Here is a 72,089-nt window from a genome sequence, read left to right on the forward strand (position 1 = left end):
GTACGTAAATAAGCAAAATTTACGCTTCTGGGGCACTGAAAATCGGCGTGTAACCCACAAAGAGCCATTACACCCACTCAAAGTCACTATATGGTATGCTGTTTTGCTGGAGGAGTCATCGGACCTTTTTTCTTCGAAGACGTCGCGGGCCAAACGGTTACTGTGAGTGCTGAGCGCTACAGAGCAATGATCAACGAGTTCTTCTTGCCGCAACTTGATGAATTGCGATTGGAAAACAATTGGTTCCAACAGGACGGTGCAATGATACACACTGCACGTGCCACAACCGATATGCTGAAGGATGCATTTCCCGGGCGCCTAATCTCCCGTTTTGGCGATTTGCACTGGTCAGCAAGATCGCCTGATTTGATCGCTCCAGACTTCTTTTTGTGGGGCTTTTTGAAGTCGCGGGTTTATGTCAACAAGCCTCAGACTCTTGCAGTTCTTAAAGACAATATTCGTCACGAAAGTGAGAACCTATAGCCGGAAGTTCACAAGCAGAATCAAAGTTTTCATTAAAAAAAAAAAATTACAGCCAAAAAACATCGAAAGGTTTTTTTTGCGCCACCTTGTATAAAGTTTTGTCCAAGCCAAAGTTTAAATATTTTATTTCCGAATTGAATTGTTTAAGATAAAGTTTTGTCAACTTCAGCTGTGCCTCCGCCCTCGGTATTGGAAAATTGTGAGCGTATAAAATGTTCGGTCTCCCACAAACTATGCCCTTCCTTACTTATTTGATTTTAGTGCGAGCAGATAGAGTTTGTACGGAAAATAATCGGACTGAGTCGATTTAAAAAATGTATGAACCAATCGTTACAATTCTTTAAAAACTTGCAAAATAGGCTCCTTCTGTGCCGATGCAGTGCTGCCAGCTCGATTTCCAAGCACTGACGGAAGGCATTTTACGGAATAGCCGTGAGAGCCGAGATGGATGCTTTTTGGAGACAACTGAGCAGCTAGGAACGCCCTCTACCGAATTCACGCTCCGAAGTACAGTCGCGATGGAAGAAAATCAGTCATATTACTTTCCGGACGAACCCTGTATGGAAGGCATTGTCGCATTTTACATCGAAAACAAAATGCAGATTGTGCAAAACTCAAGTCGCTCGACCTTTCCAAGCGACATCGCTTGACTTTATGAACTCTTGAAAAGTTCAAAGACGATCCTACGATTTCGAAATTCAATATCTGCCATTTCATCCAGAAGAAGCAACGATTTGATGTGGTTTGTGGGCCGGTAGAATCATCGGTCCATATTTCTTCAAAAATTATGCCATTTTTGCGCCATGCCAACCGATTATTTGATGCCTGATCTCGGCGACTTAGTTATTAGGTCATAACACTAAATAATTCCGTTTAATGACAATAACTAATCTTATTAATTTTTTCGCAGCTTACTTCACACTTAACCACTTTATCCTTTACATATTTGAATAGCTGTTATAGTAAGACTGGTTTGCAGAAAAATCTTAATTTTTTTGGAATAGCTTTCGTTTGGTGCCCTATCGCCCCCTAAATAGAAAACAGCATTTCGGCATATTTCACTGTTTTACTTTAAAAAAATTATGCGATGTGTACGGAGAAGAAGTGTTGACCGAAAGCAAATGCCAAAATTGGTTTGCAAAATTTTTTTCCGAAAATTTCAATCTTGAAGATCCACCACGTTCTAGGAGGTCTTTTGAAGCCGATATGTGTGCGTAGCTCATCGATGCAAATAGTCGAATAACAAGTCGAGAGATTCCTGAAAGATAAAGTTCTAATGCCACCGTTCACAATCATCTGTTGTCTGTTTGGTGATCCCAATAGTATTTTTCATTTCATGGGATAATCGTCATCGAATATCTCGAATACGATAAAAGAATCAGTCAACATTGAATTGATTGGAAGTCAAGATCAAAACCAGACCAAAGGCTTTTCGACTCGTGCAGTATAATATACTGCGTTAAAAATGTATAAATAATAAATTGATGAAACTTGTGAGGTTTGAATTATATCTATAAATGCCACAGATACAAAATGTGTTTAAGCGAAACACTACAAAATGCTCTTACTAAAGCACATATTATGCTTAGAATAATAATAGGTAAAAACATGGTACTGTCCACTTTTAAGTGAAATCTTGGGACCGAATTCAACCAGATGTTGTGTGTGACATTTTCATATTACACTGCGAAAATTGGCGCAATCGGATTACAACCACGCCTACTTCCCATATACCACAATTTTAAGCTCCATTTGATTCTTTCATTTTCTAGTAAACAAATAAAGTACCAACTTTGCACGAATAATGCCTTTGAAGTATGCCACCTTATGACAAAAAATTGTTCAAATCCAAATAAACCAGTTCAAGACCCCAAGTGCCGAATATTTGGATATAGTTGACTTTTTACCGCAAATATCGGACAATGTGTGAGATATGCAATTTAAATTTAGGGATAATGCTTTCCTGGCAGCAGCATGTCTGTAAATGGCTTGAATCGGGCAAATATTTCTCTTAGTTCTCATATACATATGTATATACCTAATACAAAGATTTTCGAAATTCCGCGTACCTTTATATCGCATATATAGACGGATGTTCGAAATCCTGTTGTTCGTTATGGGGGGGGTAGGACGAGTTTTCGCTCTTATCAGTAAAATACGCTCTCTCATTTAAACCTCAAACCCTTAATATAAATAATTTCAATCCTCTAGTCGATGTTGTCCACATTAACTCAATATATTAAATTTAACTTCTTCGGGCGAGTTAATATCACGTACATAAATATAGCATTAGAACTAAGGTTAATTCTATCAAAACATGCCACCACCTGAAGGTATTTTCGAGCTTATATTCTCACCCAAGGGTATCTAAATATGGTAACCAAATGGGCACTATAAACAAATTAGTCCTAAATCGAATTAAAACTGAACTAGTTTTATTAACTAAGAGATAAAGAAATCGCTGATGTTACTCTCCCCACCGTCAAGCGGTGGACAAGATGAAATACTTGGGGCCTATCCTTGATGGAAATCTCTCATGAAAGCCAAAAATTGTGGGCATGAGGAAGGCATTGGTCGCCTTATACTGTTGTAGAGCACCAAGAGCCTCTCTATTAAACCGTAGTTAATGTAATAAAGTTTTACGGTATCGTTGTCAGTGAGCTCGGCAGACGCTAGTCAACAATAAGAACTGCGATTGCGAAACCCTTCTGACCCAAAGTTAACCGTAACAGGTCCTCTGGTTCATATGCTGTAAAGCTACATATACAAGGTCTGTGCAAAAGAAACAGAACTTTTTAAATATAACTGTTTCTGGTAGCGCCACCTATTGGTGGGTATATGAAATAAAAAGTTTGAGCCCTTGTTGATATTTCGTAAAAATTTTAAGACAATTGGATAAATACAATCGATGTTATCGATCAAAAAGTGACAGCAGCTTTTGGTCATCGGTCGTAAAATGCATTTTGAACAAAGAGCAAATATTAAATTTTGTTTTAAACTTGGGAAAACGTTTACTGAAACATTTCAAATGACGAAGCAAGTTTATGGTGATCAGTGCCTATCCGTCGTGAGGACCTCTGTGACGATCAGAAGTCGGTCGTCTTCAGAAGTCAAAAATAAAGACAATGCTGATTTGTTTTTACGATTCCGGGGGTATTGTACGCCGAGAGTTCGTCCCACCCGGCCAAACGATTAATGCTGTGTTTTACCTTGGTGTTATGAAGCGTCTTTTGTCACGCATTCGTCGTGCTCGACCACTATACCGTGAGGCAGGGTCCTGTCGCCTGTTGCACGATAATGCGCCGTGTCATCGGTCGACGCTTGTCTCTGATTTTTTGACACCCTGTGATTTTTACCTATTTGGAAAACTTCATTTGCCCATGAAAGGACACTGGTTTCAGATCATTTCAGCTATCCAAGAGGCGAGAACCGATATTCTCAAGAGCATTCCGAAAAATGACCTTAAACACTCATTTGAAATGCTAATTGACCGGGCTAAACGCTGTATCGAAGCACAAGGAAACTACTTTGAATAAAAATATATAACTTTTGGAAAATATTATTTTTTTGTTGTTTTTTTTTTAACAGTCCTGTTTCTTTTGCGACAGACCTTGTATATTTTGTAGAACGTTCTTTACCAAAGGTGTATGGAGCAAGGCGACATAGTATCTCATGTCAGTCGAAATTTCTCACTACACACACATTTGGTGTACCTATCGAAGTGGCTAGAATTGATGTTAACCACGTTAATAAATTTGTGGTAAACTCAAAACGCTTTGTCGGTTCTGGTAACCCACTAAGAGTTCATGCGAAACAAAAAGGACGACTATCCATGTGAGCTCCATCTATTCTGAATGAACGATGCAACCTACCCTACCCTAACCTAAGTGTTTGTTGCTCATTACGTTTAACAATTAAGCAGCATCCTTTGAGACCCAGCATTCGTTAAGGGAATACTCAACGTGATAGACCACGTCCAGCACGAAGTTAAGAAAATATACCAGCCGCAGCTGAGAGTGTACACGAAGACCGTAGAGAGACGATTCGGCGCCGTTCGCAGCAACTCGGACTCGACAGTTTTCCTGTGGAGATATGCAAAGCCTTAAGTCTATGTGAACAATCCCGCCTCGATTCAGGCCTTGAAGCAAACATCGCGCCTGTCATTCGCCAGTTATCGATCGAAATGCTCGAACGAGTAATCGAAAAGTGAACTCAATGGATGGACCGTCTGAGAATTAGCCGCGGGCATTATTTGAAAGAGATAATCTTCAAAAAAATAAAATGCCAAAGAATTTTCTATCCAATGTAGATAAAGACTCCCCATCAAATGCGTAGTTTCTTTATTTTTTTTTATAGTAAGAAACCTCGAAATGGATCACCCTTTACATACCGCAATTAAATGGAAACTTATGGAAAAGGTCAAGCAGCTATGGCACTTTGCAATGCAGCAAAACACGAAAATACATATGTATGTAACCTGGTCTACGAAAAGGGAGCTAACGTGCGAAAACTAGTTTTCTGGGAAAAGCTGTTAAAAATAATCGTCAGTTTCTCGTTATCTCATTAATTGTTCTCCTTTTTTTTAACACCTAAGCCCCCTTTCCGTAGGCCAGGTCACATATGTCAAAATTCCCAGGTTTTAGACGGTTTGAAATATCCTGTAGTACTTCACGGAATAAGGAGTAAAAAAAGTATAATTTTATATATAAAACTCTTTTGAGCATACAATTGCATTCGCTGCGATTTTTTTATATTTCGATATAAAGGAGATTCCTTAATATTTTTTGTGCCTCTTTATAAGAACACACCCACCATCTAACAAAACAGTTCGACTAAATTCAAAAATATAACGCATAATATTGCAAAATTAGAACTTTAAAATTATACACTTTTGTGGAGGAGTGCTATGAAAAATGGAATTCGAATGAAAAAACGAATTTTTATCGCTGCATGCGCCGCTCAAGCCAACAACGTGCGCATCAAAGTGCAATGAGCACGTGCGCATGCGCAGATACCCCGCCTCTGCCTCGGAGAATAAGCGAATTTTTAATTGTGTGTTACGAAATCCACACAAGAGAAATTCAGAAGAGCCCAAATGCATAACCACAATGTTCAAACAATCAGTGGCAGTTGTCCGCTTTGCACTACCCCGCATCCGTACTACAGCACTCGTGCAATGGCGATCAGCGCCGACGGCATTTCGTTCCAGATTATTGCCGGTTGGCATTGCAAGATTAATGGCATTTTGTTTACTTTGGCCTCAACATCTTTTTTATTTACTCGCTCGCTATCAACTGCAATATTGATTTTGTCGTTGTTTTTGCTGTTGGCTCATACAGATTCGGTTTTCGATTTTCGATTTGTGCCAACGACTGCTCATTCTGCACCAGCCCGCCGCCCGCTCGCTTCATTATACCAATAGGCATTTCGCCCAGTAACCTGTCTTTTTTACCGCGCATTTGCACTTGGCCGTGGCGGACGGTAGCCGCTCAGCCGTCTTTTGTGTTGTTTTAGTTGTGCTTATACACATGGCTGGCGTTAAGTGTTTACAACAATGAAAAGCCTTTCAAATGAACATTATAAGTAAACAATTGCACACATCCACGATCAGTTGTCATACACTCCCCCGGCTTGTCATAGTTCCTCCCCGTCATGCTAGTCTCTATATTCGACTGTGTTTACTAACATTTACACTATTTATCTAAGTTTTTTCGATTATACACATATAAGCAGCTTTGTAGCTAGAAATTTATATAACCAAAGCTCGTTCCACAGCGCGACTCACTGCGTTGACCAAGTGTCAGCTACATATGTATGTATATATAAAAAGTCGCACTGTCAATAACAGCAAACGATTAATGGCTGGTAGGCATTATCAATAAACAGTAAGTAAATATCGCAAAGGTGACTAATTTTAAATCGACCCAGCATATTTAGCTACATCTAAGCGTCCTTTCTCCTATAACATCGGTATGCAGCGTTAGTAAACTACACCCATCAATTAGAACAATCAGACCTACACATTTACTTACAATTATATAATCTGCTCATATCCCATTATCTCGAGATCGTTGAAAATTTGATAGCAACTCATAATAAACAATCAAAAACAATTTTGTCTTCGAAAATATTACAACCGAACGATGGCCTACGCTCCACGTCATTAGCGCATTTCGCGATATAACTGAAATTCTCGCATTCTACGGAGGGCGGCAACAAAATGGCACTCCTAGATAATACGCCAACAAATACGAATAAGTGCGAATCCACCTATGCAAATTTATACAACTTTGCCATGAATGTCCCAGTAGACAATGTAAGTATTGCTATCGCAGTGAAATGTTAACATTTTTTTTTTTGAAGTTAAGTTGTTTTTGGTAGCAATTTAAAGATATGGATAAAGTTGTAGGTACGCTCCAAATATAGAGTGTTAACTGATGCCTCGTATCGTATCAGCTGATTATTCCCTGTCAGCTGATCTTCCTGCAAATTTAAAAATTTTTAACAAACAAATATTGGCAGCACTGTTACCAGACCACATTCACTGCACGCCCACCTATAATTACGAATACTTTTACTTTTGTGGGTGACTGCAATACGTATAAATATACATATATCTAGATAATTTATGGCGTTTCAAACATCTTATAATAGAACCAGATTGATTGCCACGACCCCTTTCAATTTATTCTGGTTTATATAACAAATAATTACACACAACTTAATCTCTGTCATAAAGCTATAACTTAATGCGGAAAACGGCAAGTTCGGTAATACCCCTCACAAATACAAATTATTCCCGGCAAGAACGTGATTTAATAGACCAGTTTATATGGCAGCTGTATGTTATTGTGGTCCGATCCTAACAGTTGCCTTCGACAAATATCCACTCCAAATTTCGTGGAGATATCTTGTCAAATAAAAAAGTAACGTATATCCATTTGATGCGGATCGTTCAGCTATATGCCATAATGATCCGATTGCGACAAAATTTCAGATCGATATCTAAGAAACTGGAGGTCTAACCAACATAGCAAAATCGATTCAGCTTGTCATAGTAATCTTTTATGTTTTACTGGGTGATTCATTTCGGTGTTCCCTACTTTTTTAAAGAAAAACATATAAACTTTTAATTTAATTAATTTAATGAGCAATGTTTATTATCATTCGAAAGACCATTCTTTATTTTTAGAAGATTATCTCTTTCAAATGATACGTCTCAGATGATTCATGATTAAGTCTAATTTTCGTTCGAGCATTTCGACTGGTAACTGGTGAATAACACGCGTCATTTTTTGCTCCAAGGTCTGGATCGATTGTCCGCATAGACTTTAGACTTTACATATCCCCACAGGAAAAAGCCTTACCGTGTGATATCACAAACGTGAAATTTTCTGCTCACCAAGTGTTATCTCAATAATTCCATTGATTAATGCGGTGTGTGGGAAGTAGCGGCGACTTGTTGGAACCAAATGTCCCCGAGACCACGAGTTTCAATTTCGGGCATCAAATAGTCCGTTATCATGGCGCTATAAAAGTCGCCATTGACGGTTACAATGTCTCCGGAATAATTTTAGAAGAAATATGGACCGATGATTCCACCGGACCACAAACCACACCAAAGCGTTCTTCTGGATGAAATGGCAGCTCTCAAATCTCTTCAGGTTCAGGTACAAGTATATACCTCTTGAGGCAGAATTGGGCCGCATCGCTTAACTAAATTTGGTTAGGAAACGTCGGATCTTCTTGGAACTTTTCAAGAGCCCATAGAGCGAAGCGATGTCGCTTGAGAAGGTCGAGCGGCTTCAGCCTTTGCACAAGCTTTATTTTGTAAGCTTTCAATTTAAATCGTTCCATAAGTCAGTGCGAGTAGCTACGAATGTGCGCCGAATCGACTCTCCACGGTCTTCGTGAACACTCTGAGCTACGGCTGCTATATATTCTTTATTATCCAATAATGAATGCTGAGTCTCGACATGGGTGATGGTGTTGCAAATAGTACGCTCAGTAGGCCGATTATGTTGACCATAAGAACAATTTGTTGACCAGTGAGACAAAGAAGTGACCGTAGTGTCGAGAATATTGGTTCCGCTAGCGCATCAATTGAGGAAGACCCTAATTAGTCTTTCAAACGTTGTTCTCAAGCGTTGGCCATCTCTGTGACGTCGTTGTAACGAATTTTGCGAAAAGATCTTGGCCCACATCCTTACAAGAACAAATTGACGCAAGAACTGAAGCTGCTCGACCATCAGAATCGTCGCATGTTCGCGAATTGGGCTGAGCAACAACTTAAAAATTAATTGGATTTTCGTCGAAAAATCATCTTCACCGATGCGGCTCATTTCTGGCTGAATCGCTTCGTCAACAAGCAAAATAGGCGTTATTGGTCAGGCAGCAACGTTACTATGAATGGGAATCGCTACCGCTCAATGATAATTGAATATTTTTGTCGCGATCTGGATGATATGAACTTGGACAATATTTGGTTCCAACAGGACGGCGCCACAAACCACACAGCAAATGTCACAACCGATTTATTAAAAACCATGTTTGGTGAAAGTTTTATCTCAAGAAATGGCGCAGCCAATTGGCCGTCTCGGTAGTACGATTTGACGCTCAATGAAATATTTATCTTAAGAAGGATCAGTGATTTCTGAGAACACATCTTTTATCAAGAGTTTTTGCAGGCTTCACGAAATGTTATCAATCAATTTCCTCTCATTAAAAATACTAAGTCAAATTTTGGTCGTTAAATAAATAAAATAAAGTTAAGTTGAATTAAAAATTATTTCAACTATCGTAGAAAACGTCTTACATTATGTTTAAAATACACTTTCTGAGTATTTAATTAAAATAATATCTCTAATTCAAGAAGCAACAGCCGTTTAAATTTTTTTGTTTATATATTCACTTTTTTTTTAATTTTTAACTATCTCATAAATCCACTTGTAACATATGTATATTCAAAGTATCTTTTCGAACACGAGCAAAACAAATGGGCTCTACCAAAGTTAGAAACTACTAAATCGTTAAATCTCAAAGAAGTCTCATAAGCCGAGCTATAAAATATTTATTATCATCGCGCCAAGAGCTTTGCATAGAAGATTGTATCAGAAATCGACAATGAGAATATTTTGAAAACCAACTAGTCAGAAGACTTAAAAGCATTACGCAATTTGGTCATTAGTCTGCCGCGAATATTGTCACAAAATCAAAATTACCAACCTTACTTAAACAATTTCCCTAATCCAAGAGCGCCCCATAAGGTCGATAGTACAAAATTCGCAATAACAAAAAAAGATATGATGAAGCTCAATTCTGGCAGCATTACTTTGATATGTAGAAAAAGAGCTAGTTTATCCGTTATTTGCTCTTCTAGCTGCGCCCCGTTAGCATTATACTATAATTATATTAGCATACATACATATTTACCTGCCTATTGGCAAACTAGTGACTTTGGTAAATAATCTCCCAGTGGACGTGACAACAATAGCATAAGACATAAGACACCCAAGACCATTGGGCAGCGGGGTGAGGGCGAGGTGACTAGTGAGTGCATTTTTCAGTTGAAAGCATTATTGCCAGCAGTCAGCAATGCATTAAGGTCAGAAAACATTCAATGTTCTTTTCAAAACGCATGCTATGTGCCCAAGTATGTATGTACATATATGCTGAAAAAGAATTAAAAAAGCCACACGCCCCACAAAATATAGTCAACACCTCAAATGCCGACGTCACTGTCATTGCCTCTTGTAAAGCTATTCGTCAGCCATTTTGATTTGGCATTTGTTGTGTGAGCCGCGTTATTTGGCGGCTATTGTTGCCATTATTTTGGTTACTTTTACCATTAAAACTATTGTTTTTTCTCTCTTGGTGAGTAGCTGGCACCGAAGTTGTCTGTTGTCTGAATCCATTTTACTATTGTTGTAGTTAGTTAACTTTTCGACGTTTTCTTTTCGCAACATTTGAATGATTCCCCGTTTGTTCGTTTCGTTGTTGGTCGTGCCAGTCCCACGGGTAATTATTGACACGGTTGTATGCATGCGGCGGCGCAGAGTTGCTCCAGAAAGCGCGCTACAGCTACACAAACATGAAGAGAATGCCTGAAAATTCATATCTGCATTACACACACGGACGTTCACCATGGAGACAAGTCACCAAGGGGCGGGAAATAATGAGTGCAGAGATAACATTTGGATATACATACATACTCCTATAGACAGACTAATATGCATGAATGTATGTTATTGTTAAAATTATATATTCACGTTTTCAGGCCAGAAAACTATGTTGATACATATATGTACTTACAAAAATATGTTGATTATATAAAATATGTATAATATCTAATATTGCAATTAGGGAATTCTGGTACAAGAGCCATAGTAAAGAACAAAAGTTTACAAAAAACGAATGTTTCTAATTTCATTGCATAACCATAGACAACAAACATATTTGTTAAATAAATCATGTTTGCATAAATATTAAGTGCCAATAGTCAATTATAAATGACCTTTTATATATTTACACTATCGCGTAAAAAAGCTATTGATATTTTTTATTCATCAACAATTTCTGAGTTTCCAAACATTAAAGTTTTGATGATTTAATTTTTATATAATATTGTTAATCTGCTAATTATAGTATATACTGCTATAAGCAAAAAGTAGTAAGTTTGGCCTGACCGAAAGGATTCTCCGTGCACCAGACCTCTACAAGGTGTGTTCCAAAGTAAACAGGACTTACAAACAAAACAGTTCAAATGGGTTTTTCGGCAAAATCAATTTATTTTATTCAAAATAGTCTCCTTCTGCTGCAACACAACTTTTTGTATGTCGAACGAGTGTTTTAGCTTGTTATCCGGTATGGCCGCCAGTATGCCGGTGCAAGCCTTTTGAATGGCCTCTACGCCTGCATAACGTTTTCCTTTCATGGGCAAATGCATTTTTCCGAAAAGGACGAAGTCGCACGGTGCCATATCAGGTGAATACAGGCAGTGCTTAATGGTTAAAATGTGATTTTGGGTCAAATACTCGGTCACAATGATGTCCTTCGAATGTTGGATTCTGAGCAATTCTTGGTCGTCAGTCAATTTGTGCAGAACAAACCGTGCAGACACCTTTCGTAAGCCCAAATGATCGGTCAAAATACGATAAGTCGATGTTTTGGAGATGTCCAATTCCATTTCATGATTTCCATGATGATTTCGCCTGATTTTTGATGAATTCACGCACAGTTTCGATGGAATTTCCGGTGTGATCACGGATTTTGATTGGCACATGTTGATCGTCATTTATGTCCTCACGACCACTTTCAAAACGTTGAAAACACTCGTGCACTCTGCTACGAGATAGAAAATTATCGCCATAAACTTGTTTGATCAATTGAAACGTTTCGGTAAAAGATTTAGCAATTTTAAAACAAAATTTAATGTTGGCTCTTTGTTCGAAGCTCATTTTCGCACAGATAACACAAACATACTGACACTTAAAATGCAATAACTTCAACATTAGATTGGAAATCTATGAAATGTCATGAAATTCTCACTGGACAATCGATAAAGATAGCAGATTCTAACGCACCAGTCGACATGTAGATGGCGTCACTAGGGGGCCCTAGATTCAAAAAGTCCTGTTTACTTTGGAGCGCGCCTTGGATAATCGAAGAAAACCGTCAACATAACCTTGATTTTTGACCTGCTTCGACGCGATTTTTCGGCTTCGGGTCACCTTTGATATTCGGCCGATCGATCGTCTTTTCCAGGTTGTGAGCATAGATCCAAGACTTATCGCCAGTTTTCCAGTTTTCAACGCTGTTTTTCGAAAAAGTTATGTGATTTTGGAACCAATTATGCTTTCACTTTCTTTAGGACCAAATGATATTTCAAAATGGTTTGCACTGATCCTTCTTCCTCCTTTATTATAATGACGTGTAGATCATCATTTGATATTGATGGCCGTTCTGGACGTGGTTCGTAGTCAACGCATTCTCGACCATCTGATGATTTGTACCAATCAAAAACTCTTGCTCGAGACAAGCAATTATCACCGAAGGCCTTTTCCAACATTCTGAAGGTTTCGACATCAGAAATTTGACTTCGCACACAAAATTTAAAGGAGCTTCTTTTTTGAATAATTTCACTCGCCGTAAAAACCGCAGAACGCACTTTATGTACTTCAGAAAGACAATCGTATACTAATCTTCATAATCACTATTTTGATGTGACATTTAACACATACATATGTCATTGACACTCTAATTAATTTAGAAAAAAATTTCGACGAAGTAATTTTCGCGCGAAATTTTAATTAAAATGACTTACTATTTTTTGCCCACTGTAGTACATTGAATAGGGAAGATACATAAAGAATTTTATATAATGCAAAAAGTGAAAAACATATCCTTCGATTTTTTTAATTTTTCATTTAATTGTACCTAAATATAACATCTCTAGAATATTGTCCCAAATGCTGATCTGAGTAATAGTTTTAAAAATACAGTGCGCTCGGCTTCAGCCATATAGGCACTTAAAATTTTGAAGACGTTTTTCTTGAAACTGTGTTTTCAAAGTCGGTTGTCAAGATTTATCGCGATCTACTACCGATCTTTGTGAAATTTTACACCTGGCTTCGAGATGTAATTTACAAAGTGTTGAATGAAGTCTTTTCTTTTTTACAACTATTCAAAAAACGTTTGCCAAAAATATAATTTTCATTTTTTTGATTTTCCTGCGTCCCACACCTAGTTTAAATTAAAACACGTATTTTTTCTTATGAAAAAATGTCCGAGGGTCTGCCGGAAATTACGTCGTAATGGCCGAGTTTTGAGCAGTTTCTTTTGAAAATACTACAAAACCTTTTTAAAATATGTGTCTTTATAATAATAAAAAGTTTTAATAAAATATTTATTTTTTGTATTAAAAATAATGGAAATAAAAAAGACTGTTTTTTGCTGAAAGAAGCCCTTGAGCAGTTCGATATTCTTACAAAAGTATACATATAAAAAATATGTGTCTTCGCAAAAAAATTTACTTCCGACAAATCAGCAGCTTCTTGGACGTTTGCAAAATTTCAGTTTGATATCTCGAAAAAAAGGACTAGTTCGCGTATATACAGACAGACAGATAGATGAACCTGTATATACAGACAGACATATAGATGAACAGTCAGACGGACATGGCTAAACCGACTCAGTTCATCACGCTGATCAGTATCATATGATATACATATGTAAGCTTACTTTACTGGGTATTACAAGCTTCTTGGCAAACTTAATATACCCTGTTCAGTGTCCAAAAATATGGCGAAATAATCCACTTCAAGCAGAACTGCTAGCATTTATAAAGCAATTATAGATCTGCATTTTCATATATTCATACACATGTTTTTAATATACACATATCAACTCCACACATTCAGTTGCATTTTTAATAATTTCAAACGGCCACTGACCTTTTTATATACATCGCATGTGCATAATTTTATTGTTTGCATACGCGATCGTGCAGCGCGCGGCTTCCACCGTCGGTATTTGACGAGCTGATCATTTGCAGATCAGCAGCATCGTAAATTCTGCTTAATTGCCGAAGTAAACGAAGGCGGCCAGATCTGTAAGTCCTTATGAACAAATTAATATTAAATGTATGCGTAAACAAAATGAAAAGTGATCGCATATTTAAAATAAACAACAATTCGGGATTGTGATATAGGTGGTGAATGACATTTAAAACAACAACACAAGACAGCGAGTGCTAAGACTGCTTAATTTACAATTAAACATAATCAAATTTGGCTGATGCAATAAGGGCGTGTATTACATGACCCAGTTAGAGATGAGAAAATTTAGATGCAATCTAATTAGTATGGAAAGGCTTCTCTAATTAGCACATTATGTGCAAAAATACCAGTGTGCAGTCAAATAGCCATGCACTATTGACAGTTCATCAGATTCTATAGAATAAGTAGCACTAACAGCGTTTGTGCAAAAAATATAGGAGCACAAATTTAATTCTTTCCGGCGGCTCACAAAGGATCGCAGTTTTGCAATTGAAAGTAATTAGTTATCATTTAAGGGGTTTCGAATTTTTAAAAAATCGATTTTTTTTCTATTTTTTTTTCTTAATATACATATATTTCGGAATATGTACAGAAAATTCCATATCGTTCGGGTGAATATTTTGGAAGTTACATGCAAAATTTGAAAAGGCGTTTCAGAGTGCTTTGAAGTTCAAGACCAAACTTTAAACGCATTTTTCTCAAAATTAATTGTCTCAAGTATATTTTTCTAGTAATTAATATACATTTCAACAACAAATATATTTTTTTATAAATAATTTAGACCCGAAATTTGGGTCAAAAATCTCTTTTTTTTTTTACCGCCATTTAGTCAAAAAAAATTATTTTGCTTATTCCTTCGATTAATTACTAGGTTTAACGTTACTTTAACGAAATCTAATTGGCTTTTCAGGTCAGTGGTTCCAGTTCAGAGACACCATTATGGTCACCGCAAAACGTCTTTTTTGAGATGAGCTCCCGGAGGTCAACTGTAGTTCCTATCCAAATAAATATTTATACTAATACTTAGTTTAAAAATACAGTTAAAACAACCATAATATATTTAAAAATTTTTGGATCAATAAATTTAAAAGTTTGCTCAGAAAAAATCAGGAAAACTCAATTTTTTCGGCCTTCTATATAACCCCTTAAAATCCTATCACTAAACCAGCAGCAATAATTTCGCGTAATTACTAGAAAACTCTGGCCAGTAAACACTTGAAAAAATTATGTCACACATTTACTTTTCAGAAACAACAATGCCCACAGCACAACAACAGCGTTTTTCTCAATTTAAAAATTTCATTTATTTCGTACTTACAATATTTTCCAATACAGCTTTTACAATTACACGTGTTCCCGCTAAATATTTTAAGATTCTCGTCTGACATTTTTTATACGTATAACTATTGTGTCCTTGCTGCTATTATCTTTTTATACAGTTATACCTATATATGTGTATGTGTTCTTATATATGCCTGTATTTTATGTACCTCTGTAGGTTTCCTGTTTTGACTAACTGTGGATTAATTATATTTTGCACATACATATATATATATATATATATCTTTAAAGCTAATACTTACTTTCTAGCGCTGCATTATCGGGAAAAGTTTATTTTTTAATTTTGTATTCCGACTTTTATAATTATTATATAAATTGGTATTTCTTTTAAAAATTTGTTTGATAAAAAATTATCATACTTAGAGCTAATTATTTAAGTATTTACAAAAGAGTGCAACGATCCTCATAACCTATAAATGGACTCATAATGGCATTGCTGTCGATATAACTGACGTATGCGCGCATATTGCAATAAATGTAGGAAATAATTTATTTTAATGTTTATTGATTTATTACTACCGTTTGCCGGTTTTACTTTTCACATTTTTTGTTTGTTTTTTTTTTTAGTTTGTAGACCAAAAGTTGAGAGAAATAATAATAAGTTAAATGAAAGACAAAATCGGCAGAACTTCATGACAACCAACTTCTGTTACTAGCGCGAAATGCGAAAGTTTAGTACTAATAGAGAAACGCCATAAAGAATCGGAGTAATATTCAAAACAGTAAGATATAAGTATAAATTTAAGTATAACGAACCACTTCACAAATCGAGTCAGAGATCAATTTTCGATTTCAGGCGCTTCTATTATATAAACACTAATTCTAACGCCGGTATCCCAAGGACATATGAATATGTAAGAATTTATTTCTTAAGTTTATTTATTTCGTATAGCGATCTCGTCTACCGAATAGAGTCAGATTAAAACACAGAAACAAAAAAACGTCCACGTTCCACCGAAGGCATAATACCCTTCGCAGGTGCACTTTTTAAAGCACAAAAGCTAATACCCTTCACATGTGCATTTCTTACAACATAAAAGTTTAAAAGACCTGTAGCTTAATTTTGATAAATCAAATTGCATGGCAGCTATATGCTATAGTGCACCGATCTGAACTACTTGTATGGAAAATGAACCGAAGCATATCAAATTTCGTGCATTTATCACGTCAAATAAAAAAGTTTTCCACACAAGGACTTGACTTTGATCGTTCAGTTTGTATGGCATGACTAAATCAACTAAGCTCGTCACTCTGATTATGAACATACTTGTATATATACAGAGTTTTCCAAAAGAGATTATCTTATTTTTAAGTGTCGTTTACATATTAAGCAATTTTATTATCACGTAATCGTTCTTAAATTGCTGCTTTTCGTGCGCTTTTGCCATTCTATGGTCGTAATAATCGTCCACCTGTGCTCGCTATTCGTCGAATTGAGAAAATTTCGAGCATATATTTTCTTTACATAATGTTCAAGTGCCAATAAGACAAAGAACCGCTGGGAGTAGTGAAAATATTGCTGCCAATCAGGAAAGTGTTGCAGAAGACCGCAAATGGTCGATCCCAAGATATTCTCAAGCATTGGGACTGTCTCAAACCACAATCTTGTGGATTTTGAGAAAGCATTTGGGCTTGCAGCCGTATAAAATTGCTCTTATTCAAGAACTAAAACCATTGGACCACCGGTTACGTCGTGAATTTGCTGATTTTGCTTTGAAAGAATTTAAAAACGATAACGATTTTTTTTAAGAAAATGATCTTCTCCGATGAGGCTCGCTTTCATATGAGTGGTGTGGTAAATAAACAAAACTTTTGGTGGGAAGACAATACACATATTTTTCATGTACAACTATTACATTCACCTAAATTGACAGTTTGGTGTAGTTTCTGGTCTGTTAGAAACATAGGTTCGTATTTCTTTCGAAATGAAACTGGGAACAGTAACTGTCCATGGAGAGAAACATAGATCGATGATAACCAACTTTTAATGGCCACATTTAGAAGAAGTTGATTATTGCGAGAAAAGTTTGACAATTCGATTATTTTTAAAAATTGTTAAATTTAATGGCTTCCAAGAAGTTGTAATTTAACACCGTTACAATATTTCTTGTGGGGTTATTTAAAGTCATTGATTGGTCTTTAGCAATAAACTAGAGTCTCTCAAGCTTTATAAATCAATATCAAACCAGCTATTCATGCCATACGACTTAATTTAGTGGCGAAAGTACTCGAAAATTGGATTTATCAAATTCGTTCCTGCTAAAGAAGTCGTGGCGGCTATTTGAATGCTGTATATGCAGAACTTAATAGAATCGATTATACTTCATATTAAATGAAAAACATTTGAATTTACTTAACGATTAGTGCGTGTTTTTTTACAGAAATCATATTACCATTATTGGAAAACCCTGTTTATATATATTTTATAGGGTGCCCGACATTTTTTGCTAGGCGCTACAAGCTTCGTGGGAAACTTAATATACCTTGTTCTGCTCATAAATATAAAACAAGCAGGGTTGTAAAGCACGAGAAATGACAAATTTTATCAGTCAAAATTGAAAGTCAGACAGTGCGTTGGATTTATTTTAGAAACAGAATTGTTATTTCTCTATCTTTACCAGTTGCTAGTAAAATATGTAATGTTCTCAATTAATTAAATTTTTCTCAAAAAATTCGCAGGGAAGCTATAAAATCACGAACAGCTGATGCACTTCATAATTTATGAGGAATGATAAAATGCAAATATTTGATTTAATGCAGTCATATGCAGAAATTTACAGTTGAATAGTAATACGTGGTGTGTTCAGAAACTAGCAGAAAATTTAAAATTTCGAGGTTTTAGAGAGTTCAATGTCTAATTATTTTTCATTATGTTGATATACACGTGTACAACTAATATACACACGCATTCATCGAACGAAGAACTCATACTAATGCAAAATGTTAGCAAAAATCGGAAAAGCTGCAATCTGGAAAAAGTTGGTTAAGGATGAGTGAAGAGAGAGAGAGAGTCGTTAGTAATTCTTTATATTTCTTGGTATACTATGTTGTATTGACTTTTGTTGCCAATATAGCGCAAGATCTCGGCCTAAGTAAGTACTTTTCTTATCTTTGAAAAAAAAAATATATATACATATGTACATATACATATTCCAAAATATGTTCGAGTGTAGGCGAATGAAGTGATGACAAAAATTTCATTGCAAAAATAATTTATTACAAAAAATGCGATTTGCAATTTTTAAGGAGTTATATACAGTTAGAATATTAAAAAAGTCGATTTTTTATTTCATTTTCTTCTATTTAAGAATACGCACAGAAACTTTCATATCGTTCCAGTGAATATTTTCGAAGTTACACGCAAATTTTAAAAAGCGTTTTAGAGCGCTTGGAAGTAGAAGGCCAAACTCAAAATGGTGTTATCAAAGTCGGTGCCCCACATCACTCGAAAACGGCTAAACCGGTTAATCTCAAATTTTCACACGAGCTTTTTAAATATAATTTTTTAGTACTTAATCGAAGATTTTTTCTCACCAAGAATTGCTTTTATTTTATAAACAATTTAAGTCCGAAATTTTGGCCAAAATCGATTTTTTTTTTTTTGAAAAACCGCCATTTTGTCAAAAAATTTTATTTTGCTTATTCCTTCGATTTGCTTCACTAGACTTAACATTACTTTAACGAAATCTGTTTGGTTTTTTTCATTTCAAAGGATATCTACAGTTCAGAGCTATGGTGGTCACCGCAAAACTTCTTTTTTGAGAGGAGCTCCCGGGGATTAGCTGTAGTTCCTTTCCAAATAAATAGTTTTACTAATTTTAAGTCTTAAAATGCAGTTAAAATATGATTAATATGTTTACAAATTTTTGGATCAATAAATTTAAAAGTTTTTTTCAGAAAAATTTCTGGAAAATTCACTTTTTTACAGCCTTCTAACTTTATATAACGCCTTAAGGACGAGTGAAGACTCATTACAAATTCTTTCTATTTCCATGCATGCTATGTTTTATTTTGGTCATCTATATTCATTAGGCCATTCTTAAGCTGGGTTAACATTTGTTGCCTATATAGCGCAAGATCTTGGCCTAAGTATGTGATTTTCTTGTCTTTGAAAAAGAAATTATATATTCCAAAAATATGTTCACCTATATACACTTTGATGACGAAAATTTAATTTCAAAACTAATTTAAAAAAATGCAATTTGTTTGAAGTAAATTTAGAAAATAAGTATTTAACCCTGACTGCGACTCCACTTGCACGCCGAAAATAATTAAATACCAGTTTTTGTTTCAAATTATTCAAAGAAATTTTATTTTACTCTATATATGTATATTATTTACACACGACTTACTTGCACTTATGCGACAGCTAACTTAATAATAGTCTAATATACAATAACAATATTGACTTCCCACTTAAAATAAATATTTTTGAACAGATCAAATGTGTTGGAATCTATAAAATAATATGACTAAGTTTTATTTCGTGTTTTATGCTTAACACCAGCATATAACTGTAAAAAAGCAAGCACAAAGGAATTATACATTTCATTTATCACAAATAAATGTTTTGTTGTTTTTTTCTTTTAGAGTAGCGTTTGGCGAAAAACTTACGAAAGGTTTCATTTATACATATAATTTTATATAACAACAAATGTTGGGGCTCGAAAGGAAACTATGTAAACATGTAAATTTTTATTAAATAACTGCAAATTCGTACTACACACATACATAGCTACATATGTACATTATAGTAAGCTAGAATTTTGATTTTTCATTTGTGATAAGCGAATGCGTTCCTCGTTTTTTACTCTAACTTTTGGTCTACAATGTTTTTACATACAACCGTTGTCTATACGAAAAGTGCCGTTAAGTGTGAGCGTAATTATAAAAACTCTTTATCAAACTCTTTAACGACAAACAAAGCATTGAAGAATACGTAAAAGGTTTACCTTCGCAAAATGCAACTGCACAGAAAATGGGCGCTGAGACCAACATCGGTGAGACCGGGTGCCCACCGCGCAGAGCTGTCTCTACCATGGTGCTCGCGCCTTGCGACACTTGCCGCTCAACAAGTTGGGCGCTCTGTATTTAACATTTTGTATTTATTTATTGTGATTTTCATATTTACTAATTTAATGATTGTATCAAACACTGTTTACTTGCAGGAGGTTTTCAAGTTTTGGCGGCTTTTTGAAACAAGTGGTGAAATTAAATGCAGCTCAGTTGCTTTTCGAGTTCTTTTAATGCCACGCAATGCTTATACGTATTTTAAATAATGCATATTTGTTTGTGTGTTTTCATAACTTACGGCTGCTCGGTTGCTCACGTTTGCACTGTTTTGCTGATTTTCTGTTTTTTAAGAAATTTACAGTGAAGTTGTACATGTATAAAACTATAAACTATTGAATTCGTTAATTATATTTCATTTAGTTGATTACTACCTTTGCGATTACAAAGTTTTTGTTTTTTTATTAAATACGCAAAACTCTATTTAATTTGTTTTTCTTAAAAACATCACTTAGTTTCTCGTTTGATTTTAATTGCATTATTATTTGCAAGTTTTAGAAACTTTCAAAGTTTTTAATTTTTTTAATTCTATTTTACATTTGATTTAAAGACTTTGCTGCTAATTATTTTATAGGGGAGCTTAAGTAGACTGTTAATTATATTTCTTTTACTTTGTATTTGTTGTAATTCAGTGAAAAATTTTTACTACTAAACCGTACTTTTTCTTTGTATTTGCTTATTTTTTAATTATTTTATTTATTTTATAATGTTGCTCATTATTCATTTACTTAGTTTACTTAACTAATTTCAAGTTAACACAGATTAATGCACTGGTATAGCTCTGGCAAATGGCATACAACCGTCCACTTACTTAATAAGTCTACCTAACTATATCCCACTATAACTAAAGCGGTTCAATATTTAACCGCACTTCAAGTGGTACTGTGACTCGGTCGTTGGTCCTTCGTTCCCTGCACATATACATGTATATATGTATGTATACTGTATATACCGTATATACACGTATAGTTATACACCAAATAAAATAGTTGAATTCTGCACCGCCGCTAGTATACCCTTTCAATTAGCCCGGTTCGGTACACGCCGCAGCTTAAAAGCGCACCGCCTCTAGCTTGGATTCTTCCGACGTCTTATGCTTGCGCGCTTAAGACGATTCATATCCAAACCAGGCGGCTGACGCTGCCGCTGCGGCGGACGTATGCTATTCACCGCCGCCGCCAAATGAGTTGAAATGCCTCACGCCTGGTGCGGCGGCACCGAATTGCAGACTCCATTCGAATAGGCGTCGGGCATGCAGTTGTTGTTGCTGCTGTTGGTGATGATGTTGCTGTTGGTGGTGATGGTGATGCTGGTGCAGTGAGTGTGGATTTAAATTAAGGTGATGCATGCCGGTCGCGCTGCTCACCCCCAACACCGAGGACGCCGAGGATGGTGATGAGGATGGTGCTTGCAGGGCGCCGCTGCTGCTGCCGGCGCCGGGCGATGTCTGTGGCTGTTGCAGATTGTGGTGATGAGCGGTTGGATGTTGCAGCGCTGGGTGCTGCTGGTCGCTGGTGTGGAAGAGGTGGGGGTGGTGCGCGGGATTGAGGTGCGGGTGTTGGTGTGCGTGGTGATGTTGGTAGCGCATCGGATCGATGTACATAGCGGCGGCTGCAGCTGCCGCTATCGATGACGCTTGTTGTTGCTGCTGCTGTTTCACCTGACTCAAGTGATCACTTTCATTGTTGTTGTTATGCGTATTGTTATTGTTGTTATTATTAGCAGTTAATCCAGCGCCGATCGGCGATTGCGGCGACAGCACGTTGGTTGTCATTGTCGCCGAGGAGCCGCCCGAAGAGGACGGCGTGTTGGGCGCATGTTGGTTATGTGGCTGGTGTTGTTGCTGTTGTTGTTGCTGCTGATGCAGCGATGCAGGAGTGGACGCAGCTGCAGCTGAGTTCGACTCCTGGATTTCTGATTGCTAGTGAGCCGCCAATTGATGACCGGTCGCGGACTGCATATTTTGTGGGCTAAGCATGGGCGGGCTGTGACTGTGACTGTGTGTACCCATTGGACTTCCATGCATATCGTGATGTGGATGGTAGCCGCCATGTGGGTGCATATGGCCTGGTGGCATACCGTCCATCATATCGCCACCCATTGTATTTGGTGGTGTCATACGCTTCTCCTTCTGCCTCCGATTACAAAACCACACCCGCACAACCTCTTTTTCCAACTGCAAGGAATCCGCCAGCGATGTGATCTCTTGAGCCGATGGCTTTGGTTGTTTGTGAAAATGTTGTTCTAGTGCACCTTTAACGCTCACTTCAATGCTGGTTCGTTTCTTACGCTTACGACCCTGAGCCGCAATTTTGTCAATGCTTGTTGGTGATCCAGTGGTGGAGTCAGCTTCCTCTAGCCATTTTTGTAGCAGTGGCTTCAATTTGCACATGTTCTTAAAACTTAATTGTAGAGCCTCAAAGCGGCATATTGTTGTCTGTGAAAAGACATTGCCATATAAGGTGCCAAGCGCCAGTCCCACATCCGCTTGTGTAAAACCGAGCTTTATACGACGTTGTTTGAACTGTTTTGCAAATGCTTCCAAATCATCTGAGGTGGGCGTATCTTCTTCACCACCCGACACGTCCCGATCGCCTTGCAGATGATGGGGATGTATATGAAGTTGTGGAGACTCACCACGCAGTGCATGATGCAATGGTGGCACTCCTTGGTGATGCGCTGGATGAGCAGGATGATGCAACATTCCGTTCATCGCATGGTGATATTGCAAAGGCGAACCACCCGTCGGAACATAGTGTGTTGTATGAACCGGTGCGTGCCATGTATGTGGGGATGCCATGCCTTGTTGAACGCGTGACTGCTGTGATAAATGGGACATCTCTTGCTTCACCGCGTCCGCGGGATGATGGTGTGTATGATGTGTCATCGACGCCCATGGATCTGAGGGATGCAAAGGGGTCCAGTGATTTGAGCCTAAACTACCAGAGGGTGTGATCGAACTAAGCCCACTCGCTGAGACACCCAGACCTCCAGTACCACCTGCTCCCGCACCACCCGCTCCACCCACAACTGCATTCGGGCTAGGCGATGAGGGTAGCTGATGGTGGGCGGCAGCAGCGGCGGCGTGATGATGATGATGTTGCATGTATTTCATTTCGCCCGCATCGGCGGCCGATCGGGGTGATGAAGTATGATAACCCCCACCACCTAGCGCCATATCCAGATCACCGCTGGACGGTGTCATATATGAGGTGGCGGCCATCCCCACCGCTCTAGGGCTGTTCAGGCCCTCCACGCTGGCGGGGTAGGGCTCCAAGTTGGGGCTCAGTTTAACGACCTTAAAAACCGATCTGTCAAAAGGAAGACCAGTGTCCCTATGCTCATTCCACTCGAACCGTGAGGCAACCGTCTTGAAGTCTTTTCGTTCAACGTACACAGGGGAGAATTCGATGACGACGATGTATTAAGAGCAGCTCGCAATGGCTGCTCAACGCAACAAAGAGTAGAAATTTGTTTGAAATCACTGGGTGCGTATGCCACTATAAACGCACTGGCCACTGCTTCTACGCCGAATTTATTGCAGCTTTAATCAACAAGTTGTATAACTCTAAAAATTCGATTTGCCGCCGGCTACTATAGCTTGAGCGAATTAAGCGGAGGCGGTTTTTGGTTTGCAAAAGCTTAATTGACTAGTAAGCGACTATCGAGGCTTAGTTATAGCTCATACATGGGCACTCAACTGTATGTAAGTTACGACAAGTTTTGAGTTGTATTCATTAATCCAACAATCTTGTATTTTTTCCACAATTACTTTTTTGTCATTTGATACACACCCGCACCTTTTATTTTTTATTTTAGCTTCTTGTCAAAATAATTGCTTTCTTTTCGTTTTATTTGTTAGAATTCTTTATATTTTTGCCAAATATGAGAGATGACTTTTTTTCTTCCAGATACACTTTTCACTGGCAGGTTTCTGTCGCTTTGCGAGCAAGATTGGTCAACCGCACTTTATCAAAATAACCGTAATGTATGATGAGCACGAAGATAATATAGTATCTCTAAGGTTGCTTTTGGATTTCCATTTATACATGAATCAGAATCAGAACACGCATTCTCATTTGAAAATTTCAGAAACTTGTTAGTTAAACGATCCGCACAATAATTTCTTCTTACTTTGCTTATTCTATTTTGTACGCTTCAGACACGCGAAGACTGAAATTTTCTACGTGTAAACTCATAGAGCTATCGAAGTGAACTAACGTCATTCATCGGCGACAGAAGGTATCGGAGAGTAGCGTGCGGCAGCGAACGTCAGCGCCAAACAACCATACACAAGCACTCTGTATACGCAGCATATAACACTGTACACAGTGCACAACGAATAGAAGAGGTAACACGAACAGTGAGTACCGAATATCAGAACGACAACGACAACGACAACGTCGACGGCTTCAGGCAGCGTTAGCTCAGCCAAAGCCAAAGACAACGATGAAGGCGACAACAGTCAGCAAACCACCAGCGAAGTAAGCAGTCAAACGAAGCGCACAAAATGTAGTCGCAAAGAGCGAGTGAGTGCGCACACGAAGTGAAGGCAGAATAACATCGGTTTGTGTTACTGCCACCGGCCGTGACAAAGGTGCAGGCTTGTACCAATGCGAAGGTGCGAGTGGGTACGCAATAAAATGGCCGTTGGTTTTTCTGAAAAGAGTAAAGAACCTGAATATAGAGGTGTACGTCTCACATGCCATCGGTTATAAGGGCCTGTGCTGAAACTAACATAGAATGGCAGACAGACAGACTTAAGTTGTTGGGTACAAAAACACTAAACATATGTTGCCACCCCTAGTGCGAGTGCGAAGATATGATATTACAATGAAACCGCACGGAGACTAACTGTTAAGTGCGAATGAAAGCCAATGATTTTTCTGTATTGAAGGAAAGAAAAGTAGTTGATAAGAAACATACATACTGCTTCCAACGCTCAATCTTTTTCGTACTTAGTGATTGTGTATGTTAGAGAGTATTTGTGCCGCTAGGGCATTCAACAAAGAGAAACCGCGAAATCACCCGCAAATATAAGCGAGTGGCGTAAAAGAGTATTTGCCATTCGTGCTCATTCACCATTTTCGTTGGCACGTTAGACTGCGATAGCAGATACTTATGGGACAGTGCCAACCCAACAATGATGTCGTAGCGATGTGTTTACTGCACGAAATTCCAATGGAACGCCTACAAGAAGTTACATATCATATTTCCAATTGTTCCGTGCCACTACTCAGTCTTTTTAGTAAATGAAAGTGAACAACGGTTAGCATTCCTTTTTCATATCAGCTTGTTGATAATGTTTAGACTTATTGACTCCCCTTTATTTCCAACGTATGCTAAAGTGTTTGATTCCATTTCATGGCGCTTTGCACAGGAAATCGCGTAGTGGTTCCAGAAATTCCATTCATGCTTTTGAATGCAACTTGCACTTACTTCCGTCCTGCAAGAATTCAAGCCAGCACATCCAGCTGGAACAGTCAGTACTTGTGTTAACTCCGTACGTGCGATTTCAAAACGGTGCGCGCGCCCCACAGCATGCTTTATCGTACATTTGCACACACGGCTCCAAAAATGCCTAAAACAACCGGTCGTGTTATATGATTATGAGGCGGGCGTTTGTGTTTGTTGCGACAATCGTTGCACTTGGATTTAATCTGCCGCAAACAATAAGTCAAAACCAGTGAAAAAAATTAGTAACAGCAGCCAGGAGCGTCTTATTGTTAGCTCATTAAAACCCCATATGGTTTGAATTTTGATTCCTTAACTGTAAAAATGTTTGCGGAACTCATATTGACAGTAATTTTGGCTCTATTTCAATATTGTTGTAATGATAAAATACCTTCAAATATATAAAATATCATTGCTTGTAGGTCAATGTAGCGACCTACCGTATAAAGCTTCATTAATATATATTTTTTTTATTTTATGAAAATCTAAATCAATTAAAATTCAGAATAACGCGTTCAAATGTTTCATCTAACAGTAAAACTAGGCCAATACACCCTTTCTTGTGTGCCGACGGACATATTCCGTACACATATCTACAACAGGTTTGTATTTAGTTTCTACCATTAAACATACATACACACTTGCATGCATAGCAATCTAGTTTTTGCCAAAATTGCGCCAGTTTCAAAACATACTCAATGTCAGTGGTGACAAGTGGAATGAGTGAAATACCTACCGTTCAAATTTGCATGCAAATGGCAAATAAAATGAACGCTCAGAAGCGAGACAGCGAAGCATACTGGGGTTGGGTGGCAAATACAGACAGACGAGCTACCACGCATCAGACGTTTGGTTAGACAGCCAGCTGATCGTAGCTGATATATTGAAAACACACTTTGTTTTGCAGTGCCACTTAGCATGTCTATACATATGTATGTACATACATACATATAAACCTAGCTTTGATTAGTACTGGCATGCAATCTCTGAAATGCCCTACCATTTCGATCCTTGAGCAATATTCTATAAATGCGCCTTCAAGTCTTGGCATGCTTTAACTTTATTATACCCTGAACAGGGTATGTTAAGTTTACCATGAAGTCCGTAACACCCAAAAGGAAATGTCAGAGGCCCTATAAAGTGTATACATACATATTATAGAAATGATCGCCGTGACGAGCTGGGTCGATTGAGCCATATATCGTGACCTAAAATGCAAAATAACGTAAAATCACTTTTCATAAATTTCCAGGCGAAGGAAAACATAACAGTAACCACTCACATTGAAACAAAATTTGAGTTTTAGTTATAAAATGTTTATATTTTGGTTATCTCTGCCATCTCTCTCTTGTTGAAACGAAAGTAGTTCTAAAACCTATTTTTGCACACATTTCGCTATCTTCAAATACTCCATATTTTGTATTGTTTTGACTATTTAATGAGGGAGTGCTCTCATTTCTTTGCATTCCGTACCAAAAATGGTAAAATTTTATGCATACATACATACATATGTACATAAGTTTATTTATACATATTTTATATACTATATAAACCAGAGGCGGATTCATGGAGGGAACTGAGGGAGAGTTCTTCCCCCATAAGTAAAAAGTTAAACTTTATTTCCACTAAGCCACAAATGTCATAAAAAATCAAAATCACTTTCATCTTATTTTCAAGTCTTTAAAATTTATTTCTTGCGCACAGACCGACATGCAAAATAAACCAATGCTTACACAGGACAAACATATACATACATATTTTTCTTTGGCACATTTGTCTGTATGTTTAAGAATGCAAATACGAGCCACATACATATGTACATAGAAAAAACATAAAGATTTTGTAAAATGAGCAAACTCCGTACTGATTTTATGCTGTAAATTAAATGTTGAAATATGTATGTATGTATGTATAAAAAATAAAATCATAGTTTAATGTTAAACATTTCTTAAAACAGTTACGAAATCACAAAGACTGCACCAAAGCTTTAATAACCTTCGCAACTTCAAGTTTTCTTATAAAAAATTGGTGGCATTCAGTCAATTCACATATTCTAAACAATTAGCTGTTGCCTTGGACAAAAATCCATGCTTAATTTCGTGAAGACACCTCTTCAAATAAAAAAGTTTTCCTTACAAGGATATGATTACGATCATTCAGTTTGTATGGCAGTTATATGCTATAGTAGTCCGATAACAGTGGTTTCGAGCAGACGAGCAGCTTTTTTGGAAGAAAAAAGGGATGCTAAAATTTCAGAATGATATCTCAAAAAATAAAGGACTATTCGCTTATATACAGACAGGCGGACGGACCTAACTAAATCCACATCGTCATGCTGTTCACTTATATATGTATATATATATAAATATATTACAGAGTCTCCGACGTTTCCTTGCAGTTTGCCACAAACTTCATGCTAAGCTTAATATGCGCTATTAAAGGTATAATAAAGGGTAAATTACGCACTAATTTCAAAATAGATGTGTTAGAGGATAACGATATAACAATTCACTTAATGAGCTGCTAACATTACTTTTAGTTGATACAAAGCTAAAGTGAATAGCCAAAGGTTAGATTTCTTAGAATATCAATTTGGTCAGTTTAAAGTCACCACACTGCTACCATTCACAATTTTCAAACTACTCATGTTGAATAGGGTCAGTTAATATAGTATTATGCACTTTTTGTCTGCAACATGCTTTATATGCATGGAAAAGAGACCGCAAATGACAAACTACCACCTTCACTGATTTTCAGCTTTTGTTGTTTTTAATTCTTTCAAAGTAAGATAAACAGTTGACACGCTTACAAACATAATGCAATTGACTGCTGTGAGTATTTTAGAAATAAACTGAGGAAAAAAGTGGCAGTTTGCTCACCTCACAATCATTAACAATTCAAATATGATAATTACTCACATTTAAATAATATGATGGCATGATAATTTTTCGGTATACGGCAATCAAAGGAGCGCGCTAGCATTAACCCTTGTAGTTTTAACAGTGCGACTTAATAGTTAACAACACTTGGTGTGCGGTACAAAGCCTGCATATATTTAGAATTAACTGCTGATTTGATAGACAGGTCGAAATCCTGTTCCACAGAACTGCTATGCATATTCGTTTTGTGCTATGACGCGCACGCGCCACAAAGCGCCAGAAAAAATTATGTTAATAATGCAAATAAACGAGCTGCAGACCGCACAAGAAAAAATCGCTGCGTGGCAAGGACTTGTTGCATAATTATGCGTACTACTACTTGAAAAGCCGCAAAACGCTAAAGCGCTGCTGCTCATAGTAAAAAATTCATGAATGAAAAATGCTGAAAAGCCGCAGCCGCAGTGGCGTTGAACTCCTGTCGCTTTGATTCAATCGAAAGGTCTACTACGACCAGTCGCCAAAGCAGCAGCAGCTACGGCTGGAACAAAAAAGAAGTCGTCAGTTTAGCAGTAGCAGAGGTGGCGTTGATGAGATGCCGGCGTGTTGATGGCGTTGATAATGAGCGAGATTAGCATTTTGCAATGTTTTTTGGCAACCACTTAAAGCACACTTGCATTAACAGCGGCACCTGAACGCCAGCTCCGGCGCCATTAGCATATTATTGCTCATGTTATAGTTGTTGCATGTGCGAGCGCGTACGGTACCAATGCGGTGGTCATTTCGCGTTTTTAATTGAGCAGATCAATGCAGAGTGTGCGCCCAATGGCGGTTATAAATAAATGTATATTTTTTATGAATATTTTGTATGTATATTTTATATGTTTACCTACTTGTATTTAACCAATTAACCGTTAATTGCATTTTTTTCTTTCGTTTCAGACATATAAATATGTAGACACAAGGGCAGTGTTTTGAGCAAAGCACGATTTTGAATAAGTTTTATGAAGGGCTTAATGGGTTATATACAGTTAGGAGAATGAAAAAAAACGAATTTTCCAAATTTTGTTCTGAGAAAACTTTTCAATTTATTAATTCAAAAATTTTTACACATATTATGGTATTGTTGAACTGTATTTTAAAACTTATATTAGTAAAAACAATTATTTGGAAAGGAACTACAGATGCTTCCCGGAAGCTCCTCTCAAAAATACATTTTGCGGTGATCTTTATGTCTCTGAACTGAACCCTCTGAAATTATAAAACCAAACAGATTTCGTTAAAGTAATGTTAAATCTAATAATTGATAGACAGAATAAGCAAACTAAAATTTTTTGGCAAAAAATCTCAAAAAAAAAATCGATTTTTTATAAAAATTTCGGCCGTATGTTTATAAAAAAATAAATATCGGAGAGAAAAAATATTCGATTTATTACTAAAAAATATATTTAAGAAGCCCGTATTTTAGACTCATCGCTTTAGCCGTTTTCGAGTAATATTGGTCACCGTCTTTGAAAACACGCGCTTAAAGTTTGAAATACACTTCCAAGCACTCTGAAACGCCTTTTCGAACGTGTGTGTAACTTCGAAAATATTCACCTGAAAGATATGAAAATTTCTATGTGTATTCTTAAGTATTTGTATATAAAGAATATAAAAAACTCGTTTTTCTCAAAACTTTTTTTCTCAAAACGATACCGATGATTCTCAAGTTCTACTTGGCCGATTTAACTGCGATTTTTAGACAGACTTCTTTGTACACTTGTCTATGTCTAGTAATATCCATAACCAAAAATTTGAATTTTTACTATTTTTTAAAAATTCAAAGCTGTCAAAAAAGTGGCGCAGAAATTATTTTTTTTTTTTAAACATCCAAATTCTCCATACTTCCCTACATTGCAACATTATTCTAGATTATTAATGTTTTTAGTAGAAATCGTGTGTAGGGTCACGTTCCAATTTATTGAGATGGCCCACTTTATTAGCTGCTAATATTTATGATATTTAACATTTTTAAATTGTTAGATTTTTTCTGTATTTTTGTAACGTTAATAAATAATTAATCAAAATTTTAGAGCACTTCCAAAATAACATGAAAATGACACTTTTTTTTATGACACTTCCAAAATAACCTGAAATTCGTTGTATTCTACCACTTAAAGCAGGAGCGGAACCACCAGAGGTTTTCGGTGTCAAAATTTACAGAATTTCCAACTTCTGTCTTCTTTCTTTCTAAAGCAGGTCTTAACATATTTTTAAACATTAACATACTGCTACTACTTATCAATTTCTTAGGATTAGGTATATGTATTTGTTGTTCAAGCAAAATCGGTTATCAAAAATAATGAAAAAAAATGTTTTGAAATTATTAAAATTCTTGAAACGCCAATTAGTCGACCTGTTTTAATTGCGACGAATTCTTCATAAAATAAAATGTAAAGCAGAAATAATTATAACAGCGCAAACATAAGAAATTAGCTATACCCGCGCACCGCTAGCAGTTTGAACTCGTTTGACAACAACAATATAGAACTTTTTTCACTGCCAAAGAAGCGCCAACCAGTTCTCGATCTACTTATGTATCAGCACACATGCATACATATAACTTAATTGCTGTTTCTAGGCATTTGGTGCTCTCTCCGGTGAAGTTGACTGAGTCCTTACGATTTTGCATGCCACACACTGCTTTAGTTCTGCAGAAGATGGTTTGTTTGTATGTAATTTTCGGTTTTACAAGAAGAATGCAAAATGCGTTAAGTAAAGCATTGTCGTTAAGGGCAGAGAGCATTTGTGCGCCAAAAAATAAGCAGAAAAGACAAGACAAATGTAGCTTCACCCCTTTTTTTCGTTGAAGAGCAGCAACTGCAAGCAGACACTAAATATCTGGCCGTTTTTATTCATTTAAGCCGCCCAACGATCGTTGTGACAGCACCCAAAGGCAAATTAGGCGCTAAAGAAGAGCTACGACACACCCTTAAGATGTTCAGTTGAGCAGCAAGCGGCAGAGGATGAAGGCGACGAAGAAGCCGAGGAAGCATGTGTTATGTGATTTTGCATTTTTTTTTAATTTGAATTTGCAAAACTGTTCGTTACTTTTACTTTCTTTGAATAAATATTCGTTCTCGTTCGTAATGCTTTTACTTTCAAACGGCTTACCTGTCCTGCCTTACCCTTCTGCCAATTGAGCCGCCTGTTTACAATTGCAATATGCAAATCAGTTGCCCCTTTTCGCAACGCTCCTTTAGTTTTGCAGTTTGCAAAATGACGTGACAGTAAAAAATAAATTTTAAAAAATTACTCGTCATATCTATGTATGCACATACATATGTATGTGTATATGTGTCAGAATTTGCTCGCTTTGTTTTGAAGGAAATGAAAAGTGGCAACTTTGCGCCGTATTGGAAACATTCTATGCGTACATTACCGAAAAACACGGCATCTAATTTTTTATATCGATATTAGAACTTTAATGGGTTAAAAGGATGTTGTGCACATTGGTGCGTTGCATGCAATGGGTTCCGAAATTGGTCGTGGATGACATAAAAAATATGCAAATGAGATTGTTTTTGTGGCAATTTATCGTATCTGCATATAGGGCATCGTTGTGCTTGCGCAGATGCTGTCAAATTGACTCTTTAGCTGTACATTGGACGCATGCGCAAGGAATCGATAATCAATAAGCAGCGATTGTGCAATATGGTTGCGGCAATGACGCGACCAGGTGTGCCACGGATGTCATATGTGCACATATCTAGTAAATGGATATAACGTTCTAATAATTGCTAAGCCTGCGAGTTGGCAACCGAGTCGTTGGCATAATTGGTTCGAAAACTGTTATTTTCGCACAAAATACAACTAAAATGCAAAAAGGAAGAATTGTTTGTAGTAATGTCAAAATGTGCAAACAAAAGTTTACAGCTTGAATGGCAAAACCGACAAAGGACGAATGCGAGAAGTTTAAATAAAAGCTTAAAGCGAGAATTAAGACTGCTGCAGTAAAAACATAGCCGCATGGCCGATGGCGAAAACAGTCAAAATGAGTGGCAATCGTAGAAAATTCAATAAACACACACATTTTACTGGCCCACAAGACAGTACTGTTTATCCAGTAAGCATTTCTGCGTTCAAAGGTAGATTTCCGAACTGAACTTGAACCTATAAACTCACAAAATACATAACTCACGGAGAAATAACTTTAACTTGAGTGAAATAATGTGCAGGATAAAAGTGTAATTTGCTTTGTAATAAAATAAAACTCGATAATTAAAAACACAATTGAAAGATATGCGCTGCAGCTCCTATGTTTTTACATATAATGCACATACGCATGGGCTCAAGTAACTGCAGCAAATAGCATGAATTACGTAAGAAGTAGACTATTTACGTGTGTGTTTCAACTACGAAGCGAAAGTGCATTGTAGTCTACTTCGTAGCAATCGACACCGTCTCGTTCACAGCGGTTTCAAGGCTTACAAATGTGAAAAACACCGAAATATCCCGACAAAAAACTTCAGAAAAAAGTGTCAGCTAGCGAGTTGGTTGCTCGAATTCAAACTCGAAAGGGGTGCATATCATTAGCCCGTAAAGCCATAGCATGCAACCTAGTGCTGCTCTTTTATTTACATACCCACTCGCAAGCACATAGTTGTAGGAAAATATATGTATATTGCATAGCTACATATGTACCTATGCTTGTATGTATGTATGTGTGTTCAACTTTGACTTTGATGTAAACACATTTTCGTTTTTATATCATTTAAATTTTATCCATTTTCCCATTCTTCCATATACCTATGTAGTTTAAAGGTCGCCATGCCATTGTGACATCAAAGGCCATTTAACCCATTTTGTTCCTTTTTCTTCTGCATTCGATTTTAGGTTTGTTTGTATGCGTTTTTAAATTTATTTATTTAATTGTTGGTAGCCTAGTGTAACGCCGTAATAACAGTACTCGCCACTGAGCAGAGGAAATTCGAAAGTCACGCACAGATCAACTCATAAATTTGAACGGAAGTCGGCCTGCAAGCGGATGTGGGACAGGATCCATTCTCTCGCTGCCGCTAAAGCAGCCAAAGTATATTTCTATGTATGATTATGTACCCTGATATTTGTATAGATAAGCACAAAACTGTTAACTGTTATAACTTCAGTACTCAACACCTACTGGAGTTCTTGAACACCAACACATTTGTAAGTGATATATTTTTTATGATAATCAGCAACGAATTATACTAACATATTTATTTCGCTTCTCAATTCCATCTTTCTTCTTATCGAAGGATATTTGTATGCACATATTCGCACAAACGGAATGTGATTTAGCTCATAACACTTCATTTATGCGTTTAATGTAGCATTTACACACATATACATACATATGTACATAAGTATGTGTATGCATATACATCAAATTATTAAACCTTCTTTTTCTGGAAGAAGAACTAAATTGTTATTTTTTATGCAATAAATACCTAAATAAATAAAAATCTCTTTTGCATTATTGTCTTTGCCTTGTTTGTGGTGAATTTCGTTTGGTTCTAGTTGGGACACAAACCAGCTTTGGAAGGATATAGTGGTGAGTAAGTATTTAACAACGAAGAGTTAATACGAGCCAATGTGAGTATACAATTGAATATTTCTCTTTGCACAAAACATTCTCTTTTGCCTCACAAAGGGAGGGTATCAAGCAGACTTATTTGTATAGCAACTGGCTGTTATCCTATAAGAACTTCTATTACTAACATAGTCACTGCGAATATTATCATCCAATTAAAAAAAACGTATTCCCCACATTTACAAATGGCATTAACTAAAATCAAGTCTTAAATATGTGTTAATGTATCGGTGCCAGCAAGAGTTTTGTACAGAAAATTGCTGCAATTCTTAATTAACATTGATATATCTTCCTAACCGCTGAAGCTAAATCAACCAAATTTGCTCAGAAGAAACATTTTTAGCACTTCTTTATATATAATGCATACTATGAAAATGAGTAAAATCAGCTAAAACCACGCACACTTCCCATATAACGGTTGTTTGGTAAACTACTAAAAGTGGTACTTGTGAACCTCAGTGTAATTACCGTAATACCAAAACTGGAAAAAAGTGGGTCAAAATATTCCCCCGCCCTCATATACATATGTAGCTTATATAAGAAAATTTATAAGAATTATACAATTCATTTCGAACTTCGGGTTGGCTTTATGCCATATATGTACATACATATATCGATCAATAAGTATGATATCTTAGCAACTAACATTCTGTAAGACACTTTCTGTGCAGAATGTTTGCTAATGATAAGGCTCTCCTATCTAATATTCCCCTCTGTTAACGTAATGTTATTTCATTAAAAAAAATGTTGTTTATACTAATCTTAATGGATATATATACTATCGGGAAATTGATTTTCTCTGATATATTGTTAAGTTTCTTCTTGCTAGATGAAGATTTATTGTATTTTTATACTACAAAATATCTCTCATATTGTTAATACATAGTAGAACCAGCAAGTATGGTCAATTCAGAATTGAAGAAATTATAATCATTCTAACTTTAGAAGACGTTTTTAATTAAAAACGAACATAAAAAAAGCCACCAGTTGTAATGGCTTGATGGGAGTCCAGTAAAGGTGTTACACCACTTCTCCTCTATGAAAAAGGAATTAAAAGTGGGGCAAAAATCTACCTGGGGCATGGTAAAGCAGTTAACCAAATCTCTCTTTTTACATCTTGCTCCAGAACACAAAGCAAAATTCATACCGTAGTGTCTTAAAAGTAATATTCCAGGTTTGAATCCGGATTTGAATCCATTGGACTACAGTTTATGGTGAGAGTGGGAGAATATGCTCTATTATGCTGGACATACATATATTTTCTCCACGTAAGCCCTCTGTCCAAGTGAATGCCTAGGTAAGTTACATTATTTGTTTGTGGTCTTAGTGAATATGCAACATGCTTACACTTTAGGTCATTTACATTTATTCGCCAGTTAGCTAGCCATTCTTTGACCAAAGCGAAAAGATCCTCTAGTACCATTAACACTCTGATCTGTTGTGTCATATGCAAAAATCGAAGTCAATACATTATCACCAGTTGGAATGTCTGCTGTCTATAAATGTATACAGTTGAGCCTAGAATACTCCCCTGGGGTAAACCAGCCCTTATCGCTCATTGATCAGATATGAAATTAGCTACTTCAACAGTAAATAAGAATCCATTTCAGTAGCATCTTTTGAACGAAGCCCGAATTGGTGCAATGGAATTATATTGTTTTCATGGAGGAAAAGAGACATCTTTGATATGTAGTAACACAATTTGGAATATTTTTGAATGGCAAGGTAAAAGGCATATTGGTCTATAAGAAGTCGGGTCTATCAATCATAATGATCTGCGACATTTTCCATGAATTTGGAAAATATTCGAGACTGAAAGCTGCGTTAGAAAGCAAGGCAGGTACTACTACAGCAACATTTGGTAGCTCCATTAGCATTTTTGGAACAATTTTATCATGTTCTGACTACTTTTTTGGAGTCATCGCTTTTATGATCCTTTTAATTTCACAACTTTAAGTTACTAGGCATGATAGTCTACCGGCGGCATAATACAATATGTTTTGGCCTTTCCAAAAGGAATTATGTCATTTAAAAATGCCCAAAAACGACTAAGCGACTGTATATCAGATATATGTATCTATCCATTAGCGTGATATACTTGTATTAAGGGGGTATTCTGGTCTGGAAACATGAATTTCAGGTAATTTTTAAAGTGTCGTAAAAAAAGGCAATTAATATTTTTACTATGCATTTTTTATTAGTTATTTGTTAATTTTAGAAGAGTACAGAAAAAAATTAAAAACTAAAAAAATAAAAATTTTCAAAAATTATGAGCTGACGAAGTGGGGGATTTCTAAAAATTTCCACGTGACCATACCCATGATTTCAACCCTCCTAGTTATCTGAAACCAAAAAAAAGATTATTAATCTAGAATAATGTTACAATGGCCGGAACTACGGAAAAGTGGGAAAAAAAATTTTCACAAAATGGCGATTGCCTGAAAAAAAAGTTTTTTTGGATCACTTTTTCTGACTATTTCGAATTTTTTAAAGATAATAAAAATAAAAATTTGGGTATGGGGCTAGTTCCAATCATAGACAAGCCTATAAAGAAGACTCTATAAAAATTTCAAGTAAATCGGTCTAGTAGAACCTGAGAAATCGTGGGTATCGTTCCGAAAAAGTCAGTTTTGAGAAAAACGCGTTTAAAGTTTCGCGTAAAGTCTTTTGTTCGATTAGTTCGGGCCGAACCAGTTTGGATGCCGGGTCAGAAAAATGCTTATATCTCCGAAAATAATTTGAATTTTGAAAAGTACACATATTTTTGAATAGTTAAGCTTTGAAAATATAAAAAAAAAAATATTTCGATTTTTTTAAATTTCTAGACCAGAATACCCCCTTAAGGAAACATGTTCTTATGGTAAAAAATGGATCAAATCAGGTCTGCGCAAAATGGGGTAAATATGTAAGATATGTTTGTATGTATTGGTTAATGAATAACTCTTTACAAAGTATTTTTGTATTTTCTTTACTCAAAATTCTGCACAGCAAACAACCTTTTAGGCTTGAATATATGAAGTCGCACACGGTTAAATGTGGAAAATATGGTAGCTAGAAGAGCAATTCCTAGCTTAATTCGGCCAATCGAGCTTGCAAAGGTAGAGGACTACAACGGTGTGCTATTATTTTTCCCATAATTCCGCATTTACTCTCTATAATTTTGGTCGACTCCGGTTGGAAAGTAGTGATAATAATTTTTTCGAATGATAGGACTGTACGCCCGACGGCAACGAAACAACTCAGATACTGCTTTGAAATGTAGCACTCATTGTCGGGAATGAAAAGACGTACAAGTAGTACCTATCGTGACGACAGCTTTCTTATGCCCAATATTTCATGCAGGATATGGCAGATGAGGTCATCTGTCAATAAGCTTTTGTCACCTTATTTACCGTATTAGCCGTTTCACCTGGCGTGGTTTATCAAAAACAAACGTGCAATAACATTCGATTTAAAGAAACAATAATTTACAGCTAACAATCACTTTCGAATTTCACTACGCCATTTCTTTTCCGATAACAGACATCAAATCAACGAACTTATTACTGCTTTTCTACGGAAAATTAGCGGCCACAAAGACGGGTATATTGCATAAGAGTAAATAAATTTTACGATAGTGGCGCCAACAAGCGGTTGAGCTAAGACTTATCAGACCGCCCTCACATAAGCTAATCAGAAACCAAATTTAATTGTAATCGATTCATATGCAAAATATTTATTATAAAGCTCCACAGAAACCTCCATGGCTTTGAGTCTTAAAACAAACGAGAATATATATTGTCGGCCGCAGCTCTTCCCCTTACCTTTCCGTACTTTATACACCTTGTAAGCATAAAAAAATTTAGAATGGCCAAAATGCCAAACCTTCTTCCGACGGTGTACTAAATTATATATACTACTTATATTTGACTTTTATTTATTAACATGGGAAAATGTAAATCTAAATGAGATAGTGTAAATGTTTGACAACCTAACAACAAAAAATGGAACTCAAGGAGAGACCACACTAAGAATACGAGTGAAAGCTTCAGTTAACTAAAAATACAACTTTGTAAATGTATATATATGTCTGTGAATTTATGTATGTATATATGGTAGTTTGAACGAGCCAAGTCAATAAAAAATTGATACTATGCGACAGGTACCTTGGAATCAGGCGCCTTTCACATGCCACTCAGTTGAAAGCGTAAGAAAGACAAAATTACAGATAAAGAGTTCAAATTGTAAACAAAAGATTAAAGCCATTGATTTCTAAATTTCGAATGCCTCTTTTAAATGTATGCTTTTGCATATGTGTACCCTACCGCACGCACCGATATCTATAAAATTGTTAACATTCACCCAATAGCGGCAAATTAACAAACATAATTAAAATACTTTTCCGCCCAGCCCACTAAACCTTCACCGCGGCACTTCTGATTTTAGCCTCCTGCTGCTGTGGTCGTGTTTCCACTTCAACAAGTGAAGCTTCTCGCTCGACTACCTGGGCTTGGCGCGACATAGCGTTGTTTCGATTTCGTAAATGCAGACAGACAGACTCTGTTGCTGATCATTTTAGTCATATCCAAGTGTCACTAGCAACACAACTTTTAAGTTTTGTTTAATTTCCTATTTAATAGTTAAAACTATTATAAAACAAGTAGGGGTGGACTAAGTTCATATGTAATCCAACATTTTATACTCTCTCAATTAAAAGCAGGGCATTCAACATGCATTATTCGAAGAAACCGAATGGATTACAGTCATATTTTACATCTTATTAACTAATATTGTATCATAAACTCCCTTTTGTTTCATCAAAATTTCTTCCTTCGTATCCAAAATATTTATATAAGGTTAATCTTACTTTAATGAAAAGAAAAATAAATGATAACAGGTGATCCAAGTAGAGGTAATTTTTCCTATAGCCTTTTTTTGTCAGATCAAAACTCAGCTTGACGTATGGAACGAATTAGCGCATTTTACGTCGAGATCTTAAATTGAAAGCATACAAAATACAGCTTGTGTAAGAACTGAAGCCGCTCGACCTTCCCAAGCAACAACACGCTGGTGGCTCTTAAAAAGTTCCAAGAAGATCCGACGTTTTCGAGCCAAATTTTGTTCAGCGATGAGGCCCATTTCTGGCTCAGTGGGTATATAAACCGCATTTGGGACGAAAAGTAACCTGAAGAGACTCAAAATCTGCTATTTCATCCAGAAAAAGCAACGGTTTGGTATGGTTTGTGGGCCGGTAGAATCGTCGGTGCACATTTCTTCAAAAATGATGCCGGTGAGAACGCAAACGTCAATGGCAACCAATATTGCGCCATAATAACCGAATATATGATACCTAAAATTGAAGCTCGTGATCTTGGCAAGTTTGAACAGGACGATACCACTTTTCACACCTCATCGCATCCACCAATGAATTTGATTGAGAAAACACTTCAGAGAGCATATAATTTCACGTTCTGGGCCGGTCGATTGGCCACCAAGATGATATCACTGAACTAGACTTTTACCTGTGGGGATATGTAAAGTCTAAAGTTTATGCGGACAATCCCGTTTTTATTCAGGCCTTGGAGCAATTGCTCGAAGAACTCATCGAAAATTGGACTTTACAGATGGACCATCTGAGAGTTAGCCGCGGCCAACACTTAAAAATTCCAAAAAAATAAATGTTAAAAAATGTTCTTTCGAATGATAGTAAACATTCTCGAAATCGATCACACTTTATATGAGTATTCTTGACCCGATTTTATTCGTTTTTGGCATTTTTATTAAATTAACGATTTTAATTTTTTCTCTAAGTTTCATTGTTATCCACATATCTCACAGTTTGAAAGCTATTTTCGGTAAAAGTCAGCCTTACGTATTCCTTGAGGGTACTATTTTTGCTAAGTTTTACTTCGATAACTTCATTGGTGTTGGATTTGTATACAATAAAGTGAAAACTCAGATGGACTCTAAAATTGCGTAGTTGTATTCCGATTTCGCCCATTTTCACACTGTAAAATAAATAAATGTTTTTTACTGCAATTTATATAATTTTTTTTAAGTAATTCCTAAGAAATCGGAATACATCTAAAAGTAAAACCACTAAAGAACCTACCCCTGGGCTTACTATAGTAAAACAACGAACGCCTGTATCAAATTACCGTTATGTACCTTAGCTTGGAGCTTGTTATAGGGTTTTGGGTTTTTGTTACCGTGAAGTAGTCCAATTTCACATTCTAGATAGTTTCAACACGATTAAGTTATCGCTTTTTTTTAATCACAAGCACACGAACGAAAGGGAGGACAGTCAATGGGCCTGATTTCTCTTTCCTCTCATCATTTCTATACATACATATGCATATGTATGTATAAAATGTTACATCTTTCTCGATTAGTTCTAAGTAACGCACACAACTATTAAACTCTATAGCAACATGTTGTGCGGGTATAAAAATTCATATAGTAAAATAGAGTTCAAATCAGCGACATTTTTTTATGAGCTGCCGTTTCTTGTTTTCTATTTTATGGTTTTTCTATTTCGTTGCTCATCTTTCGTCTTTGGCACATAGGGCTTGGGAGCTTTGGTTGATCCATCTTATTTCTTGATAATGATAGTTGCCCGCTGTTAACATTTCTGGACGCGGCGCTAAGCTGTTGCAATTACAATACAATAACGTTGGAGCCAAAAGTCTTCGACATCGAAAGAGTAAATGGTCTTAACTGCTCCATGTTCGAATGACAGAGCACTGCTTTTTTTATTTTTGTATTTCGGTGTTTTTTTTCAATTGATTTGAGCCATAAAATATATGTAATAAAATGATAACATTTGACAGCTATGATTTGAGTTGATTGCACAGTGATCTGAATCAAACTGACGGCAACATAATTTTGAAAGTCCCATTAAATTGAAAAATTTTTTTAAAATATTTTTTTGTTTAGCTGATTTTGAATTGTTCTTGAATATTTTACGAAACAAAGACACGCCAAATAAAAAAAAAGTAAATAAAAAACAAAAGGACACGCAAAATTAAGTAGTTAAGGATGATTAATTAATTCTAACTGTTTACTTTATTTTAAATAAAGTAAAAATACATTATAATGCTGAAAGTGAGGTTAATAATTTTTTTAAATAAATATTGTATAAATACATGAAATAGTTCACTGTACCCAAATATAAGTTGATAAACCACATAGTTAATTTGAAAAACTTGATTTAGTGAAATTAAAAAAAGATTATAAAAAGAAGTAAAACCTAACAACCATAAAGCTTAATATAAAGCATTTAAATGTTTAGGTGCTTTCTTGCCGATATTCCAAAACTACAACTTGGATGTAAATTATTAAAGCGCCCTCCAACAGCTACGATAAATTATATGTATGTAAACAAATTAGTAAATAACACAGAAAAAAGCTAAGAGCTAGCGCAAGGCGTCGTGCGCATGTGTCCCAGATTTTTGAAGCCAGCAAAAGGTAACGTTTTATCAGCAAGTGGTCGCGTTGTCGGCTAAGTTATGCAGGCACCTGTTTTCAAATACTTGCCATGATACTAAAACGAGCTCAGTGCTATTTTGATGCTATCAGTACGAACGGCCGACGCACAACTTTCAATGAACGAGTGGTTGGGTTTGATAGTCGAAATTATTTCATTTCATTTTGGCTTTCTCAAATTTCATTTAAGTTGCACACAAGTTTATTACCAAAAAGCACATAGTACATGGTTTAATTCAATTTATGTACTAATCACGATTGGAAAGCCAGGCAAGGCCTTGGCAGAGATGAATGGGTGGTATGCGTTTCACGTTTCAATCGAAACAGCAAATTTAAAATGCGTGTGTTTTGTCTCAAAAGCCAAACCAAACAAAAAATGAAATGATACTCAAGGCCGCACCTTTCTAGCTTACAAACAACTCATATTAACGACGAATATTAATATATCATATGTTTTCCTTTGCATTTTTATTTTTTCCTTGGTTACTGTTGACTTTGCGACTGTCCATATTGCATACGAAATTCTTTCGAAGCATAATTTATTACCATAAAGCCCTTCAATTAAAGCTTGGTACATTGACATTAAATTTCACCGAGTTTTAAGTACCATATGTGACAATTAAAAGTCACGTAGTAATGAAAGCCACCATTCACCATTTTATATAAAGCAAAATAATGAAGAAGTCTAAACGAATGTGCTGCACCAATGGTAGACATCTTGTGAATTGCTCAGGTTATCTGTGGAATGAAAAGTTTTCTTTTCAATGCTCATATTCTATCTATATATTCCGAAACTTCTATTGTTGAAGTCATTGTGGCTGGCAAAACATATAGGAGAGGAAAATCATAGGAGAGTTAAAAATATTCTTCATGTCACTCGTACGCATTTTTAATTAATCAATTAATTCTTTTTAAGAAGTACAAGTATATTTATTATAGTATAAGATTTTTTCCTTGTGCTTTAGTTTTTGGTTCGCCTTGGCTTCAGCAGTAAATTAAGGTTGTGAATAACGGAGTAGTTATAAAACGTGATCTACAGGAGCGGACAGTGAAGTCCGGACAACTGAAAAATCATAGTTTTTCCTTATTATTTTAGTGGAAATTTTTTATTTTAAAACAATAATATATATTTAATACGTTAGTATTAAGCGTAAAAAAGTCAGTGTAGTGAATTGCACTTATAAATTTTTTTTAAACTCATTTTAGATATTTGGGGTACTCACAACCCGTCGTAAATCGTCGTAAAATCATAAATTTTTCTTCTTCTTAATGGAGGATGAAGTCATATGTAGAAGTTCACGCAAGTGAGGAAAGTTCTCTGATCGCCATTCACTTGGGAGTGGCCAGAAACGATTCTTTTACATATGACTCAAGCAGCTCACTACTTCCGGTCTTTGACCAAGTATCCTCTGGGTAGCCTAAGAACATCCGTTTGAAGGCGAGCTAAAGTGAGAAGGCGAAACATCCCCTGCATAGGGTTGTGCGCTGGGTTTGGGACCCGCCACGTAAAAACACACTCCAATGAAAAAACAACATCATAAATTTTTACACTTGTTTAAAAAATTGTTGTTGGATTACATTCAAAAACTTGTGAAAACCCTAATTATATCATTTTGGTAACTAGCAATATAAGCAGTGACAAGTTTTTTTTATTTACATTAGAGAAATGATTTTATAGTTTTAGTTAAAGGAAATATTAATCTATACAAAAGCACTCTTTTTAGTTTTTTGTAAAACCTCCTTTGCTTTTTATAACGGCTTTTATATGCTCGGGCATTGAATTTATGAGGTTTTTTATTGTTACTGCTCCAATACCGTTATACCACGCCTTTTCGAGAATTCCATTCAGCTTTGCTAAATTCTTTGGTGAGTTCTGTGCTACCTTCATTATATGCCAAAGGTTTTCAATGGGATTGAGATCTGGTCACTCCAAAGTCGAGACCCCGATTTTTGATAAATAATTCTTTACCTTAGAGAAAGAAAAAAGGATAAGTATAAAATTTGTGATTAAAATTATAGCAATGAACTCTAGTTGTACAAAAAAATGGATACTTATTATTTTGGCACGATGGCGCCCTGCAGAGTCATCCTGAAAAATAAGGACATCGGCTCGCGAAGAGTGGTTTTTCATTGAAGGTATTAAATTGGTTTCAAGTATCTCCTCATACTTATTCCTATTGACGGTTCCTTCTATTAGGGCTGGTTGCCCATGGCCATAGTAGGAAAAGCAACCCTAGACCATTCGGTTGCCTCCCTGCTTAACTCCCCTGAACACATTCGTTCTTGAACCGCTCACCAGTTTTCCTTGCCACGTAGGATATACCGTCGCTGCAAAAAATGTTAATTTTGGACTCATCTGAAAAGATTACATTTCGCCAATCAAGTTGAGTCCAATTTTGATGTTCTTTTGCCCATGGTAAACGGTTTTGACGCATTTTTGAGGTTAAAAGTGGTTGTTTGGGGGCCCGACGAGCGTTCAAACCATCCTCTTGAAGCGTTCGACGAACGTATCACCCGATCTTCCCTAGAAATTGTCTTCTTCTTTGCTCCAGAGCCTGTTTTTCTCTTAAGAGACCTGGTTTTATCGGCACTTTTTAGAAATTCTCCGATGGAAGACTTGCCGAAGCCAACTCTACCACTAATTTCCCGAATGGTCAGATTTTCTTTGCGGAAATTCAAAATATTACTTTTCTACAATTCGGACATTTTTTTTTTTTAATTTGACATATTTAAGCTTTAACCAAGCACGAGCACGAAATAAACTTTTAAACTATTGAAAAATAAAACTAAAAGTTACACTTGTCGGTTGCAATCGTGCTTTAAATACAAACCGACGGGTTGTCCGGATTTCACTGTCCGCTACTGTATATCGAAATTTCCTTCATTTTGAAGAAAAAACACAGAAATTTCAAATTTAATTGGGAATGTTTATTATCACTCGAAAGAACATTCTTTAACAGTTGTGTTCTCATCGACATCAAGTATAGACCGAAGATTCCACCAGCCCAAAAAACACAACAAACCCTTGTTTTTCTGGATGAAATAACATCTCTTGAATCTCTTCGGGTTGCAAAGCGATGTCGCCTGAGAAAGTCGAGCGGCTTCAGTTCTTGCACAAGCTGTATTTTGTACGCTTTCAATTTAAGATCTCGACGTAAAATGCACCAAGGCATTCCATAGGTCAGTCCGAGTTGCTGCGAACTGCGACTAATCGACTCTCCGCGATCTTCGTGTACACTCTCAGCTACGGCTGCTATATTTTATTCAATGCGAGCTGGATGTGGTCTATTCGGTCGAATATTATTCAATAATGAATGCTGGGTCTCAAGATGGGTGATGGTGTTTTGAATAGTACGCTCATTAGGCCAATCATGTTGACCATTAGTTGAGCAAAGCGCGCAAAACACATTCTTTACAGAACATGACCGAATTGTAAACGTTGTTCAGGCGTAAGTTTCTCCATGATGAAATGCCAAACATTACTGAACAAACGCGAATCACGCGTGATCTGTCAAAAAAAGGCTATCGGAAAATTACCACTACTTGGATCACCCGTTAATTTGTTACATTTTGCCTTTGCTTAACTAACCTTTTAGACATGAGGTTCTCAATGAAGCACTCTGGTTTCGTTGGTCTTTTTGACAACTGTACTTGATTTATACCCAGTTTGATTTGCCATTTCAAGAACCGAAGCCAAACAACCATCACGCGAGCCGCAAACTCGGTGAACGAAATGGTCACCGATTCCGATTTTCACAAAAAATATTTATAATGGAAATCGTCGAGTGCGACTGTCATGTAAGCCCAGAAGAAATCGCGGTGGCTCGGCGCAAACAGTGGCCGAGGCAAGGTTTTCCATCAAGTAGGTTTTACTATGCGTTCTCTCTTATTATGCACAAGTGCTTTCAATAATTGAACCGTCTGAAGGAAGCAGTCGTCCAGAAGTTTTGGCCAATAGGAGAGAATTGTGTTTCCTTAGGATAACGACAGGCCATACACATCAAAACAGGCTCGCCATAGGCTGTTACCAGCTGTTCCTATAACCTATATTGCCTATAGCAATTGTTTCAGAGAAAAATTCGACTAAAGAGAAGACTGTCAAAATCCGGTTGTCCCAGTTTACCAATAAAGAGGAGGGAGGGGTTTTATGAAACAGGCATTATAAAACTACTAGCAACAAATAGGATTATACTACATTACTACTTCTTTGTACTTCTAAATTCTGTACTAACTGCACATATGTATATTAACAGCTCAGCAATATTTCGATACCGATTGGATAATGCGAAACTTCAAACTAACATCTTGTCATCTTGACCTTCTCATTTAATTGGAATCCAATCCCATCCAATACCCACTTTTTGGCGAATATGGTGTTAAGGAGACTGGTTCATAGAATAATGTCTTCCACTTATCAATAACACAAGCAGAATCATCCTTTTCTCTTCAAGCAGCTGTTCATTCTAGGAACCGTCAATATCGAACAACTATGACATACAGCTGCTACATAACTGGCCGATCAACTAAAGTCCTTGCATAGAAGATATTTTATTTGTCACGCTATCATATAGTTCAGATCGGATCACTATAGCTTATAGTTGCCATTCAAAGTGACCGATAAAAAACAGAATTAAGATCTCCTTTTCTTGCTATAAAAAATTCAAATGTGAATGATAATATAGCTTCGGCCTATAATAGTTTCGTTCATCTAATGGTTTATGAACCGATGTTTAAATTGACCAATGGGCCACGCCATCCTTTAGGTGAAATCACTTGTCTCGGAACTTTCAACCAAATTCGGTAAATGACACTCTTCTGACATTCCTAAGTATGAAAATGAGCGAAATCGAGCTGCAACCACGCCCACTTCCCATTTAACACAATTTCAGCTTTCATCTGCTTCTTTCACTTTCCAATATAGAAGCAATTAATACAACTATATTAAACACTGCACGAACGTCCGTTATGACCTAAATTTGTCCCAGTGGAATCGAAACTGTTTAAGCTCTTAGATACCGACTATGTGGCCTCTAGTGCCTATAGTTGCCTTCTTATGAGATATACACCCCATCAAAAATGTATAGGGAATTTATAAATAAAACGAAAATTTTTCAATCATCATCCAAATATATTTAATAGCCTTCAAAATAACTCCATTTGAAGCGATGCACAGTGCTAACGCTTCTTCCAAGTGTCAAAACAAAGGAAAGTGCCTATACCGGGAAGGCCTTCAGCTCTCGCGTCGAACTGGTTTTGATGTCTTCAATTGAGTCGAAGTGTGTTCCCCGAAGTGGAGATTTTAGTGTGGAGAATAAGAAAAAGTCACAGGGAGCCATATCAAGTGAATACGGTGCTTGCTCAATGATATTTGTTGAGTGTTTGGCCAAAAATTTATTCACAATGATGGCTTTGTGCCATGGTGCGTTGCCATGATGAAGAATCAAGGAATTGAATAACGCCAAGATAATACTCTTTGTTGTCGGTTTGACCAGTTGGAACGTATTCATAGTGGACGACACCACGAATATCGAATAAAACAATGAGCATTACCTTCACTTACGATCGGCTTTGACGTGGTTTTTTCGGCTTAGGCGCGCCTTTGGGCCGCCATTTGGATGATAGCTGGTTCGTAAGTGTGTCATATTCATTGACCCATGCCTCACCACTAGTAAATACGCGTACCATGAAGGTGGGATCCGAATTGGCTCGATCCAGCATGTCTGCAGCTAACTGCTCTCGATACCTTTTTTGAAGGAAATTCGGAACAAGTCTTGCACTATTTTCGGCAACAATTTCCTTCATTTTTTCAACGTAACTGCTCGTTTTTTGATAGTGCAGATTCACCAAAAGCCTTATGCAACATTTTCAATGTATCGGCACACGAAAATTCGTTCGCAACACAAAATTTAACACAAATACTTTGATCAATATTTTCGGTCATTGTAAAATTCGACAAACACTTCTGAAATCAACTGACATAAAAGAGCTGCTATAAACACACTGATTGACAGATCGCGCTAATTTTTGGCATCGTAATTAAGGACGGTTTTACCAACCTAAAAAAAAAGAATGTATGTGAGTTATCTTAATAAAATTAAGAGAGCGTATTTTTCTAACAGCGGTGCAGCTTTGTACTGTGAATGAATAAAATGGAGTGAAAACTTGTCCAGGACTCTATATAACTAACAAGCCCTATGTACCTGAAGGTCGCCGACTTTAATCCTTGTAAGTTGCAAGGGAATAAAATTTTCGGTAACACCCGAACTTAGCCTTTCCTTACCAAACAGGCACCGGGTCACCGAAACGAAAATGTAACAATCACAGCGACAATCTCAAGTGCGCAACCGCGGGTGGGTAATTAATTACTAGTGACTTCATAAAACACATACATATATACTCCGTATAACAAAATTTAAATAAGGGGCTCCCTGTGTAGGAGTCAATTCCAATTGAGAGATATGCCACATGGCACTACCAATGCAGCACCAGTGATGGAGCTATAAGCGCGGCAACAAAGGCATTTAATTATTTCTATCCACAAAATATTCAATAATTATTATATCAGCTCCGAATCAATGCTTTTACCGATAGTACTCACAAGTTCTATACTTAGGTATATATGTACATACATTATTTGGTTGCAATTTTCCGTTTATAAACTCAAAAGTAAGTAAACCATGGCACTCATATACTTAAGCCCAACTATTCATTTAATTTTTTTTTTCAATTTCTAAACTAAATATATTTTTCGTTGCCGATTAATCAAAGTTCTCTCGGTTTTGTAGCCTACAATTAAATTCCTTACTGCAATGATTTATATTTAGCTATAAATGTTACGGAAAATGCCGCAAACCATAGTTTCAAGTCGACGAAATTGTAATAACAACATATTAAGCTGGAACTCGTATAAATATCAATTGCGAATTGAAATTTTCAACGATTATCTCATGGCTTATGCTCGCTGTATCGAATGTAAACCTCTCGCAACGCCTACAATGAAAGGGTACAACTCGTGCGTATACCCAGTTAGCAAGCGAGGTGGCTGTGTCGTTCGTAAATAAATAACAGAAAATAGGAAAGAGTATAGAGTATAGAGTATAGAGCGCTTTAAGGCTTTAAATAAGTTTTATTTCCAGATTCCTCTTAGGAATTCTTAGTTGAAAAATTACTTACTACCTAGCTTAGGTTGGGTTAGTCGTGTAGGCCAATGAGCCATGCATAGACCAATTTTGGTCTTTTGCGATACTAGATGGAGTTCAGTTACTTGATCCATGAGGAGTAATTATCCTGAAGCCTCTGCTTGACACGAATTTTAATATACTCTGTGGCCTCACTATCGATACCTCTTTCAGTGTATCATTCCCAGACGGTTAAAGCGAAAGAATCCGAAGTTCGAGTTTTCATTTGAATACTTTAGTACTTCCAAGAAACTCATCTAGCCTTTCACTACGGCTCGCTGTGTTACCACTTACAAGCAGGAACGATATTTTTACAAGAGTAAATTGTTACTTCTTTATTGGCACCCTTCGGCAGTGGGTGGGCGCCATATAAGGTCATAAGCAAAAGTCAAGTGCACACATGTCTGAGTCTCTTGCTCACAGAAAGGCGTACTAATAAATGCTCGCTTAACTTCGCAATATATTTTTGTACGATATGTACATATGTACGTTTATAAATGAAATTCTTTTAGCTGCGCGAAAATATATTTGCAACCCGCTCGGTGTCAGACTTCGTAGCTGGTGTAAATTACTAAAAAACAAAAGGAGGCGTGCCTGTCTATGAATCAATACGCTCGATAACACGATATCGTAACGTATGAAGTAGTGGATTTCTTCATACGAATTTTTTATTGTAAGCCCTGTCAACGATGTGGCAATAATCATATTGAAATATTTTAGCGAATGAAAGACTTAAGACACATACTTGCCTAATTCTTTCTACGTAACAATGTCTTTCGCATACTAGCAACTGTGAAAAACGTACTAATCGGTTAGTTTAGATAAATAATCTGATTTTTTGTAAGGCCACGTATAATCCTACTTGAATGTGTATGACACGTGTCCATTGTGATGATCCAGATTACTTGATTTGAATCGAAAATCCTCGCGTATCTACAATGTGCTTAGAGCCAGCCACAGACTTATTGAGCCATCTAATAATATTAGCTCCAGCCAATTCAGCGTGTTCGTAAAGATTACGACAACATATATGCTTCAACCTTAGTTTTTCGCGTGCTGGACAGTGGCGGAGATCATCCTCCCAGCAACATTTACAAGTTGCGTCCACGAAAATCTTTTGTCTTAAAACATGAATACCAATACGCAGGGTTCAGTTAGGACGCCTACCATTGTGGCGATGTGAACCCTGCTAAGGGATAGAGTTCAATGGATCTTTTAAGTTCTATATTGGGCAGAAGTCTTTCGCAACCCCACAATCGCACGAAAACGGGAGAACACCTACTGATGGGCTGCTTCTTTGTTGCAAGGTCATCGGTTCTCCAGTTTCAGATGATTTCGCTGTGACCAGGTATCCAGACAAGTTTAACATGGAAGTAGCTTGCAATAGGTTCGAATAGTAATTTCCCGTCTGAAGAACAACAAAGCAGCGAGGGCGATGAATTGCCGGAAGAGCTATTCAAATACGGCGGCGAGGAACTCAAAGGGATCAGGCATCAGCTTCTTTGTAGAATATGGTCGGACGAAGGCATGCTCGACGATTGGAATGTAAGTGCGCTCTGCGCAATCCACAAAAAGGGAGACCCCACAATTTGCGCCAAGTACCGTGGGATATGCCGTACCCAGCACGAAAAGGAGCTGCATTTATGCCATGATGTCTGAATTTGGTATACACGAAAAATTAATACCACTGTGTAAACTGAAGCAATACCAAAAGTTCCGTCAGAATCGTGAACCACATCTACAAGTCCTTCGATACCAAACGAGGTCTCAGTAAACGCGTCTCCATTTCGTTCGACTTCTTCAATCTACTCTTGGAAAAAATAATTTGAGCTGCAAAACTAACTGGAGAAAGTGCAATCTTTTATAAGAATGTACTGCTGCTGCTGGAGAAGTAAGGTCCTCTCTCATTGAACAAAAACCAAACTCTATAAGTCACTGGTTGTTCCCGTTTTGCTTCATGGTGCAGAGACATGGATGATGACTACAATCTCTGTCAGCGAGCTCAATGCCTGTATAGCAGATCCGCTATCGGAGCCTAGCAGATAGAAGCCGCACTCCCTCATGGCTGCCACTTTTTCGTGATAGAGACTACAGTGATCTGGCAGTCTGATAAAAGGGTTGATTGAGAGCTCCCGACCGAAGACTCCCACTCCAACTTTCCCTCAGAGCTGAGCTTCGATCCGTCCATGTTATAGATTATAGAAAATGTGGAAGTAAACACAAATTCCATCCGTTCATTTGCTGTTGAATTCAAGTAGAAAGAGTATCGCTATCAAAACAACCAGTAATGCAAAGTTGCTACGAAATGAACGAACTATTATTTGTTGATATCTCCGAAAACCCCGGAGTGACGTCGAATATCAAAGTATTGTAGTTATAGCTAAAGCGCTTGCGTATAGTTATTTAGCAGTAAACTTATGAATGTATTGGTATAAATACATATAAATTACGTATATGTGTGCGTATATGTGTGCGTATATATTTGTCCACAATTTAGTCGCTAACCGCAATAGTAGACTGAACCGCAAGTACGCCAACGGATTCACCAATCGGGAATCTTAGCTGACGGCAGCCAACTTTTTATATGCGATTCATAGTACGTGATATTGTTAAAAGGTTTTAATTAAACCTGGATATTGTGCACACGGATGTGTGATGCGGACAAAGACGTGCAAGTTTGAAGACAAAAAAAATTGATTGCTGCAATGACGGACGGTGACGCAGAAGGCAAATGCCTGTGAGGCAGATATAACTGGCGCGTTTCGCCCTGAGGAATGCGCAAAACAGGTAGCTGTGGACAGTCAAAATATTAACAACAACAACGCTCATATAATAATAGCAACAACCTGCCAACACACAATGTCAGCGCGCATATTCATGGACATGACCACAAATACAAACACACAGTACCATAGTCCAAATGGTGTGAAGGCTAATTTGTTTTTTATTGTTGTTGTTTTTGAAAACATTTTTTTGCCCATTGCATGGATCACCCCCATGGATACTTTTAGTGATTAAACTAATTTTTGTGGTGAACATAAAATGCAAAAAAAATTAAACCATAAAACAGAAATATCTAACGAACAACAAGAAAACCTCATAAAAATTACAAAAGCATTGAGGAATTAACGAATGATTTTGTCGCCGCCGCCACCAAGCTACTGTTGGTGCGTACGCCAGCAGAAATGTTGAATGGACGACGAGCCGAGTCGCGCTAAGCGTACCGGTGAACGGACAAGTGAACGGACAAGTGCTGCGCGGACAGACATAAGTGTTTTGGCACATACATACTTATGTATTTCTGTACATACATATATACGTACACAATGCGCTGGGCGGACAGACAGGCGGATGGACGCGCAATGCTCCAAAGTTATTTTAATAAACTGCGCAACGTGATCAGAATCTGTTAGTATATAGTATGCTCAATTTCAACTGTCCACTCGGCGGCTCCGCTCCGCTCACTATTCACAGTTCCGTTGTGATTCAAACTGGCACGTTTTGATTTCTCAACGTTTCGTTTCTCAAGTAGGTTCCACATGTCAACTGTTGCTCCACGTCTCTGTTATTTTCTTTACTAAATATTTCCATAGTTCATAACAGTTAACACAGTCTTAATATAATTTTTTTTTGCTAAGTCCTAATTTAATGGCTTTTACCAAAAATACAACGTGATAATTTTACAGTAGCAGCAACGAAGCACAATTAATGATAATGATAGTGATAAGAATAACGGCTCCAGCTTCAAAGGCAATTACTGAACACCACAAAGCCACAATACAGTCGATGAGATCAATTTCATATCACTTCTACGAGTTTTAGAGCAAACGCCTGTGTTAAAAGTCCATCAACAATCGACACATGCAATAGGTTGAGTTAGGTTATTCTGGTAGGCTGATGAGCCACGCATAGATCAGCTTTAGTCCTTAGCGTTACCAGATGGAGTCCCATTACGTAGTTTATGAGAAGTAGTTATCTATTAAGATTCTAAGCTTGATCTGATTTTCAACAGGCTCTGTAGCTCTTTCATCGTCTCGTTCCATGGTCCCCCAAATCCTTGATGCGTTTCCTTGCCAATGCAGGCCTCATTCTTTCCCTGTTGTCTTGCTTTTGACATTCCCTGAAGTTTTCTTGATCTATCTGCCCAATTCTGCAGGCGTGTGTCGCCACCAGATTCTCACCACAAAGTATTCCCATCATGTCCTCACGGTCCCTCTAATCGAATGCCTACCGCCCTATATATAAAATTGAAATGCTCCTGGTCACATCGTCGTATCGATAGTGCATAGGTTTACCAATGTTGATCACGTTTTCGGCCGTATCTCGTCCACTATCTCATTGCCCTCGATGCATTTGTGACCCAGTCCCTAGTAGAACTGAAGTCGCTTGATTCTGGCGACATTCTCTAAAACAGCCATGCTTCCCATAACACTTAGCCGAGATGTAAAAAAGGATTATAACCTTGTTTGATGCTTGACTTTCCACGTCGATATTAACCCTGTAGCTGCGTCGGATGATAGCTCTACGTTTTTTCCAATAGCAAAGACTTTGCTTAAGAGCACATAGCATTGGTTCAGCAGCTCTGAACAATATATTCACACTCCAATTTCATCCCATATATTTTTTAATGTGTTGCACGGTATGCCGCCATTACCCACCAATAATAGTAATTTCCCGTCCATTACCCACCAAGCTATGCCCGAAGGTTCTCAATATTTGTAAATTCTTCTGCCCCCAGGTCCTGCCGATAATTTCCCTTTAAGGCATTCCACAGCAATTTGCAGTTCGAGACTAGCCCAAGATATTTGCTGCGATCCTGCAGAAAAAATTGTGTCCCATTTAGCAAAGGAAACATCTGTGGAAGAGTTTTGTTTTTTCTAGTGAAGACAAGCAGATCCGTTTTCTCCAGACTCATCCCCAAACCCGCTTGTGATGCCCGATTCTGACCGTGTTGAAAATGCTGGTCATAATACTACCAATGATGTGTAGACACCTTTCCGTTATTAAGTTCCGTTAAACTGGTAAAGCCAGTGTAACGCATGAAAAATTAGGCGATTTTCGTGAATTTTTTTAAGAGAAAGTACGCGATTGAATATTTCGAACTTCTTTGAACATAATAAGGTATATTTTCAGCTATATTTTAAGATTTTCTTTTTACAAAAATGTTGAAAAACAACGGAGTTATAGGCCGTCTTCGGAGGTGCCAAAAAAAAAGTGCCCCAACTGCTGGCATAATTCCGGCCGAATGAGTAGCTTAAACAATAAAAATGTGAAAATATCAAACATCAATTAACAAAATGGCGTAATTAAAAAAAAAAATCGTTTTTTTAGGTGAAAAATGGTCGTTTTTTAATGTCAAATTGACAATTTGCAACCAATCAAAAAGACCGTAGATCATTGTATAGTAAATGTATTCAAAAATACTCAGTTTTAATTTGAAGTCGATCGATCAATCTCTCGTTGAGTTATGGCGCCAGCAATTTTGAAAAATGTCGTTTCGAGAAAAATGCGTTTAAAGTTTGACTTATATATGTTTGCACCTTCCCGATGTCACAGGATATTTGTGGAAATATAAGCTATCGAAAAACCAAATAAATTTTTTTTTTTGAAGTGTCACACAGGTATAGCTCCTTAAGATCTGCATATACCACAATCTTAGGCGCTTTTCCGTCTAAGTTAGAGACAGCACTAAACTCTGCGATATGCCTCTACAGACTTCGTGTGTCCTTCTTGGTAAAGATTGCCAGTAGATTCCATAGAATCGTTACTCAATGCTCCAGTAATGTCCAGGAACACTTCCAAGGTACTCCTTATATTCTAGAGACCATTTGATGTTGACTACCAGTGTATAGAGTGGAATTGAAAACGATGATCAAAATATGTTAGGTTGCTGTGTCATATGTTAATAAATGTGTACGATAAGGTGTATATGGTAATTTATATTTCTATTAATGTTTGAGTTTTGTCTTACTGCTTAAGAATTAATTTTCTAATTTTTTTTTTGTGTAAAAGCTTGTTATGAGTACTCACGTGACTTGATAAATGCAGTATAATCGGGATTTAATTGTCATTATTTTAGAGAAAGTCAATCAAAGATTGGCAGACGAACTGTATTTATTTAATTATTAATGTTTCTTAATTACAGCTGAGAACATTGAAACACAGCTTTGCACCGCCCTATATGCGGTGCGGTGAAAGGTCTAAATTCCCTACGAATTCGTGTAAATTACAATTTATTAATAGATATAATTGAGTGGCGCTGGCATTGAACGATTGCCGCTGGAAGTGTTCGCTAATGAATATGCACACCAAGTGGAAATATTTTATTGCTGTCTATGCGGCGCAAAATATTTGCCATAATCAGCTAGCTTTCGATTGGCCACTTTTGCCACGGTTCGTTATTTTTCGCATGTTTCTCATTTTCTGGATGTGATTCGGTTGCAAAGGGTGGCGCGCTTTTAAATAAAAAATACATAATATTACATATTGCGTGTATGAATTTAGTTTAACACATGAAATTCATTTTACAACAAAAGCAATAATAGCAATATGGAGCTACAAGCACGCGCGCCAACAATAGGCAGCCATTGTTGCTCGTCATATACCCATTGTCTAATTATTTAGTTTATTTGTTGCTATTTTTGCTGCGATTTGATTGCTATTGCGCATGCAATCCGCAGCATAAAAAACACGGGAAAACTCAGAGGAAGCATATGAAAATATAATAAAATGAGCAGCTTGTGTACATTTTACGTTTTACATTTCACAAAAATATATTCGCTGCACTTGCAATTTGCCCACATTCCCGCACTGCCACACTGCCGCATTCGTAATAGACTTTTTACAATGCATATCTACAGCGCGGTTCGATGGCGTCATTGCACTGCTCATTTAATTAAGTAACTTCAAGCCCACTCGCAGCACCTAGGGCTCCCTCCCGCCACTGTTACATTGCATTATTTATGGTTTGCTACCGCTGAGAAAATTGCTTTCGGTACAATTATAACTTATTATTTCTACTCATAAATTCATTACTTTAATTGTGCCAGCAATGAACTCGTATTAATTGTCTGCCGTAGGAAAATGTAGTTATATCTATTGCATTGAGTGATTTAACAAAAAATCTCGCAAAAATGCCTACTTCTGGTAATAGGAATTTGGTAAAAAATGTTCAAATACGCATATAATTGTATCAAATGAAATGATTATCTAAATAAATTAAGTTTGCTAATTCATTAGCTTATTACATTGCTAGCAATATGTTTGTTTAATGATGTGGACCGTTATTTATGAAAAAGCGTAAGTGCTTTTGTAGAACTGAATCTAATTGACTCACCAACATGGTCGGACGGAAGTATGCCCGACGATTGGAATTAAGTGTGCTCTATGCCCTTTCCAATGTGACTTTTGGCCTGGAAAATCAATAACTGTCCACATATTCCATGCGCCAAATCTTGGAAAAGACCCGTGAAAAGAGAATCCGCACACACCACTTCTTTGTCCGTACAGAGACTCCCTATCGCGCGACTTCTTCAATCTACTCCTGGAACAAATAATTCGAGCTGCAGAGCTAAACAGAGAAGGTAAAATCTTTTATAAGAGTGTACAGCTTCTGGCGTACGTCGTTGATATTGATATCATCGGCCTCAACACCCGCGCCGTTAGTTCTGCTTTCTCCAGGCTGGACAAGGAAGCACAGAAAATGGGTCTGACAGTGAACGAGGGCAAGACGAAATATCTCCTGTCATCAAACAAACAGTCTTCGCACTCGCGACTTGGCTCCCACGTCACTGTTGCCGGTGATAACTTCGAAGTCGTAGATACTTTCGCATATCTTGTAACCGGTATTAATGCTAACAACAATGTCAGCCTCGAAATCCAACGCAGTATAACTCTTGCCAACAGGTGCTACTTCGGACTTAGTAGGCAATTGATAAATAAAGTCCCCTTTCGACGAACAAAAACCAAAATCTATAAGTCACTGATTATTCCCGTCCTGCTATGTGGTACAGAGGCATGGACGATGACAACATCTGATCAATCGACGATACGAGTTTTCGAGAGAAAGGTTATGCGGAAGTTTTATGATCCTTTGACCATGGCCACGGCGAATATCGCATTCGATGGAACAATGGTTGTATGAGATATACGACGACATTGACATATGTAGCTCAGCGAATTAGGAGACAACGGCTACGCTGACTAGTTCACGTCGTCAGTATGGATGAAAACACTCCAGCTCTGAAAGTGTTCAAGGCAGTAGCCGCCGGAGGAAGCAGACGAAGAGGAAGACCCCCACTCCATCGGAGAGATCAGGTGGAGAAGGACCTGGCTGCACTTGGAATCTCGAATTGGCGCCAAATTGCGAAAAGAAGAAAAACCTGGCGTGCTGTTGTTAACTTAAAATAACCGCGTAAGCAGTGTATACCTTTAGCGACGTAGAGAAGAAGATATTAAAGACCGAGGAACTAGACCACGTATGTATGTACATACATATATACAGACAGACAAACGGACTTGCTGATTGTTTTCATATAGGGTCTTCCTTCTGAGTGTTACAAACTTCGTAAAAACACTTTTCTGTGCATAATTCCGTTATTTTATTTACCTTCATGAGCATACCCGTACTCTTCAGACCTCTTCTAGTTGAGCAGTCACAGATGTTTTAGGCAGCAAAGAATATCTTTACACACGTTAACAACATGCTGATCAGTGATTCTGGTATTCAAACGGTTTTGAATAAGAGTTTCACCCAACAGATGATACACCGTTTTTTTCTAATATTTTTGTACTTAGATGGATTACATGAATCCTGTTTATTGTAGAAGACGTATGCAGTCGAAGCCTAAAAGAAAATGAATGTAATTTTTTTCGTGGAGTATTCTATCACCATCTGATCATTTGTATCAAGATTCCCACACACAATTTTGACAGTAAGTTGATTACAATTGTCCACCCTGTTAAAATTATCATGTTAAAATATAAAAAATTTTGCGTAGTTATTTGGACTCTTACTATGTTACATAGGCTTCACGTCAAGTAGCTCTTTTAACAGTGGCTACTACTTGTCACTATTAAAAAAATTTTCAATTTTGTGAGCAAACTGAGTGTTCAAAACTGACAGTGACACTACGTTGCCTTATTAATATTCACAAGAAGGCACTTCCTTTCGGGTGCTTATCAGCATTGAAAATCTAAAGATAAGTGCCTGGAATTGCTCTCTCCCTACAAACATTCAAAGTCGTGGCCACGTCCTAGGTAAATTCCTTTGCTGCGGTGTTTGACCGTAAACAAATGTGTATATTATTCTTCCCTGGTTTTATTACATATTAAAAAATATATAAAAACAAAAGAAATAAAAAATGGTGTTAACAAATTGTTTCTCCTTATTGAAAAAAATAAAATAATAACAGTCACTATTTTGTTTTTTAGTTAGTATATGAATTACAACCCGTGAAAAAGCTTCACTGTGTTGAAGAACAGCCATCGCAATGTAGCTGGCAGCTATGCCCACAGGTGCGGTGTAGAATGTAAATGTTTAGCTTTCACGAAAGCTTCCTATCCGGGATAAGCCGCAAGCACTTCACCAGCAGATTGTAGACTATAGTCTCCCATTGAGCGGAGAAAAACATCTGGAATCTTATACCTATTAGTAAATGAAACTAAACCGTTTTATTGGCAGCGATGGCTTAGACACTTCTGTAAGAGGATGTTTAAAAATTTTAATTTTAATTTTTTTTTTTTGGTTTTTTTCATTTTACCAGCAACTTGGTCGAAAGTAGGTTCGCCCTTTCGTAGCCAGAGCTGAAGGCTCTATTTTTGGTCGCTGGGAGGGACGATAAACTCCTTTTTTAGGAATATCATCGAAAGGACACCACCCTGTAAGGTCATAGCTTAAAATTATTCCGGCCCCGAAATAGTATGGACTATGTCGAGCGCTCAGATAATTCATGGTTCACCTCTATAGCACAGTAGAGACTGCGGTTTGTTTGTTGTCATATAGCAGAGCTGCGCGGTTGTCAGTATCAAAGGTTTTTGTCAAGGATTTTGAGGAGTGCTTTGGTGGTACATACTGTGTACTTCACGTAAACCATGTTCTGCGTCTGATAACCTCTAATGAAGATCGGAAGTGCCAAGGCGTAAAGTGTTTTCACTTCTGAGGAGATGTATATATTTGATAGATCGAGATCAACATCGCTTGAACAGATAGTTACGCCCTGACTTTTTAAGGTAGTATCTCTGCTGTCGATGTCGTAGGCGGAGTATTGTGGCGATACGTATAACATTGAAATCAACACAACTTTGAAGTTAATTTCTTGGCCGGCAACTATCAATATAAATTTATTCGACTGATCAAGCCGGAGTTATGTTGCCTATTTGAACTCTTTGGGACCATACTGGTCCTTTGTTGGCCACTTTCTGTGGTAGGGCTAGCGATTCTGTTTTGCAGAACCTATATTTCCTGCTGGCTTTTCCTGACGCTCATTGGCTCACCATCACTTACTGGGGGTAGCCGAGTTTTCACAGGGACTTTTCCACTATCTTTAGCGGAAGACAATTCCGTTAGCCTAAGCAATATCCCACCCAAGCCACTTTCCGACTTTGAGGTCGGTAATGACCTATACATGTATACGTGCGTTGTGGTCCCAAGTTTATCTATAATAAAAGGCCAATGCAAGGTAGCAGGCAGTGTGTTTTGAGCCGATCAGCTTAAAGATGGTAAAAATAACATATACATATATGTGACCTGGTCTACGAAAAGGGAGCTAACGTGCGAAAACTAGTTTTCTGGAAAAAGCTGTTAAAAATAATCGTCAGTTTCTCGTTATCTCATTGATTGTTCTCCTTTTTTTTGACACCTAAGCCCCCTTTCCGTAGACCAGGTCACATATATTCATTTCATTGATCTTGCTGCTAGCAATTGTATGAAGCCTTCGTATTCTCATGCATGATTGAGATATCGCTATTCTACTGAAGTTTTCGCGTATATGGACGGAGTATAAGACAAATAAATGTGGCTAACTCAATTTGTGCCGTCATTCTGAACGAATTGATACACATGAAACCCTATACATCTCAATTATTTTATGTTATTATACGTTCTGCAATATAATATGGGTGTATAAAACAAAATAAGTAAAATCAAAATTTAAATTAATAAACTATGCACATTTTTTGTGCTCCAATTCCACCTTACTCGTATACTCCGCCCTGCAGACACAATCACAATCGTTCAAAATTCCAAGTGTAAACGCATCATTAACTGCGGCGCCCCAGAAAACTTACCGGCATAATTAAAATTTGCTGCACATCGCTAGCCAACATATTGCATACATATGTCATTGTCACCGACCGCCACGCTAAACCACCAAATACTGTGCAAAGCCATACATTTTACTACCATTCTTCCATAGCTTCAACTACTTCAATGTTGTCATTAGATACTTTGTTGTTGCTGCTGTTGCTGTTGCTTCTGCTCGTACAATTTTATTTATCACTACAATTATTTTATTTATATTGCCGTTGCTATGAATGTCGCAGAAACACCAACCCGAAAGCCAATAAAAATGGGAGTAGTAAACAAAAACTTCCAAACACTTGTTGACTTACTGATTCGCAGGTTGATTGTGTGACAGTTAGGCTAGTTAGCGCAATGCAGTACGCTATTTAAGACGAATTTGTAGTCAAAATGAGTAAACAGTTTTTGCTTTAATGTGTTTGCTTGGTGCGCTACCGTTTCGATGGGAATGAGATGCCGTGATTCGCGATGCGGCAATTCGACGCAGCCCCTCCGCTGCTTAACCACGAGATGCACGTAAATACAAGCAAATAAAATCCAAATGTACGAACAAATGAATTTTTTATTTTACAACAACAAAAATACCTGAGCAAAGTTAACAATTAATTGATGATTTCTTTCCAGCGAAATCGTCTAAGTAAAAACGAAAGACTTAAGCAGCAAACTTTTTGCTCTTTCACTTATCTATTTACATAGAATAGTAAAGTTTCATTTACCAAACTTTCCGACAGTCATACTAATCTAGATTTGGCAAAAACACTAATTGTAAAATATTAATTTGCGTTAATGGTGGAGTCGATTATCGCCACCATTCACAACAATTTCCTAGCACACGACCTATGCATAGATACTCCTAACACACTGAATTTCCCTAATAAAGCGTGTTTTTCATAATACGCACAGCACTGTAAAATGAGTCCAACATAATCCAAGGATCTGCTATGTGACATCTGGCAATCAACGAGGTGTGGCCGTCACATTGATTGGCCCGGTACGTTTAACTATGAGCCATCGACAGTCCAATGACTATCGGTTTTAGAAAAAAAAAGCAAGAATGGGAAACGTATTCGGTTGAACTGCGTTGATGGCTTTGGCAGAACCACAAAAGCCGCTACAGCCAACTACATTGACAAGCGGACAAATTAGCTGTGCATCTGCTCAAATAGAGTTGTCATTATTCAAAAAATGTCACCAAAGGGCTTGTCACATATGAGCACTTCGAGCTGAACTTCTTTTGTAATAAATTTTTCATACATTATGTATGTGACTATATAGCACAAACTGTTAGGATGTGTTTTTCTACTTTTAGCATTTTTCTACAATTTGTAAGGTGAGATTTAAATAAGGCGCAATCTTCTAGCTTCTATTGGAATTTTTGCAGTCTCTCATTCCACATCGGCTTCAATTCTTCTTTAAATGTCTCGCGCTTGAATGTGTGACAAGGTGTGGTTATTGACTAGTGTCACGTCTAACTGTTCCTCATAAACACACTCCAGCATTAGAACCAAAATCATACATATGTATATAAATCTATAAGTATATTGTTTACTACGCAGGGGGAACGGCTAACTGTTATAGCAGCCCATTCAAAGCTAATAATTATTTGATTTGCAATTTTGAGTTCATTGTAAATGTTACGATCACCTCGCTTGTTATTTTATAGCAAAACTCGTATGTAGTATTTTCTAATTTTTACTACTTTGTTAGCCATTTTACAAATATACTCAAAATTTTGTTTGAAACATTTTGCTCGTATTTATTTTTTTTTTTTACATCTTGCTTTATATTTATGAATTTTAAACATAAACAAGAAAAAACGTTGGTGAAAGCGAAGCTTTAACACCCTTCACTGCATTTTTTATAGCATATAAAAAGATTTTTTCTGCAGCTATATGTTATTGTAGCTATGCGATATCGGCGGTTCCGACAAATGAGCAGCTTTTTTGAGGAAAAAGAACAGGAGCAAAATTTCAGAACAATTTCTCAAAAACAACAAGGACCAGTTTGCGTATATGTATACCAATTAAAAAAGCCATAAATTCGGTTTGGAAAAATATTTTTATTTATTTTAAAGTACAAAATGTGTGAAAATAATCATAAATTCAGGACCAATTCACTTTTGCTCGATATGACCACTTTTGCTTTAACTATGGGCTTGAGACGGTCAAAAACCGAATCGCAAGCTGCCCGAATGTGACTTGCCGGTATTTTGGCCCACTCACGGACAATGGCCTTCTTCAGCATCTCGAGACTGGTGTATTTTTTACTTCGGACCTTGCTCTCCAAACTGGCCCAGAGAGAACAATCCATTGGATTCGCATCTGGTGAACTCGAGAGCCATTGTGTGGTCGTAATGAAGTTCGGATCGTTGTTTTTCAGCCGTTCTTGGTTCACTCGCGCTTTGTGAGACGGTGCTGAATCTTGTTGAAACGTCCATGGTTTGCGACCGAAATGTTTGTTTGCCCACGGCTTCAAAGCAGCCTCCAGAACACTTTCCCGATAATATGTCGCATTTACTTTGACGCCAGGCTCGATGAAAACAATTGGAGAGCGCCCATCTGCGGTGACAGCGGCCAAAACCATTATTTGTGGCGGGTGCCGCCTCCTGGTGGCCAACAGATGACTTAGATTTTCGAACGAACGGTCGGCCAAGTAAACCTTATCGTTTTGAGAGTTTACGAATTGCTCATTTGGAAAAATGTTTTCGTCAGAAAACGCAATGTTCGGAATTTCCAGTGCGACAGCTGCGCGAACGGACTGAAGTTGGTTACACTTCGAGTGCCGGACCCTGAACAGACAGACGGATATACGGATATGGCTCTATTGACTCATCTCACCATGTTGATCATATATTTATTCATATTCTATGGGATCTCCGACGTTTCCTTTTGCGTGCTACCAACTTCGTGGCAAACCGTGTTCAGAGAATAAAACATGATTCCTTTAAGCTCAATTCCGATAATTTCCATAATAGCGTACATACGGTACATTACATCGTTATCTCAGCAGTTCAGTTAGCGGCCTGTTCGAGATCGTGGAGTTTTGTCACGAAAACATGCTTTCAAAGTCTCTTGGACATGGCTTATCACGTGGAGCCATGTTAAACTAATTTTTGAAGGCGAATAGTCATTACAAGTAACATTCAATCGCTCTTCGAAGTCACTACGCACACTTCATTCCATAAAAAAGAATCGAATCACTGATCAATATAGTTCCTTTTCCACTTTGACCGCCCACTTGATGTAAAACCAAATTGCGAGTCTATTCGACTGAAATTTTGAGAGTAGCAAGTAGATATAAACGTCATCATTCAGTACAGTTAAGTAACAGCAATTGTTTTAGACGTGTGGTTTTCTTTTTCGGTGTTGGTCATTTTCACTGCTACTTGATTTATACTCAATTGGACTTTCCCTTTCATAATGAACATGGTTACTTCGCAACTTTTGCAAATCGTGCAAATTTATTACCAAAATAACGGTTCTGTTCACGCATTCGTCTCATATTGGGTCGATATAATCGCCCAGTAATGTCAGTAACTCCAGCAACCATGGATCAGTAGCGAACCACGTACCTTCTTCTTCTTTACTGGCGTAGAAACCGCTTATGCGAACCACGTATATTTTAGTGAAAAATGCATCGAAGTTAGCAAAAGCTATTAAGTAGAGCATAGAAGAACACCCGAAAGAGTCCACCTGCAATCGTGCGCAACAATTGAAGATGTGGCAATCCACTTTATGGAAGATTTTACTTTGGTTTACGGGCTTACAAAATTCAACTCGTGAAAGAATTGAAGCCGAACGACCATCATGCGCGTCGCACATTCGACAAATGTACCAAAAATGGGATTAACACTAATCTCAATTTTCACAAGAAAATTTTGTTGATCGATTAAACCAAATTTTGGTTGAGTGGCTACGTTAATAAACACAATTGCCTCATTTATTGTGAAAGTCACTTTTTTGTGTGCCATATTTCTTCAAACAAGAAGCCGGCCATAATATTACTGTCAATGGAGAACGCCTTAGAGCCATAATTAGTGACTTTTTCGTGCCTGAGTTGAAGGATATTGATGTGGGCGACCAACAAAACGTGGTGACATACCAGACAGCTAACGAAACAATCGATTTACTGAGGAATGCTTTTGGTGAGCACGTTAACCCGCGCCGTGGGCCTGTGACGAGACCTCCAAGTTCGTCTGATTTAACATCGCTGCACTATTTCTTGGGTGGGTTAGGTGAAGTAGCTTGTCTAGTCAGATAAGTCTGAAACAATTGACGCCTTGGAGGATAATATTCGACGAATTATTGTTGGCATACGGCCGGAATTGCTGCAAAAAGTGATCGAAAATTAGGTCTCTTGACTGGAATTTAGCCTTTTATTATTACATTGAATTCATGTATGTCTCAATGTATAAATTCAATATATTCTTTTGCAAATATTGCAAATGCTGACTTGTAAATGTGTTGCAGTACAGCACTGGCGGTTCAAAGAATAAATCAACAAACGAGCAAAACCAGAGTAACAGCTAGGAGCTACTGAAGTAGCCTGAATGAACAATGCAGACCACTGTAAGCCCTTCTGCCTGATCAAATCATGTGTAAAAATCTTAAGTGCAAACAATTGTAGGTGAATTGGTCGCGACTGCGGCAAAAACAAAGCTGCAAGCAAATGGCAATTATGCCAACTACGATATATCCACGAACTGACCACCATTGTTGTGTGGATTCCTGTTTGCAGATTACTCACAATGTACATATGTATATAGGCAATCCATTGAAGCCAAGCTCGACTTGCTGACATGAGTGAAAGAATATGTGTATGTTTTAAAAACCTAATGGAATCGATTGTAAGCAAAATGTTTGATAAACATTTGACGGGTTATCTATTATTACAGCAAAACCGATTTCGCCCATTAGAAAATTGCTTAACAGGCTCTTCTAAGTAGTGAAGCCAATGAGTTTGAGGATGTTTGTGATAAAGTCAAATATTCACAAGTTTTATCTGATTTCAAGATGTGTTCTGAACATGAGCTAAATCTTCTTATATTTAATATATTTAATATATATAATAACAAAACAGAACGCGTCTGTAACATAAGAAAGCGTTAACTTCGTTTATACCCAATAACAATACCTTTCACAACCACAAAATATTCCCTACAACAACTTAATTCTGATCAGTAAGTTTGAAATGCAACTATTTGGTATAGCGATCCGATCTGAATAATGTCTTGCAAGATTGTACCGCTGCCTTGGACGATAATTCATGGTAAATATCGTGAAGATCTATTGGCAAATCAAAAACTTTTTCATGCGCTCACTTGCTTCTGATCGTTCAGTTTGTATGGAAGCTACATATATGCTATAGTGGCCCGATATCGACGGTTCCGACAAATTAGAAGCTTCTTGGGGAAAAAATGAAGGGTGTATAGTTTCAGATCGATTTCTCAAAAACTGAGCTATTAGTTCGCGTTTACCAAATGCACACAAAAGAACAGACAGACGGATATGGTTAAATCGACTATACTGCTATGACCAAAGATAGTAAAAGTATCAAAGTATTTCCCCTTGGCCAACGTTTTTTCCAAACCTCGAAACAGTTGTTGTGTGGATTCCTGTTTGCAGAAATAGCCTTCAATGCACGTAGGGATTCAACTGCCTCAAAACGGTTTCCCCGAAGAGATGGTTTGAATTTGCTGAATAGCCAGAACTCACACGTAGCTAAATCAAGCAAATAGTGGTTTCGGCACGATATTGGTAAAAATTTGGCAAACAAACTCACGAAGAATCAATGCAGTAAGCGACGGTGCATTATCGTGATGCAAAAATCAAGAGTTGTCAGTACAATAATTCAAAATGACGCATAACACTCAAATAGTATTCCTTGTTGGTAGTTTGACAACTGTCAACATAACCTTGTTTTTTGACCTGGTTTGACGTGGCTTCGTCGGCTTCGGGTCACCTTTGCCATAATACAAGTGTGTTCCAAAGTAAACAGGGCTTAAAAAAAAACAGAACAAATGGTTTTTACGGCAAAATCAATTTATTTTATTCAGAATAGTCTCCTTCTCCTTCAATACAGCTTTTTGCGCGATCCAAAAGCATGACGAACGAGTGTTTTAGCTCGTTGGCCGTTATGGCCGCCAGTATGCCGGTGCAAGCCTTTTCAAAGGTCTCTACGTCTACAAAAGGCTTTCCTTTCATGGGCAAATGCATTTTTCCGAAGAGGAAGAAGTCTCACGGTGCCATATCAGGTGAATAAGGGGAGTGGCTAATTGTTAAAATGTGATTTTTGGTCAAATAATCGGCCACAATGATGTCCTTCGAATGTTGGATTCGGATTAATTTTTGTCGTCAGTCAATTTGTGCGGAACAAACTGTGCACACACTTTTCATAAGCCCAACTGATCAGTCAAAATGAGATAAATCGATGTTTCGGAGATGTTAAATTCCATATCCATGAATTTTAATGATGATTTCGGCTGATTTTTGATCAATTCACGCACAGTCTCGCTGAAATTTCCGGTGATCACGGATTTTGATTGGCCCACATGTTGACCGTCATTTATGTCCTCACGACCACTTTGAAAACGTTGAAACTACTCGTGCACTCTACTAGGGGATAGGCAATCATCGCCATACACTGGTTTCATAAATTGAAACGTTTCGTTAAAAGTTTTACCAATTTTAAAACAAAATTTAATGTTGGCTCTTTGTTCGAAGCTCATTTTCGTACCGATAACACAAACATACTGACTCTTCAAACGCAATAATTTCACTTTCAATAGATGAAATTTTATGAAATTCTCACTGGACAATTGATAAAAATAGCAGATTCTAACGCATCAGTCGACATATAGGTGGCGCTAGATTCAAAAGGTCCTGTTTACTTTAGAGCTCACCTTGTATTCGACCGCTTGATCGTCTGTTTCCGGGTCGTAAGCATAAATTCAAGACTCATCGCCAGTAATAATACGTTTCATGACATCATGGTTGTAAGAAATCATTCGCTAACGCCACGCTATTCTCCGAAAAAATTTGGTGATTTAGGAACCAATCGTGCTTTCACTTTTCTTAGGTCGAAATGACATTTCCAAACGGTTTTCACTGATCCTTCCGCACACAAAATTTAATGGAACTTCTTTGTTGAATAATTTCACTCATCGTAAAAGTCGCCGAACTTTATGTACTTCAGAAGGGCACGTATATACTAAATTAGTGTTTATTTTGATGTGACACTTAGCACAGATGTGACTGACAGTTATGCCAACCTATAAAGGCCCTTCCGAATCGGATCACATCGCCTCACTAGCACCCAGTAGGATATTGGACTTTATCAATATACTGGGGCCTAGTGAGTCCCAGTGAGTTAGGAGAGGGCACAATAGACCTAAGGTCGCGGTGCATTCCTCGATTATTTATCTATCTATCTATACCAACCTAGAACAAAAATATTTCGACACATCGGTTTTCAGGCGAAATTTAAATTTAAAAGACTTACTATTTTTTGCCCACAATGTACATACATATTTACATATATAAATTTTATCGGATTTCCGACGTTTCCTTATGGTTGTACAAGATATTCTTACTTCACTACAACTCTTGGTATTTTAAAACACTTCCTGATCCTTCAACTTAGTTTTTCATTTCAAAGAGAATTCTTTATAAATTCTTCACTTTAATATTGCGAGTCTTTGTCCCAGCTATCAAGGCGCACTAATAAATGATTGAAAAAAACAGGTTAAATAGACTCGGCCAAAAAAACGCTTTATTCCCCATAAGAAATGTTGTTTTGAAAAAAAAAATAATCTTTATGACCATACAATTTTTTTTGTATGCGAAAAGTTTTAATTAAAATTTATAAAAGTTGAGTTATTGCTTCCTTTAGCTTTTTTTTAACACTATGTAATTTAGCAAACTCTTGAATTTCGACAAAGTCGTCCTTTAAACGTCACGCACACAGTCCAATCCATCAAATTAATTGGAGTCTATAAATCATATATTGGGCCAAAAATATATGCCGGCATCATTTACATTCAGCAAGTTAATCGAATTAAAAAATACCTGGAAATACCCACAAGCCTGTCACTATTTTTGTTTTTATCCAACACTTGACTTGGAGAAGAAAATTCTGCCCATATAACAGCAATAAAAAAGTATACTATGTGCCCCAAGGAATTACCGAAGGAGACACAGCTTCAAAGCAAGACACACGCATGCAAAAGGCAACGAAAGCCAAAAAAATCACTATTAATGGTATCGAAATTGCCTTAGTAAAAATTGTATGGTCTTTAGCGGTAGTGCTCAGACGTGCCGTTATGTTACACGCTACATATACGCATACACTGTTGCAGCCACAACCTGAAGCACAACTTGAATTTCGGATTTTTGACCCAGTAATTAGCTAAAATTGAGAGTGAAACTCTTTCGAGTGCACTCCAAGCAGCGCATTGCTGTTAGAAGCCGCTGGCGAACGGCTTCGGAACAGACACGGGCGGACCGAAGTACGCCACAGCACACACTCGAAACATATGTACGTTGCGCCTAAACACCATAAGCAAAGGTTCTCTTGCCCTTTATGCGTGCAAAGGCCAAAGTATCTAAGTTTTGAAAATAAACAATTTTACATTTTTTCGCCGCATAAATTATATGTACTGCCACGGGCGACCGATTAATGTATAGCATACCTATACACACATAAACATAAGTAAGTATATGTTCATGCGACAGTGTCGCCCATATTGATGGACGCACGAAAATGCCGAGCGATCGATATGTGTGTGGAGCAGTATAGGAATTTAACTAATGTGGCTGCAGCATTTTTAGAGGCAATCAGTAGAAATGAGCGAAGCACGCGACAACGCCGTCTGGCTTTCAGACTCTTTACGCGCTACTTTTTATCTCCATCATTATTGATCATCTTTCGCTTATGAAAATATTTTGATTTCATATCTTTGTCCATTTCTTGCGTGTCATTTTTAGACCTTTGCGTGATCACAAACTAAAATTGCTTGATTTTAATCAATAATTACTGTTATTTGCTTGGAATTCGTCTATAAGTTCACGATATTCGAAACATTTTTACACAATTGTAATTAAATACAAATAAACTTCCTCGCTCTTTTTCTATTCTTTAACTAATTTTCAAATTAAAACCACTCTTTGGAATGATTAATTACCGTTAGGTCTCTCATAAGAAGGCGATATAGAGACTAGCATTGAGTTGTGGGACTTTAGCTGGAAAAAGTCCCTTCTCATTGACTGACATACTTACATATCTCTCTTACATTAAACTTGTACATACATACTATTTGTAGTTGCACATATTGTAGTTGCACATTTATAGTTGCATTTAGTTACACGATGCATAACAGAAAAATATAAACTTACACCTGGAATCTCTTAACACCTTAGCTCTATTCTATATAGGAATAAATCAGTGAATGCTTGTACCTTTTCTCTATTTATATGTAGGCACCGGATATCTTCGACAACTTATAGGCCTACAAATTCCTCCATTTATAAAGAAAATCACAAATCCCGTTTTTTGCCTTGAGTTTGATGGTGAGAGGAAAGTTTATCCTGGTGTAACACTACACCTTTTCTGTTGATCAATTCTGACCTCTTCGGTTTGAGTGCATGATTGGTTATTTTGTTGTTACTCTCGATTGCAGTTTTAAAGCTGAAATAGTTGAAATCGTTTGAAGAGAAAATCTTTTTAAAGTCTACACACATTTTTTGACAGAAAATAGCCAGTCTCAGCTCGCTGAAGGTTGGGAATTCGCAAATATAATGTTCCTTCGCGCATGCTTTGCATTCCGGTGAATAATATATTCCAAGTTTTTGAAGGTGGAATCCTAGAGATATTTGCGTAGAAGTAGAAGCTTTTTGGTCCGTTCATAATCAATACTACCCCAAAGTAAATTTGTGATGCCCTGCGTTGCAAATGTTCAAAGACCTGAGGTGTTCCTCTAGTGACTCTTCCTTAAAGGTGCTGTATAGTTTGGGACAGCTTAGGGGAATTGGGTTCCCAGCAGCTTCCGAGCAGCCCAACTCGTCTACCCTTTCTATCAACTGAGTGTCTAGTTATTGCCAGTTTGCGTAACCTAACGTTTAGTATAGGCGCTACGTATGACCTTCCTCTCTGTCCTCTAGAAGGTTTTTGGACTTGCTGGTTAAAAGGCAAGCCCAAGCCTTCGATCGAAACTGTAGTTCGAGATCAGTTGATGATGCGATTATTCCTTTTGGAAAGGAAATCAATTCAATAAAAACAAACACCACTTAAATGCGGCTTACGATGACTCCTCTCCTTTAGGTCAGTCGCTAGATCGCTATGTGGCAAGCACCATTTCCGGTAACCTTTGTTAAAAAGTTTCAGAAGATTTTCTCCGCCGTTGAATACAATTGCTCCCGCGCATCCTCGCACATAAATGCACTAACCTCAAGCAGGGACTACAAAAAAAGGAAAACACTGAGTACATATCAACACATTACATTAGCAGATTTGCATAATAAACAAATGCTTATATTAGTCACAAGATCAGCAAAGTACAAAATACATACTGTGAGTAGCTTCTGGTCTTAGCGCGAATTTCGAGCTGTGTGATATAAGCCACCTACATTTGTGACATTTCTTGTGGATCATTGCTTTTGCTTAGCGATCATTTTTGTTTGTTTGCATTACTTTCGATGATCTTACCATGTTCTTGATTCTAGTCTTATGCCTTGGAATAGCTTTCATCAGTGGTTGACTCCACATTTGTGCTGTGGGCGAATACTGAAGCAAAAGCAAAAAGAAATGAAGTATTAAACGAAGTGCATTAAATTAACATAAAATAATGCAAAGTCATGCAAAGACATAACCACGACAATACTACACCTTGTTTACAGCGCTAGACAACTCTTCCTTTGGAATTGTGCAATGGACGTCGACTCGGCTGCATTGTTCTTACGTAATGCATTTATTGATTTAAAAACTCTGAAGTGTAAAATGTTCGTAAGTCTTATGTTTTTGGTTTAGAAAAATTATTTCATTGGATTCATGTGTTATTGAATTAGAAAAATATGGTCCAACTTTGAAAGTATTGAGGAACAGTATAAAATTGTTAGACCAGTATTTCTAGTGGACAGAAATATGACTCGTATCTAGTTGAACTAAGAATTATGATTTTGTCAAAATGCGCGTGATAAAACGTCTGCTAAACATGGCGTGTCATATACTCTAGCGAAAACATTGATATTGAGTATTCAAAAGCTGTGAGTGCAGTAAGAAATATACTAACGGGTTTTTCAATAAGAGCGCTACAAAAGTGAGTTTTTGAATAAACAAAAACGATTTGAGTTGTCAATGAAATTCTTTATTTTTGTAAAAGTACATTGGATGCTATTATGTACGCAACCCAATATCTTTTGCATGGCCACCACGGACACGCTTGCAGAAGTCCATACGCTGAACCCAATTTTCGAAGCTTTTCAAGCGTAAATCGGCCGATACTGCTGCAATTTCATGTTCGTTATTCGTATGAAGTTCATCAATCGTCACTGGCTTGTTGGTACAGACCATAGACTTGCCGTAGTTCCACAGGAAATAGTCTAACGGCGTAAAATCGCAAGACCAAGGCCAATTGCCTGGACCATTTCGTGAGATAACAAGTTCACCCAACTTGGTTTTCAATAAATCGTTTGTGACATTCGCTATGTGGCTTGTGGCGCCGTCTTATTGGAACCACATATTGTCCAAGTCCATATCATC

At 37.3% G+C, this 72,089-nt stretch overlaps 1 protein-coding gene across 1 annotated transcript; it reads right to left on the minus strand.

The window, feature by feature from the left end:
• Nucleotides 1-19,041: 19,041 nt before the first annotated feature.
• Nucleotides 19,042-24,664, minus strand: LOC120777603 (POU domain protein CF1A). Its single transcript, XM_040109041.1, is given in 1 exon segment — nt 19,042-24,664. A coding segment is annotated over 1 exon segment (2,061 nt). The 5' UTR covers nt 23,674-24,664; the 3' UTR covers nt 19,042-21,612.
• Between the last annotated feature and the right edge of the window lie 47,425 nt (nt 24,665-72,089).

Source organism: Bactrocera tryoni, chromosome 5, assembly GCF_016617805.1.
Source record: "Bactrocera tryoni isolate S06 chromosome 5, CSIRO_BtryS06_freeze2, whole genome shotgun sequence".
Classification (NCBI taxonomy): Eukaryota; Metazoa; Arthropoda; class Insecta; order Diptera; family Tephritidae; genus Bactrocera; species Bactrocera tryoni.